This window comes from Lathyrus oleraceus, chromosome 2, assembly GCF_024323335.1.
Source record: "Lathyrus oleraceus cultivar Zhongwan6 chromosome 2, CAAS_Psat_ZW6_1.0, whole genome shotgun sequence".
Taxonomy (NCBI): domain Eukaryota; kingdom Viridiplantae; phylum Streptophyta; class Magnoliopsida; order Fabales; family Fabaceae; genus Lathyrus; species Lathyrus oleraceus.
Genome location: NC_066580.1, coordinates 372,603,812 through 372,675,900, shown reverse-complemented (window position 1 = coordinate 372,675,900; position 72,089 = coordinate 372,603,812). Strand labels below are relative to the sequence as shown.

The window sequence follows — 72,089 nt, the reverse complement described above, 5'->3', positions numbered from 1 at the left end:
CAGCACTTCTCCTCTCATCACCACTTGCCTCACGTGGCTCTTCACTCTCCAATTCTGCATGTTATGCAGCTAACATATCAGCAAATATCAAATAGAACCAAACAACTAGGACAAATGCACAATCACTCGACAATAGATCAAAAGCTACTATTGAAACTAACTTCATAAAATTTGAATAAGAATAAGAAATATTTATGCAAAAATCTTACACATCATATTGCTTAAAAACATGCATAGATTATCAACCAACAAATATTCTATAATTTTCTACGAAAAAAATATAAGCTGTCAAGAGAACATATTAACGATTTATCCTTAACCAATCAATTCACATTGTAATTAATCACCACCAAGTCAACATTCAATTTAGTTCCACAAAGTGACAACTAGTTTTGCTTTCGTTAAGTGTCCTTGTGTACAAATTAACTTCCAAAATGTGTAAACTTCACAAATCCATCTTTTGCCATCACAAGTTGAATAGTAAAGAACCAAGAGAATTTAAGCATAGCGAAGATGACAGTGTTGCATTTGAGTATGTAGAGAGAAGAAGCCTAGAAGATTATGCATTAGAGAGTAGATCAGATAGAGAGTAGTCTAATAAGTGGAGGGAGAGGAAGACTTAGAAAAGCTATAAGAAAACTATTAAGAAAGATCAAGAGATTAATGGGTTGGATAGTGATATGATATATAAAAAGAAAATTATAACATCTTCTGATCCATATAGGCTTGATTGTTGTTGTTCTATAAATTAATGTTAACTATCAACAATGTGAAGCAGAATAGCTAAGTGGAACATTTATTATATGTAACCATCATTAATGCCACATAAAAATTACATGGATGTCTCTACACAAGTGTAATGTGTTGCCTAATTAACGGAAAAACAACAATATGGAAAACAAAACCGAATTTATGCTGAAGTTGATCCATTCAGAACCAAAGCAATATAAGTTGTCACTTTTATGAATCCAAAGTCCGTAGTATATGAAATCAAAAATCACCTAATAAGTGTAGCTCTGCAAGTGTAGTTTAGAGCTTAACTGGATTAATAACAAAGACAAAACCAATAAGTGCATGTTTGGACTTTGGGTTGCCAATAAGTTTGGCATCGTGATATTTTGAAGCTTCAAAGTGTAGTTATGGTAAAACCATAGTGAACAACCACCCAGATGTCTGTCAAACTCACCACCAATGCACTAAGTGAATGTTCGGATTGGTAGTGAGTAGTGACTCTCGCAGAATAGCGGTGTACCACTTGATTTTATCAAAAAGTACACACTTTGGAGCTTAAACAAAATCATAGTGCTATTGTAATTTCGCTAAACTCAGAGGCAACCCAAACATAAACTAAGCAATGCATAAAACTAAATTCAATGGGGAAATATAAAAAACAAAACCAAAAAACAAAAAACAAACTAACCCGAGACATCATGTTCCAACACTCGATTTGCGGAAGAAACACGACTAAGTTCAGCCAAAGAATCAGAACAAACTTCCTTCCGACAACACCGGAACACAAACTCATTCACCTGAGAAAACCCACCACCAGAACCACAAACCCTCGGTTTCCTACGCAGCGGAACCTGAACAGCAACAAAATGAACAACAGCACCACGGTTCGCACTAAAAACAGGAGAAACATTCAACAAAACCCAAAACGGCGTGCCGTTTTTACGATAATTAACCAAAACAACTTGAACCTCTCTTTCTTCCCTAACAGCTTCACGAATTTCCATCACCGCCCTACGACACGTCGCTGGACCTTGAAACATGGCACCACTTCTACCAACAACTTCATCGCGCGTGAAGCCAGTCATCTTGAGAAACGCGTGGCTGGCGAAGACTATAGGGTGACCTGAAATGGAAGGGTCGGTGATTGTGAAGTGCTCAGACAATTCGTCGAGCGATTCGCGTGCGTGGGGAGAGTAAAATTCGTCTAAGGATCGGTTTATTGATTCCATGAATTAGAGAATAAGCGTAACAACCTTGGATGTTTCTCCTTCTAAAGGTTGTTCGCAATCCCATGTGAACTTGATAGATATGGAAATTATTTAGAAAAGTGATTATTGACAAACCATAGGAAGTGCTTATTGGAATTGGAAGTGCTTATTGGAATTCAAGAGAGGAAAATGAAAGGGGAAAATTGGGGTAGTAGAAGAGAAATGACAACGACGACAACACACTCACTGTAAACGAGGAAAAAGCTGAGAGATGAAGCTATTCCTAACCTTACTTGAGTCACACAATATTCAAGATATTTTTATTACTTTTAAAAAAGAAAATTAAACAAAAATTATTAATAATCATAATCATTAACGATAAAATAGAATCCTATCTTATCTAATTAATTGTCTTTTATATAAGCTAATTAATTTATCTTTAAACAAGGTGCATTGCTTCCTCCCTTCCCTTCCGTATATTTTGTTATTAATTTTAGTTTTTTCTATTAATGTGATTTTTTTATATAATTTGGTATACGATTTTTTTTTATAATATTGTTTTGACGTTACAAAGGAAATCAAATTGATTCAGTAGTTGAGATGTACTAGCATTTTTTCATGTACATTAAACGTTTGTTAAGTACTAGTATTTTCACACTGTTGTGTGTGAAGACAAAACAACATAAATGCTGAGTATATGAAGTGGGATATATTTATTATTATTATTATTATTGGTCTATGCCTGTGGCGATAAAAATAGAATAATAAAGCAACATGTACAAACAACTTATCGGATAGGAAACCAGGAACCACTCATTTGTTTGATTTGATTTTGGATGTTGGAAACTAAGTTAGGACACGAAACCGGGTTTCCTCGTAAGTCATTTTCTATTCACAGTGAAATATTTAAAGTTGTCAAGGAAAAATACAAAAGCAATTTGTACTCTGATGAATTATTTATCCAAACGCATCCTCTTTGTCGTCTTTCACATAATTAGTATAATAACATTTTAATTCATCCTATTAGTAATTAAATAAATTATTAAGTGTAGGTATAAAAAAATACAAATAGGTAAAACTGCAAAATGTGACGCTGGCTCCTACTCGATTCTTATCCAATCTGACTCATCTCTTATTCGTCCTATTTTTCTGCAAACTATGCAGTTTTTTACTTTTTGGTAAACTGATGAATCGGACAATTAATCAAAGTTGGGTGGGGTCAGGGTGTGTGTCACTGTGGTGTGGGTTTTGTACTGTTGCGGTGGAGAATGATGCCGACAACATAGGGAGAGAGATAGTCCTAGTCATCCAACTTTGAGTTCACCGAGTATTTACAGTGAACATTAGAAGTGTATGTAAAAGAGATTATCTATGTTTTTACTTCTTTTTTTCATGAATTCAAATTATGTTTAATGATTTGTCTTTAATTTAAATATATCAATTTTTAAAAAACTATGTTTTACTAAAACAAATATATTCTTTAAAAATTTTAATAAAATAATGTTATTGAGATATTTTTGTTGTGATATTCGTAAAAAGAAAATATCAATCAATTCATGTTAGAGATATTTTGAATAGAATAACTTAGTTGTTTTAATTATTCATTTTCTCTCGTTATTTTACAAATTAATATTTAGATCTTTAAAATAAATAAATTCTCCTTGTAATGTTAGAATCTTTATCCCCAGATAAAATCAATTAGAAAAAGATTATTTAATTTAATTTTAATTAAAATATTATTCATTTATTTTCAACTTCCCCGTATTCCGAATCAATCAAATTCTGTTAAAATTTAGATAATTGTGTTACTATAATCATTGAATTTTTATTTTTATTTTAAATCTTTTGTCACACTTCATCCTTATTCTGAATTACGAGAAAAATAGGGCATTCAAACTCCGCAACAAAAACGATATTGTTAAGCTTTAAATAAATGAGAGAACAAATTTTTCATTAAAACATTTCACCCCACTAAATACAAAAAGGGAACAAATCTTTTAAAATGTCATGTAATGGGGAGCGAATCAAATAAGTGGTGCAAATATCATAGGATAAGGGATCACCACACAGATGATTCTCACCACCTAAAATGAGAAGGAAGTGAGAGAGAGAGAGAGAGAGAGAGAGAGAGAGAGAGAGAGAGAGAGAGAGAGAGAGAGAGAGAGAGAGAGAGAGAGAGAGAGAGAGAGAGAGAGAGAGAGAGAGAGAGAGAGAGAGAGAGAGAGAGAGAGAGAGAGAGAGAGAGAGAGAGAGAGAGAGAGAGAGAGAGAGAGAGAGAGAGAGAGAGAGAGAGAGAGAGAGAGAGAGAGAGAGAGAGAGGGGGGGGGTAACTCCCATAACTCAAAGAACGAAAATCAAAACTTGAAAATACGTGTTTTTAACCAGATTTAAGCATGGAGATAACTTGTATGATCAACAACAAATCATCATCCACACTTGAGCCATTGATTGACTCTGAGTGTGGAGTATTTCATCACAAACCAGATGAACACAGTTGAACTAATTTAAAAATTAAATTTTGAATATGGATTAATCAAAGCCAAAAGTTTAGGGTTAATGATCAGAAGGGAATTTTGAGGTGAATGGTAACTTGTTTCAGAGATGGGGTGAGTGAAACTACCTGATCAGAATCGGTCTTAGAGTGAAATTCTGATGACTTAGCTCAGCTCAGGTGAGGCTCAGTGAAGGTGAGTTAGGGCTTTGGGAAGTTTGAGGGGAGGTCAGTGAAGGTTTCTGGGTGATTGTTTGGGGGTTGAAACACTTTGAAACTCGAAAATGAAAACTCTATTTTGGTTGCTTTAACTCGAATGTGCAGTAGAGGTTTTATGACTTCTGAAGCTTGTCAAATGAAGGGGACACCTTCCCCTATTTATAAGGAAGGTGTTTGGATGGTTTGGAGGGAAGAAATTGGAGGTTTGCTTCAAAATGGTGTGGAGCTCGAAGCATGTTCAAGGTTGGACTTAGAGAGACAAGTGTGGTTGTCATCTGACCTTGCTTGTACTCCAAATCACTTTGCCTTAGCCCTTAGCATCGACTTGGAACAGACAAAGGGCTTGGGATGGTCTGCTATGGATTTCACTTTTTACTAATTTGAGAAAATTTGAATCTGCACACGGGGATCAGGTTTTACATTTGGAGAGGTTTGGGCATCCAAGTTGACTTTCAATTATATCATACTACCATATACAACATGTTTAGGGACCATTGGGATCAGATCCAAATGTTTTGAGGACTTGGTGAATGAAAATGCAAAATCTGTCTTGACATGTTTGGTTCGGCCAATCAGGATGATCATCAATGTTTGAACCAAGGCCAAATGAAATTGGCTCGTGCATTTTGTCTAAAACTTGTGTCAACTATTCCTTGTCGTGTCCTTGATTGAATGCAAAAAAAACCAGGTCAAAAGGAGTTGTGTTTGGAAATGACAATGTGGTAAAGTAGTGGTCTTGGTCATGTTTTAGGGCATGGTAGGCATGTTGGACTAGCGTGGCCAATGCAAAATTTGAGGTTCTTCCTTGATTAATTAGGTCTTGGACCTTGAAACAAAGTTAGATAGGAACTTATTTAGGACATTTGGCTTGAAGTGGAATTTAAAAAGCTTGTGAAATGAGAAATTTATGGTATTTGGAACTTTCCATAGGTAATTCTTGCCAAAATGTGACCAACCAACATGACCTAAAAATGTGATTTTGTGATTTCTTGATTTCCAAGGCACAAAGATGGATGTTTTAAGTTCATATAATCATACCATGATGGGAAATAATATTTGGAGCTTTGTGGGATGATTTTAGGTCAAGTTCATGGGTGGATCAAATGCATTGAAAGTTGAAAAACATGACCAAACCAGGTACTTGTAATATTGATTGAATGGATGTTCAAATGATGGATTTTGATTGTAATGGATATGAATTGATGTTGAATGAATGATAGGGTGATTGGATGATCAAAATGAAGCAAGATCAATGATCAATGGATGTCCAAATTAGGGTTTCCTGAGCCATAAGTTTTGTCAAGAACCAAGGCCTGATGAATTGGAGTTTGGTGATGTAAGGGGCATAGGAGATATTTCAAAGGTGTGGGGTATGAAAAAAGTTTGGATTTTAGGGGTCCTCAATGACATGGCCAAAATTCATGGGGAATCATGACTTATACAAGCCAGTTGAGGGTCAAGAGCTTGGGTTAGGGTCCTTGTGTGACTAGATGAATCTTAATGCTTCATCAAAGGGGACTCACCATCCAAATTGGGTTTGGCGAGTGAGTGAGATGACTTGGGTGATTCTCTAATCCTGTGGGATACTTGAGGATGGGATTAGGTTTAAGATGGTTTGGACACACCTCAACATGGCCTAAGGATATTGAAGCTTTACAAATGAATCTCTTGCTTTGAGTTTGTGGATATTGTGGATTGTTAGGTACCAATGCATATGAGATGATATGTATGGGATGTATACTCATAAATTAGGGTCCAGAGAGGTGATGTGGGGGTAGGGTAAATTTGAGGGTATGACAATTGCTTTCAAGACAGTTTGAGTGGGGCACCATCGAGTTGGTACATGAAGTTAGAAAGACATCATATCTGGTGATTGAGTGACTTAGTTGATGCCTTTTTGAAGCAGTACTAGTACAATATGTACATGGCTCCCGATCACATTCAGTTGCAAAACTTAGCTCAAAATATCAATGAATCCTTCAAGGAATATGCACAATGGTGAAGATAATTGGAAGCCCGAGTGCAACCCCCACTCTTAGAAAAAGATCTAGTTGACATGTTCATGGATATTATACAAAGCTCTTATCATGAAAAAATGATATGGAGTGGGTCTCGGGATTATCTAACTTGGTGACGGTTGGTGAGTTGATAGAAAACGGCCCCAAGAGCGGAAAAATTTAAAGCATCCTGAGTAGCCAGACTGGTGAGAAGAAATTCCCTAAAAACTTCAAGAAGAAGAAAGGGGACAAGGCCAATGCAGTCACGACAGGTATCAAGTATTCTCATGGTGCACCAACAATATCTTACTGTCATACGGTGAACTGACTTGGGATATTTTGCTTTTTATCGCAATGTCGCGGATAGCAAGAGTCGCCACCGACTTTTCTTTTATCCAATAAGGAAAGGTGGAAAAGAACAGGAAAGACCTCAATGGATTTTGGGTTCGGGAGGTACATTATACAAAGGGAAGGTATTAGCACCCTTTGTATCCATGGTTATCCATGGGCTCTTAATTGCTGGATCACTTATCTTTTTGTCTGAAAAGTGTTGGTGAATTGTTTAAAAATGTTTCGAAAAGAGAGTTTAACTTTGTAATGATTCTCGTATGAATGTATACAAAGTATTTATCTCGTTTGATTTTGAAAAACAGTTTAGAAAAATATAACTTGGTAATGATTCTAGTATGAATGTATACCAAGTGGTGATTTTCTAGGACTTGCAAAGTGTGAGGGGTGGAAAATGTTTTAGGTTATGATCCAGCAATTGAGAGTTATACCTTCCTAAGGTCGTTATGAACGTTTCCTATCCTTATGGGGGTAAAACTGTCCTTACTATTGAGAAGTAAGTAATTTTACCCTTTGGATGTTTAAGGGTCATCGTAGGGTCATCGATAGGTCATTGAAGGCAACAGTTGTAAGGATACCTTAGCATTCGAAGGGACGATCATCATTTAACCGTAGGCTACACCGAAGGGTCATCGAGGGACGAAATCATATATTCGAAGGCAACATCCGAGGGACTATGATTTATTTTATGATGATTTAATCGAAGGGCCATTGCTAAGTGTATCCCCACATTCGCGGGACATGACCGTGGTACCGTAATATCGTAAGGCAAAAGAGAGGTCCAAGATCACATATTTAGAGGCCGTATTTTACAATCGATTAGGTAATTAGGATGAATCTCCACATTAAAATTAATACATTAAAATTAATACATTAAAATTAATTAGGCAATTTAGGGTGGATCTTCATAAGGGTATCCCACAAATAAAGTGGAAGGCCTAAACAGCACTCTTTTCCTGGGATATGTGAACCTTTACAAAATTCAGCAAAGGGGTTAGAATACCAATCAGGGTGCAATCGAGGATTACACCGCAAAAGAAAACACAGCAGCATGAATGTCAGGCAAAACAGTGCATAATTAACATAGAATAGATCAGGTTACGCATAGGACATAACAAATATCAGCGGCTGTCCCGTTCGCCTCTGCCTCGCCTAGCGAGGGCCTAGCGAATGCTCGCTACATGCTCGCTTAGCGATGTGCTAGCGAGCGGCTGCGGGTTTTGAATTTCAGAACAGTATGATCTCAGCATGCTGCATGCCTTATCGCATTCAATTACAGAAAAAATATGGTCAAACACTCAGGATATCCAGGCGTACTGGAATTCACATGCAAAGTCTAATTACATATCCAAAAATTCAATCATGATGCATTATGTATTTAGAGATTTATAAATTGGAAGCATAAAACAATAATGATACACAAACCTGTTTGCAATGGAGTGGTAATGCTGAATTGGCAAGTCACCTTTGGTATCGGGTTGAGTTGGGCGGCGGTAACTTCGGTGCGGATGAGCGGCCGTCAGGGTTTCTTCACTCCGACTTCTCTGGGCTACTCTCCAGGGTTTCTATGCTAGGGTTTCCGTCCGTCTTCTTCTGTTTTTCTCTCTCCCCTTTTCGTTCTGGAGTTGGGGTATTTATAATACTCCTTTGATGACCTAATGGGCTCAGAATGAAGCCCGAAATTTTTTGTTGTCTGTCAGCTTCGCTAGGCGAGCGTGTAGCGAACGTGTAGCGACCGTTCGCTAGGCGAGCGTGTAGCGAACGTTCGCTAGGCGAGCGTGTAGCGAACGTGTAGCGAACAGGCCAGTTTGGGCCATTTTCTGGATTGGGCCATTCGTGAGCTGGGCCTTTGTTCCTTTAAGATCAGTGTCATAAAAATGAGTTGGAATGCCCTGAAAAATGTCTTAAAATATTAATGGGCAAATTTTGGGGTATGACAGCTGCCCCTGTTCAATATTCTTGAACCGAGAGAGTCAGAATGGTATGTACGCCATTCGTGGTCTGGAGGTGGAAGATTATTGAACACTTAGAACGCCCCAAAAATTTGCACTAATTAGTTAGTCTGGATGGAGATGGGCTTAAAGATGCCATCTAGGAAGTTTGATGATGAGAGCTTCAGAGTGCGTCGTACGTTAGAAGATATCTGAAGTCATGGGTGTCACTGGGTCATACGCCAGACCGTATAGTGAGTCATTCATTAAGCCGTCGACTTCACTGGGGATTTAGAATGGGTCATACGCCGCTGGGGATAACAGATCAGAATGGATCATACGCTAGATCGTATATGAGTTGCAGAATGGGCCGTCTGTTAGGCTGTATCTGACGAAAAGTAGTCGTACGCTAGACTACACCTCGGGATGTACCGTACGCTAGGTAGTATCTGAGGAATGAAGATCCGAATGGGTCGTACGCTAGACCGTATCGGACTTGTTGAGGAGTAATATGTTGTGCCGAATCAAAATGAGATAAGAATCCGAAGGAGTCATACACTGCTGGGGATAAAGGATCAGAATGGATCGTACGCTAGATCGTATCTGAGTTGCGGAACGAGCCGTCCGTTAGGCTGTATCGTTACTGGGGGTGAAGGATCAGAATGGATCGTATGCTAGATCATATCTGAGTTGTAGACTGAGCCGTCCGTTAGGCTGTACCTGATGATGAAGGGGGTAGTCATACGCCAGACTACACTTCAGAATGTACCGTACGCTAGATAGCATTTGAGGCCTTGAAGGTCTAAGTGGGTCGTATGCTAGACCGTATTGGAGTTGTTGAAGGTCGGAATGGATCGTACGTTAGATCGCATCTGAGTTGAAAGAGTCATATGTTGAGCTGAATCAGAATGACCCGTACGCTAGGCTATATCTGATAGTATTTGTATATGTTGTATTTGCAATAAATGTCTGGGATGGGCTTATAGATGCCATCGTTAGGAGGATGTCAGAATGAATGTTGACATGGAGTATATCTGAAAGATGTAGTTGAATCCTGAACGTAATTGACGAGGATGTCCGTCTGAATGGACCTTTGTTTTGACTGTATCAGGGGAATAATTAACCTGAAAAATAAAGTTAGCTTCATGCCATGTCATGATGCATGAGATGTTTTATGCTTTCGAAAATAACTGCAAACGGTGTATGCATGCGTATGCTGTGAAATGATGTAATGAATGAATTATGCATCTGAAAAGTTCTTCCTGAGGACTCTACTGGGGAAAATAAATCTCAATCTTCTGGTTGGGAGATACTGGTATCGATGACCCTTTCTTAGCCGGGGATGCTTGATTTCTGTCTGATGGTAGAAATGTTCAACAGAAGCCCGGCTGGGGGTGGAAGAGATGACCCATTTGTCTAGTAATGCCACTCTCTCCTGGGAATGACTGGCTTTGCTGGGGAATAGGATTAGCAACGGATTCATTGGAAAGCATGATTAGACCTTCTCCTCGATCCTGAAGCCTAGTAGTAATCGCTATTTCTATTTTATGCACGCATTTTTGGTAAACATCGATCATATCCAAATGCATATATCAATTCAAGTTAAATCAATGGACGTTTACGCAAACAAAACAGAGAAAGTAAAACAAAAGCATCTTTTTGGAAATGAACTTGTGTTGATTTTGAAAGGGGGCCTATAAACAGGCAATTTGTGTACAAGGAGACAGAAATCCTAGTAAGAGGAGATTGTCAAGAAAACGAAGAAAAAGCTATGAAGGAAAAGTCCTATCGATTCTAATTCTGCTACTGTCATTACGTCTTCAAGCATCTCATCTCCTGCTGTCGGATAGAAGTGATTAGCTTGTTCAGTCCTTTGAACTTGGATGAAGCTGTCTGAGAACGGGACATAGTCATATGCTTTGATCCCTAATTTTTGCCTGGACCGCCTTTTCAGGTTTTCAATCCACCAGGATACCCCTTTTTGCCCAAGCCGCCTTTTCAGGTTTTCGACTTGCCGGGTGTACATTTTTTTATGTTTATCCCTAAATTTTGCCCGAACCCTTTTGGTTCGCCGGGATGCCCTTAATTTTGCCTAGATACGTCGGCCTAGCGGGTCTCTTTTATGCGTAGTATTTTTTGACTATGTCTGCGTTCACGGGATGCGGGAAGTCTTCGCCGTCCATTGTAGCTAGTATCATGGCTCCACCAGAGAATATCTTCTTAACTACAAACGGCCCTTCGTACGTGGGAATCCATTTGCCTCTGGGATCACCTTGTGATAGAGTGATGCGCTTTACCACCAAGTCGCCAATTTGATACACCTGTCTCTTGACTCTTTTGTTAAATGCCTGGGTCATGCGTTTCTGATATATCTGTCCATGACAAACAACCGCAAGTCTCTTCTCACCAATCAAGTTTATCTGATCGAGTCGAGTTTGAATCCATTCATCTTCATCTAAGCCCGCCTCTTTCATGATTCTTAGAGAGGGAATCTGAACTTCCACTGGTAAAACGGCTTCCATTCCGTAGACTAAAGAGAAAGGAGTTGCTCCTGTCGAAGTGCGTACTGAAGTGCGATAACCGTGAAGAGCAAACGGTAACATCTCATGCCAGTCTTTGTACGTCACCGTCATCTTTTGTATGATCTTCTTGATATTCTTATTAGCAGCTTCTACAGCGCCATTCATCTTTGGTCGGTACGGAGAAGAGTTATGGTGTTTTACGTTGAACTGCGTGCAGAGTTCAGTAATCATCTTGTTGTTCAAATTAGTACCATTGTCGGTGATAATCCTTTCAGGGATACCATACCGACAAATAAGACTATTCTTGATGAACCGTGCCACCACATTCTTGGTGACAGAAGCAAATGAGGCGGCCTCTACCCACTTTGTAAAGTAATCAATAGCGACAAGGATGAAGCGATGTCCATTAGAAGCAGTAGGTTTAATCTCCCCAATCATATCAATGCCCCACATTGCAAAGGGCCAAGGTGCGGTCAACACGTTCAATGGAGCAGGAGGTGCATGTACTTTATCCGCATATATCTGACACTTGTGACAGGTTCTGGAGTGATGGTGGCAATCAGCTTCCATGGTAGACCAATAATACCCTGATCTCAGAATCTTCTTGGCCATCGTATGTCCACTAGAATGAGTCCCAAAAATACCGTCGTGCATATCTCCCATAATCTTTTCTGCTTCCTTTTTATCCACACAGCGAAGCAAAGTCGAATCGTGGTTACGTTTGTATAATACTCCATTACTCAGAAAGAACTTAGCGGAGAACTTCCTCAGGAATTTTTTGTCATTGATGGATGCCCCTTCAGGGTATTCCTGAGCTTCTAAATATCTTTTTACTTCGTGGAACCAAGGTTTTTCCCGTACTCCCTCAGTGTTAAGTTCATAACAGTATGCCGGTTCATCTAGTCGCTCAATGGTGATCCTGGGAGCTTCATTGTCCCATCTGACTCTGAACATAGATGACATGGTAGCTAATGCGTCTGCCAACTGATTCTCTTCTCGTGGGATATGTTCGAATGTAATCTCTTCAAAGTATGGGATTAATGTCATCACCCGTTCTCGGTAAGGGATGAGATTCGGATGCTTAGTGTCCCATTCTCCTTTGATCTGACTGATTACTAATGCTGAGTCTCCGTACACACTCAAAAACTTGACCCGCCGGTCTATAGCAGCCTTGAGTCCCAAAATACATGCTTCATACTCAGCCATATTATTGGTACAATGAAAACATAGTCTAGCAGTGAAAGGCGTATGGTAACCCTCGGGAGAAATGATTACCACACCAACACCATTGCCCAATGCATTAGAAGACCCATCGAAAACCATAGTCCATCGGGATCCTAGTTCGGGTCCTTCATCCGGTCCAGGTTCTTCATAATCAGTAACAAGCATGACATCCTCATCTGGGAACTCAAAATTCATAGATTGGTAATCATCCACTGCTTGATGAGCCAAATGATCGGCTAGTACGCTTCCTTTGATTGCTTTCTGGGTAGTATACTGGATGTCATACTCTGTTAAGATCATCTGCCATCTTGCTATTCTTCCGGAGAGAGCGGGTTTCTCAAATATGTATTTGATAGGATCCATCTTAGAAATCAATAAAGTGGTGTGATTCAACATATACTGTCTCAGTCGGCGAGCAGCCCAGGCCAAAGCACAACAAGTTTTCTCGAGCAGTGAGTATCTTGTTTCACAGTCGGTAAACTTTTTGCTAAGGTAGTATATGGCATGCTCTTTTCGACCAGACTCGTCATGTTGTCCCAACACGCACCCCATTGAATTTTCTAACACGGTTAAATACATGATTAGAGGTCTTCCTTCAACTGGTGGCATCAGAATTGGAGGTTCTTAAAGATACTTCTTGATTTTGTCAAAAGCTTCTTGACATTCCTCATTCCATATCATCTCTTGATTTTTCCTCAGTAGCTTGAAGAGGGGTTTGCAGGTAGCAGTCAAGTGGGAGATAAATCGGGCAATATAATTCAAACGTCCCAAGAAACCTTTGACTTCCTTATCTGTACGGGGAACTGGCATTTCTTGAATAGCTCTCACCTTGGCCGGGTCGACCTCAATTCCTTTACCACTGACAATAAAGCCCAAGAGTTTACCGGATCTTACTCCAAAGGTGCATTTGTTCGGGTTCAATCTCAACTTGTACTTCTTCAACCTCTCAAACAGTTTGTATAAATGATCGAGATGTTCTTCTTCAGTATGAGATCTGGCTATCATGTCATCCACATATACCTCTATTTCATGATGGATCATGTCATGGAACAAAACCACCATAGCACGCTGGTACGTTGCCCCGGCGTTCTTTAAACCAAATGGCATTACTTTATAACAGAACGTGCCCCAGTGCGTCACAAACGTAGTTTTCTCCATGTCCTCAGGCGCCATCTTAATCTGGTTGTAACCTGAGAATCCATCCATGAATGAGAACACCTTGTGTTGAGCGGTGTTACCTACCAGAACATCAATGTGCGGGAGTGGAAAGTCATCCTTGGGACTCGCTTTATTCAGGTCTCGGTAATCTACACACATTCGCACCTTACCATCCTTCTTTGGCACTGGTACCACATTAGCAACCCATTGAGGGTAAGAAGTAACAGCCAGAAAACCTGCATCAAATTGTTTCATCACCTCGGCTTTGATTTTCTCAGACATTTCAGGACGCATGCGACGAACCTTTTGCTTAACAGGACGACATTCTTCCCTCGTTGGCAGTCGATGCACTACTATATCGGTATCCAGTCCTGGCATGTCTTCATAAGACCAAGCAAAAATCTCTACATAGTCATGCAACATCTGAATCAACCTTCTCTTGACACTGTTTTCCAAGCCTGCTCCTATTTTGACTTCTTTCTTGTTTACCTCAGTACCCAGATTTACAGTCTCAACTGACTCCTCGTGTGGCTGTATAGTCCTTTCTTCCTGCAGTAACAGTCTGGCAAGTTCTCCAGGTACTTCACAATCTTCCTCACTTCCCTCCTCGGCTTGGTAGATCGGATTTTCAAAGTCATAATGAACAGTAGTAGAACTATTGTCAACAGGATCCAGAGTGGGTATGGATCTGCAATTCGTTACGTGAGTGTGTGTAAGAAAACATAGCTCGTTTGGAAGATGACAGAAAAGATAAAGAGCGCAATATTTGAATGCAAAAAGTCCATTGATTTATTGAATATGAATATGCTTATGAAGATGACAAAACCCTTAACACATTAGCTATTGTGCTCCGGGCATAGACACAATGCTTGGAGAAGTTCAATTGTAAAAAAAACAAAAATTTGCAACACTAAAATAGACAATAACAATTACTCCTGACTAAAGGAAATCGGGATAGTGTCTTCAGCCTTCCAATTATTGAGTCCGTCACCAATTGTTGGGAAAATCCAGCTATCCAGATCGCAATTGCTGTCAGCATCTTCTACAGCATTAATTTGACTCTTGTCAGAGCTGAACCCCAGGCCAAATTTGTCAGACTTGTACGGTACGTCGATCAATTGACCCCAGCCAGTACGACCACCATCTTCAACCACGGCTTGAGCGTCCTTCAGAGAAATCATAGCAGGAGGAGCACGAATAACCTTGGGTACACAGGAAGTTGGCTTAAGGACAGGATTGGTCGGAGGAACTACTTCAAATGACTGACAAGGAGTCTCAATGAATTCACCATCCATCTCGACGTATATGAAGGTATGCACACTACTAACAATGTACTCTTCTTCTCCACACACGGTGACAATTTTGCCCTTTGTGGGATACCTCAACTTTTGATGGAGAGACGAGGCTACAGCGCCTGCCCCATGAATCCAAGGGCGTCCCAGTAAGCAGGAATAGGCAGGACGAATGTTCATTACATGGAAGGTAGTGTTGAAGACTTGAGGTCCTATCTTGATAGGAAGGACTACTTCGCCATGGACAACACTCTTCGCACCATCGTAAGCACGTACCACAATGTCACTAGGTTTCAGTTCAATGCTTTTACAATCCAGCTTATCCAGCACAGCTGTCGGCAGCACATTCAAGGAAGAGCCATTATCGATCAACACATGAGACAAAGTGATTCCCCTACACTCAATGGAGATATGCAGGGCTTTATTGTGATTCTTTCCTGCTGGTGTCAGATCAGCGTCGGAAAAGCCTAGGCCATTGTCAACAGCCAAGTGAGCAACATAATGTTCGAACTGATCGACAGATGTCTCCTGAGGTACATGAGCGGTCTTCAAGAATTTTATCAATGCATTGGCATGAGGTTCAGAAGATAACAACAAGGATAACATCGAGATCTTAGACGGGGTATGCCCCAACTGTTCTACAACATCAAAATCACTCTTGCGAATGATTTTCAGCACTTCTTCCATTTCTTGTTTGGCAACATCTTCGGGAGTAACTTCGACCGGTGTCTCTGACTGAGAAGGATTGACTGGTTCCTTTCCTCGAGTTTCAAGGACAGGAGGTGAGATTTCTGGAGAGAAGATCCTTCCGCTTCGAGTAATTTTACTAGTCCCAACAATGCCACTAGTATTAGCAGCATTATCCACTTGCTTCACGCCATGGACGTAAACATCACCGCCATAATTCCACGGAATAGCTTTGCTTGAGGAATACGGGATCGGGCCAGGTGCAGTGATGATTAGGGGAGCAACCCTGGGCTCAGCCGTAATCTTCACAGGTGCCCTGGTAGCGGTAATCTTCACTAGGACTTTGGACCTAACAATCACAGATATTTCTTCAATAGGGTTTTCTGCCTTAGGAATCCTTTCGAAGAGAACTGTACGATCGTCCATCAGCCGTTGAATACCATTCTTCAATTTCAAACAGTCCTCGGGCCGGAGTATGCAGAGATTGCAATCTTCAGCACAACCTGGAAATAAACCAGTTTGCAATAAATTCCTCTTTATGATCGGGAGAGGAGATGTTAAGTCCGCCACATTGGAAATGTGAGAATCGTCATCCATAGCATTAACAGTCTTGTCATGGTTAGGCATAGGAGCAGTGATGACATTAGGAGTCTCCGGAGGCTCAAACTCAATTTCTCCAGCTTCGATCATATCCTGAATCTTATTCTTCAATGACCAGCAATCGTTTGTATCATGCCCGGGGCTATCGGAGTGATATGCACACCTGGCATTGGGATTATAACGAGAAGAGGTAGTGTTGGGATTTGTAGGAGGATCTCTAAGGGTGATCAAATTTGCCTTTAGCATTCCCTGCAGTGCCTGTGCCAAGGTCATATTCATCCTGGTGAACTGCCTTCTTGGCCTGTCTGGTTTGGGCTGGAAGTTTTGAGATGGTGGTGCTGCAATCGTAACTGCTCCAATGTCGTGGTCACGGTTTTTCTTGTTACGACCCTTTTGACCGTACGCAACATTTGATTCGTTCCTCCCCTGATAGGACCTTTTGGTGCTTGCAGAGGTAGCCGCCTGTATCTTTCCACTTCGGATGCCGCTTTCAACACGTTCACCTGTTAATATAAGTTCAGTGAAACCTGATGAAGAACTTCCCAGTAGATGGCTGTAGAATGGGCCGGTCAGTGTGCCCATGAACATGTCCACCAATTCTCTGTCAGTCATAGGGGGTTTGACTCTGCCAGCCAAATCTCTCTACTTTTGAGCATATTCTTTAAAGCTTTCTTTAGATCCCATAGTCATATTCTGCAACTGTAGCCGGGTAGGTGCTAGTTCAGAGTTATACTGGTACTGTTTATAGAAAGCTGTTGCTAAATCAGTCCAGGTGCGGATGTCAGAGCTCTCGAGCTGATAATACCATTCCAACTGTGTGCCAGACAGGCTCTCTTGGAAGAAATGGATCCATAGCTTCCTGTCAGTGGTATGCGGCTGAATCTTTCTCACATAAGCTCTCAGATGCATCTGAGGACAAGGCGCACCATCGTACTTAGTGAAAGTGGGGATTTTGAATTTGCGAGGAATGGTCACATCGGAGACCAGACCCAAACTTTCGAAATCCAAACCGGGTGCCTTCTGACCCTTCATAGCTAGCATACGTTCTTCCAGCAACTTGTACTTATCATCTCTTGGAGAGTACTGTTCATTTTCATAATCTTCATCGTCATCCTCAGGGTTGGAGAAATCAGCATTCTCTTCCTCTGAATCATTCTCCGCCCCCTCTTCTGGACCATTCGGGATTCCAAACTTGACTCCTGCGGCCTGTCCTTTACGCCTTCTTCCCGGGTTAATGAAACTCACAACTTTCTTGTCTTTCTTCTTTTCGAGCAAAAGAGCCTTCAGTTCCTCCTGCCCCTTGGATAAGCTTAGCATCATCTCCTTGAATTGAGCATTCTGAGTCTGGAGATCTTTGACAGTTTGTTCGAGATCCATTTTTCTGTTTGCAATGAAGACCGTGAGAACATTGAACTTGTAGAATACCTGTTATGCAGTGTTATGTTATGTTATGCAATGCATGAAATGTTTTCAAGGACTTTTGGAATTTAACTTTGCGTAAATCACCAACAAGAGAGAAATGTTTATTGCTAATTTCTTTGATCAATGTTCATTACAAAAGGAATAATAATAAAAATACAATGAAAGCTCAAGTCTCCCAGGGGCGACTTCTTTTTGGGCGAAGATACGCATTGAGTCTTCGTTCCTCATAAAGCTGACTGGTAAGTTCTAACACTTTCTTCCTTTCTGCGACGAACTGAGTCTCGAAAGTATCCCTTTCTTCTCTCAACTGGATCCAGGATCTCTTTAGTTCCTCAACATTGGTAGGCATATCTGGATAAGGAATGATCTGAGGAGCACCTCCTTCAGCTTCAGGTTCGACAATCTGAGGTCCGATTGCAAGATATGGCATGACAAGTTCACGAGCTCTGGCGCGTACCCATCTGAGATAAGGTTCCATAGGAATAGAATTTTTCTGTCCTAACGTACCTCTCTTCACCATGCCCCAAGCTCGTACAAATCTTTGACGGAGGCCTTGGGAATCGTTGTCATAGTCAAACATGATGCCTTCGATGATCATTTCATGTGGACCATCTCTTCGAGCACAACCAAACTGTCGCAGAGCTAAAGCAGGATTATAAGTAATACCTCCTCTTATTCCTAGGAGTGGTACATTAGGGAACTCGCCACAACGGTCAATGATGGTAACATTTTCCTTGAACTGAGGGCACCAACAGATGTCTGGGTGGGAGAGCGACATTATCCTTTGAGACCATTTCAAATTCTGCTCGTTCTTCAAGACTGATTGAGGAAGGTGCGAAATAAACCACCTAGACAACAAAGGTATGCAGCACATGAGAGTCCCTTGCCTTTTCATAGTACGAGTGTGAAGGGAATGCAAGATGTCTCCAAGCAAGGTAGGTACAGGGTTATGAGCGAGAAATATCTTAATAGCATTCATGTCTATGAATTGGTCTGGATTAGGGAATAACACCAAGCCATAGATTAGCAATGCCAGGATGTCTTCGAAAGCACGGACATTCATAACTTTTAAGAATTCTCGGGCCTTATTTGTCAGGAATTTGGCAAGTAAACCCTTAACTCCACTCCTTGTTACCCAATTAGCTTCAATGTCGGACTTCGTCATGTGTAAAGCTGCGGCAACTTCTTCAGACTTCGGAACCTTTTCTAAACCACTGAACGGTAGTTGATCAAGGATAGGTATCCCAAGCAGTCTGGAGAATTCTTCCAATGTGGGTACCAACTGATAATCTGGGAATGTGAAGCAATGATGTTTAGGGTCGAAGAACTGGAATAAAACTCTCATCATATCTTCTTTGAACCCAGTGGTAACTAAATTGAGAAGAGAACCATGTCTCTTGATGAACTGCGCATGATCGGAAAGTTCTGACACTAAGTTCTTGAGTTGAGGAGAGATTGCTACAAGATTAATCCGGATGGTCTTCCTGGGAGCCATAGCCTTACAAAACAGAGCAAAGTTAAATCCCTAAGTCCTTGAAATGGTTAGTACAATGTTATGATGTCATGATGTTATGATGTTAAGATGTTATGATGTTATGAGGTTAAATAAATAACAAGCACAAGCAAGTCACACAACCATCATTCCTAGGTTTTAAGGCTTGCATGAGTTCCATAGGTAAGTACCCTCCCCACTGAAGTTTAGTTGGTTCAACCTGTCCTAGAATAGTAACCGGGTTCTAGAAGGATCTCAAATCACCGACCTTCCTTTAAGTCCACTTCAGTGCAACACCAAGTGGTTGATCGAAGCTTCCCTAAAGTCCAATCTCAAAGAGTGTAGTATCGAGTCTCAACCAACCCCAGTCGGAACCGAAGTCAGTTATCTCACTACTTTCTAATGGCCGGGATGAGTCAATTAGGGTTCTAAAGGTCTGGTTAATGCTTTAATGACACCACGCGGAAGCCAAATTTTTCCTCAAGTGAACATGAGGAACATCAGGACATCCAAAGTGTCACATTAACCGTAGCCATCATTTTAACCATTCCAGTATACGCCGGATAGTCGCGATGATCTATTGCTACTTACCTAAGGTACACTAGATCCGGGTGTAGGATCTTTCACTCAAAAATACCCAAGCAATCCCTTAAAAGTAAATCAGACAATTTGGAATAAGTGATCTTGTTTTTAAGGTAACCTCTCTTTTTAAAGTATCCCCAGCAGAGTCGCCAGTTCTGTCATACGGTGAACTGACTTGGGATATTTTGCTTTTTATCGCAATGTCGCGGATAGCAAGAGTCGCCACCGACTTTTCTTTTATCCAATAAGGAAAGGTGGAAAAGAACAGGAAAGACCTCAATGGATTTTGGGTTCGGGAGGTACATTATACAAAGGGAAGGTATTAGCACCCTTTGTATCCATGGTTATCCATGGGCTCTTAATTGCTGGATCACTTATCTTTTTGTCTGAAAAGTGTTGGTGAATTGTTTAAAAATGTTTCGAAAAGAGAGTTTAACTTTGTAATGATTCTCGTATGAATGTATACAAAGTATTTATCTCGTTTGATTTTGAAAAACAGTTTATAAAAATATAACTTGGTAATGATTCTAGTATGAATGTATACCAAGTGGTGATTTTCTAGGACTTGCAAAGTGTGAGGGGTGGAAAATGTTTTAGGTTATGATCCAGCAATTGAGAGTTATACCTTCCTAAGGTCGTTATGAACGTTTCCTATCCTTATGGGGGTAAAATTGTCCTTACTATTGAGAAGTAAGTAATTTTACCCTTTGGATGTTTAAGGGTCATCGTAGGGTCATCGATAGGTCATTGAAGGCAACAGTTGTAAGGATACCTTAGCATTCGAAGGGACGATCATCATTTAACCGTAGGCTACACCGAAGGGTCATCGAGGGACGAAATCATATATTCGAAGGCAACATCCGAGGGACTATGATTTATTTTATGATGATTTAATCGAAGGGCCATTGCTAAGTGTATCCCCACATTCGCGGGACATGACCGTGGTACCGTAATATCGTAAGGCAAAAGAGAGGTCCAAGATCACATATTTAGAGGCCGTATTTTACAATCGATTAGGTAATTAGGATGAATCTCCACATTAAAATTAATACATTAAAATTAATACATTAAAATTAATACATTAAAATTAATTAGGCAATTTAGGGTGGATCTTCATAAGGGTATCCCACAAATAAAGTGGAAGGCCTAAACAACACTCTTTTCCTGGGATATGTGAACCTTTACAAAATTCAGCAAACGGGTTAGAATACCAATCAGGGTGCAATCGAGGATTACACCGCAAAAGAAAACACAGCAGCATGAATGTCAGGCAAAACAGTGCATAATTAACATAGAATAGATCAGGTTACGCATAGGACATAACAAATATCAGCGGCTGTCCCGTTCGCCTCTGCCTCGCCTAGCGAGGGCCTAGCGAATGCTCGCTACATGCTCGCTTAGCGATGTGCTAGCGAGCGGCTGCGGGTTTTGAATTTTAGAACAGTATGATCTCAGCATGCTGCATGCCTTATCGCATTCAATTACAGAAAAAATATGGTCAAACACTCAGGATATCCAGGCGTACTGGAATTCACATGCAAAGTCTAATTACATATCCAAAAATTCAATCATGATGCATTATGTATTTAGAGATTTATAAATTGGAAGCATAAAACAATAATGATACACAAACCTGTTTGCAATGGAGTGGTAATGCTGAATTGGCAAGTCACCTTTGGTATCGGGTTGAGTTGGGCGGCGGTAACTTCGGTGCGGATGAGCGGCCGTCAGGGTTTCTTCACTCCGACTTCTCTGGGCTACTCTCCAGGGTTTCTATGCTAGGGTTTCCGTCCGTCTTCTTCTGTTTTTCTCTCTCCCCTTTTCGTTCTGGAGTTGGGGTATTTATAATACTCCTTTGATGACCTAATGGGCTCAGAATGAAGCCCGAAATTTTCTGTTGTCTGTCAGCTTCGCTAGGCGAGCGTGTAGCGAACGTGTAGCGACCGTTCGCTAGGCGAGCGTGTAGCGAACGTTCGCTAGGCGAGCGTGTAGCGAACGTGTAGCGAACAGGCCAGTTTGGGCCATTTTCTGGATTGGGTCATTCGTGAGCTGGGCCTTTGTTCCTTTAAGATCAGTGTCATAAAAATGAGTTGGAATGCCCTGAAAAATGTCTTAAAATATTAATGGGCAAATTTTGGGGTATGACACTTACGGTGCCCCGTTTTTTCAGCATTCACCATTTCCAGCGCCATATATATGTATCTGTATGTGGCGGCTACATCACCAGCTCCGTATTTTCAACCATTAATGCACAAGCCTTCGTACCAGTGGCCTTGGTCTAATCCTCCTTAAGATATTCAAATTCAAAATCAGAATTACCAGAATCAAGCTCAAACCAAACCTCAGGTTAACCAAGAGGGAAGGCTTCCTCGTTTTGACCTTATACATATGACATACAGTCAGTTTTTGCCACATTTAGTCCAAAATACATTGGCGGATCCCAAACAATTAATATCTCCAATTCTAAAATGGTTCAATCCAAATGTTAAATGTGAATACCATGCTGGAACAATGGAGTATTATATCAAAGATTGAACGAGTTTTAAATCTAAGATGTAGGAGCTAATTGCCAATAAGTGCTTAACCTTTAAAAAAGAAGACCCTATTGTGATGAACAACCCCTCATCTGGATGAGTGTGAAAGCTTAGAGAAGTGTTTCTAAAGGCCGTTGAATCAAGCATGAGAATTTATCTTCAAAGATAATGACCATTAGGCCATTTTATCATCTTCATTTGTAATTTTTTTGTTTGTTAAGTGTTATTTGCTTTTAAAATTGTTTCTTTTTGAATGGTAATATTAATGATATGAGCATGCATAGTTTGAATCAATCCTTCTGTGTCCACTCTTTTATATTCTGACACCCCTTATTCGCACAAAAAACAATATCAATGTTTCTTCACCATTTCTTTATCAATCTGTTGCAAAGATTTGATGGAGGATGACGTAAACAAAATATCCAAAATTGTTAAATTATTCTTTTTAATAAAATATTGTTGACAATGTAATGCACTATTTTACTTCCCAAACACCAAGGAGTTAACGAGATTTAATCCCTAGTTAACCCCTTTGAGCCTAGAAGTTAATGATTCTTTATATATAAAAAAAAAACTTAATCTTAACCATAGGCAGAATAGTTTTTCAGTTAGTTTGATTATGCATTCAAAATTCAAGAGAATCATCTCATTTGTACACCTCCTAATAAGAGATTTAACCACATGTTCTTCCTCGCACACACCATGAAGTGTCGAAGAAGTCGTGAAAATCCAAAAGCTCGTGGTAGTTGTTCCTCACTAACCATTAGCATGGTAGTCACAACCCTTGTCCAAATCAAGCTAAAAGAATAAATTTCATGGAAATTGTTCCAAACAAATGAAAAAGAATGAGATATGAAAAATTGAAGAAAAAAAGTGAAAAGTAAAAAGCATAAAAATCGAAAAGAAGGGTCACCAAAATCCTTAACTAAAAAAAGATAACAAAATTAGGTGACTACTATACACCCCGAAATTCTCAGAGTCGGGTTATAAGTCATCAAATTCCGATATGCTCTGGATGACTTACTCAGATATGAGGCATCCATCTCGGATTATAGAAAGGATAGCCAAAGGTCATTCAACGGCTATGAAGTTAGGAATTTTCTGTTACAACATTCTCCCATAAATCATGGAGTGTTATGACATCCACCAATAAATGGACGACTGTAACTGCTATCCTACTAATGACCATCAAATTATACTTATTATACATTCCAGAATTCCCTAAAGACGAGTTAGTGGGACAACCGATTATGGTGAGGTTAACAGGTCGGATAGTCGTGTTTATGCCTACTAATCGGAATCTGGTTAGCGTATCAAAATAAGCAAGACATAGTTGGCCTCCTGTAAGCCGAGAATGATCTAGTTCGTCCAAGTCAAAACCGATGACAAGGCTAAGATATCATTTGAAGGGTCGTAAGAAACAGTTACAGAATGATGCATTATGATAAGGGAGTTATGATTATTGAAGAGGTGGACGTTACATATCAATTATAGGGACGACAGACATTACCGACAGATGTATTTATGAAGAATATGGAGAGTAAAACAAGAGAAAAGAGAAGGAGGTTGGGACCTATAAATAGGATAATGCTTTGAGGGTAAAGGACAAGCAAAGACGAGACAATAAATACATAAAATACACTACAACCAATCATTTTAGGCTCTCCTTGACTGAAAACAAGGAAGTCAACATTTTAGTATTTTTTTAACAAGAACATTTGACACCTACTGTGGGGCTCCGGTAAAACTTTCCCAGACCACACAAAATCATGTTTCTCGTTAGCCACACAATCGTATCTAGATAGTAATCTTCCCAAAACTGATTTTCCAGAAAAATATGTCCTCCCTTGATGGTCATCATGATAATATGTTTTCAATACTAGGGCCACAGTTTGATCATGGTGCATTTGAATTCCAACTGTGACAAGAGTGCTTATGCGAAGGCCACGAGATGAAGACTCTAGGTTTTTTACCCAACTCTTTGGTTTAATAAGGGACCCTCACTGACAATTTAATTATGTTGATTCTTGACAAAATGATGCGCTGGAAGACGTCCCTCGCGGTTTAGAGAAGATTAACCTTGGCACTCCAGTATGAAGGAATGAATTCAAGGCTTCAACAAAGTATGAGAGGATCCCATATAGAAGATGATAGTTATGCTGCCGTTGGGGTACAACAGTAACAACCCTATCATCAGGTCTCAGTGAAAGTTGACCTTCCCAAATTGTCTTTGTTACTGTTGATCGTGAAGTAGGACGTTGTTTGCCAAGACGTTCTTTGCACGTACTCAAGAAGCCTATCATGGAAAAGCTTATCCAAACTGTTGGAACTAATTTGTAATATAACAAATTTATGCTTCTGACGGCTAGAATGATAAGTTTTATTGATATTTACCGGTAAGCATTAGCTTCTAATGCTCATGTGACAATGTTTAAATCATATGGTGTATGGAACTTTCAAGTTTGCTTGAATAAATGTGTGCTTTGACATATATATTGATTGACTGATGTATTATTTATTGAATACTCCATTTGATATATACTATAAGTCACATGTGATTTTGTCAAATGAAAATTAAATATTTACATTTTTGCTACAACAACTTATAATATTATGCATATATTCTAAAGATGTCAATTATAGTATTCTAGAATACCAATCGGATGTTTGCCTCGCACTTGAGATCACTTGTAGATGATTTGGTTGATGAAATCCGCTACTATTCCCTCAAATGCAAAGTGGGGATTACTCAACCTGAATGTGATTTTGAGTTCAATTATAAGTTGAATTTAATATGTCCATCCTTGGTCTGCAATCTGTAAGTACTACTAGGATTTCTTGTACAATGCATTCAAATTCAAAATCAGTAGTAAACGGAATTGTTGTAGCTGGTAGGAAGCGTGATAAGTAGAAATTGATGAATATGTTATGTTATACGGGTCAAAAATGAGTAATTTAAAAATTATAGTTTAGGGAAGCGACACTCGAATGTCGTATCACAAGCAATCTTGTATTGAATTTTATCAACTGAAAACAATGGGGTTTTAAGGTTTAGGTTTCAAATAGAATAACACTAAAAACGATTTGATTACGAATAAGCTAAAATGGATAATCCTACTGATTTGGGTTCTGACTTATCACTTACTATTGTAAATACAATCTCCTAAGCGGCTTCGATTCTATTCAATTATGAGATCAATTAGACAAGTTCTATAAATATCATGTGAATTATGTTCCTGTTTCCCGCATTAAGCATGATCGTTTAAAGATTAGGCGGAGCTAACAAATAAGCTAAGTTAACATGCAATTACAATTAGGAACATGCATACAATCGAATTTAATCAATTATATCATATGAGTGACGATAAAATTAAGCAAACAAAAGCAATCGAATTAAGCAAACGAGATCATATGAAGAATTGAACAGAAATCGAAATTGAATTGGAATTAGAATAACCTCAAAGCGGTGGAACCCGTAATCAGCAAAATTTACCTTCGGGATTAATTCTCCATTAAAATTATACAAAGCAAGGAATTTCGTTAATAGTAAATTGGTTAATGAACATTACCGCAACTGATTTAGGTTATAGGAAATAATGAATTAGAATCCTAATCCTAATCGGGTCGAAAAACATAAAAGTCACCCCAAAGCTAATTAATTTCTAAACTTTGAAGCTTACGCAATTTATTAAAGTCTTCTACACTTAGAATATGCTTCTAACTTCAACATGAAACTTTTGGCTTATACTCTCAGCTTTCCAACTCCTATTAGAACGCGTTAATCTGATTCTTGTAGTCCAAGTTATGACTTGCACATCGAGAGAGTGTAAATAGTTGTTTATTCAGAAAATACTATACGAAATTAAAATAAATGTAACAATAAACTAAGCTAAGGAAACATACTAAAATAGTATAAATAACAAAAATACTCTAGAATTGTTGCAACATAACAGTGAAAGAATGTGCATGAAAATGCACTGATCAAATTCCTTCGCACTTGAACTTTTGCACTCCGAGCAAATTTCTAAAGTTAAAATTCAAAACTGAAAAATAAGAGTAAAACAGAGCTTGCAAATTCAGAGACTTTCAGGATCACATGGGTGCAAATAAAATCCTCATTCTAGGCTTCAAGAAATATGGTGTTAGTGATTAAAATTCAATGACATTCAAAGGAAGTAAGAAGATAGTTTACCAAACAGTACATCAAAAGCAGCAAGATCCTCACAGGAAAAATTCATTGAACTCTCAAGTGTTTAGGTTACTATTTACACTCAAAGCACATCATGAAAATTAGTACTACCATAAGCTTGAAAAGACTATAACATTCACAATTGAAATGCATGCACACAAAGATCAAAAGAATTTTTATTCGGGTTGTAACTTGGTCAGGGTAAAGGTGAAATAAACCTTAAGGGGTGTCGCATCCGCGAAAAACAACCGGCGGGCAAGACAAAACAAACAGAGCCGCCACCATGCGTTATTTATCCCAAAAGAGGGAAAGGAAACGCTCGAAGTAAACCTGGAAAAGACATGGTCTCGTGACCAAAGAGAGATGGGATCGGGAGTCGGTTATGCAAAGGGAAGGTATTAGCACCCCTACGCATCCGTCGTACTCGACGGGATCCACGCTCAAAAAGATAGAAGAAAGGTTGCTAAACACTGCACACACACACTAGAAGGAAACTCAGATGGAAGAAGAGGGGAAAGGGCTCGCTAGGATATCGCATCCTATGCCTACGTATCTCATCTGGAATGAGAATCAGAGTTGTCGTAGTTCGGCTAACGCACGCCAAACAAAACCCACACAGGAAACCGACTGCCAATCGCTGGACTTACATCAGACTCCAAACACACACAAAAGAAACCAACTGCCAATCGCTGGACTTACGTCAGACTCCAACAAGCAAACAAGACACAGGAAACCAACCGCCAATCGCTGGACTTACGTCAGACTCCAAACGCACACAAAGGGGTTGCAAAAGAAAAAGGGCGCCCGGAGAGATCTGTTCATCTCCTGCCTACGTACCTCATCTGGTATGAGGATCAGGGCGACGTAGTTCCCCTAAACAGGGAAAGAACTTCTAACCTAACCAGAGACTGGGAAATGACAAACTAGAAGGGAGCCTAACTCGAGCCTAATAGTTATCATGTAATCCACAATGGTCCTAGGTTGAGGTTTCTATCTAACTTGCACAGGGAGCAAGCTATCCTAAACAGCACAGTCAAACAACACAAGCACAATAAACAATCACACACACTATATGCAATCAATTGGGCTCATACAAGGTTAGGCTGCAAAAGCAAGCCAACTGGAACGGGGTGTGGTTAGCTCTTAACCCTAACATTGAGAGTTAGGGTGAAGCAGGTGAAATGGGAAGTAAGGGTAAGACCTCACAGCTCTTATCCCTGGCCTGGGAGAGCTTGACTCAAAATAGAAAATGTGGGAGTTCAGAATGTAGGAACTCTTCTCCACAGATGACTGACACAACATGATCTTGGGTTATTATCCACAATGCATCAACACAAAGTGTGTGAGCAAAGTGAATGACACACTGAGTAGCAGGAGATGGATTACACATCTCTTTTATCTGCCAATTGCCTCATAAGAGGACTTTTCCTGCTTGGCACAAATTTAAACATTCACAAGCATTGCCTCTTAAGGAGGGCTTCAGACAGGTGTCTGCCCACATAACAGGACAGGTCTTCTAGACTACATGAAGTCAGAGAATTATACCTAGGTTAAGCAACCCAAAAGCTAGCAAAGCAAGTTCAAAAGAACTCAAAGCAACTTAGGTACCTGAAAAAATCTAAACCAATCAGTTTACAATTCAAACAAGCAGACAGACAACAGTCAATCACACAGACAGACAAAGCATCATGCAACAATGTGCAAGGCACAAGCCAATAGTCACAACACAAATGACTTGGCATCAACTTACAAAACAACATAAGGTTAGCCAACATCAATCAACTAATCAATCCAAATGAGTGAACCACTTCAACCATGGTAATGTGCTTCTTAACCTGAAATCCACAATCCAAACAGTGAGTTCAAACCACTAGGTCAAAACCTAGGGTCAAAAGAGGGTCAAACATTCAAAACAGAACATGAAATTTAACATGAATCAACTTCATTCAATCAAGAACACATTCCAAAAGGTCCCATATCAATATCATTAACCAAAAGCATTTCATGAACCAAACATGGCAAGGTATGCAAATTGTGACCACATTGTAACATAAGAAGCAATAAATGCACATTAAATCAAAAATGATTCAAATATTCTTGGCAAAATTCATGAGTAAACAGGACATACAACATGATCATCACACAAAAAATTAGAGGCATTGGACATCATTAAGCATGGCAATCACATAGCATAAGTCAAGACAAGCACATGTGTGACACAAATTGTCACACCAAGTTAGCATAGGCATAAAACAGGGATGGATCATGGTAAAAACCTCAAACCAAGGCCAAAACAACACTCAACATGTCTAGAAATAGTATGCAAAAATTCAGAAGCATTGGATAAGAAACAAGCATTTTGTGATCAAATGAAGTTCAAGGCAATTTTAAGGCTCAAATGTGACCAACCAGAATGAAAAATCTCAATTAAATTAGAAATGATCCCAATAATTCCAACAAAAATCATGAGCAGTCACAACATCTATAACATGCATCACACAAAAAATCAGGGCAATTGGATATCATTTGGCAAGGTAAACACATCACATAGGTTGAACATCAAAAGGTGTGACACAAATTGTCACACCAACTTAACATGATCATAAAACAGAAATGATAAATGGTAAAAATACCAAATCAACACCAAAATGTCAAGCAATGTGTCTAGTTATAACATGCAAAATTTCACATTCATTGGATAAGAATCAAGCATTTCGCAAATGATATAGCAAGGCAATGTCAAATATGGACACATGTTCAAACCTCCTAGCATCAAAAATTATCCAGCCAAGCACAATTTGTGAAAATATGATGATAAAAAACTAGAGAGAATAAGGATCATGATGCAAAAAATTGGGATGAATTTGGATGAATTTTCAATTTAATATGATTTTTTAAAGATGAGAAAAAAAATAAAAATCATGTGAAGCAAGTATAGAACAATGTAGAGGGAAAATAAAAAATATGCATGGCATTTGAAAATATGGAATGGCCAGGAATCGAAGCCAGGGAACATTTGAAATCATCAGCGCGCCACACAAAACGACGTAGTTTCAGCATTAAACCCTAACTGGCGCGCATGCATGGCATTCAAAAAATCCGCAGGTAATCATGATGAACTCGTAACAAAATTCGCAGGTAACCTATGCGTTCCGCAGGAAAACTTGCAGGAAAACTGGACATGCATATGAACATGATGAAGATCATGAAGATCTTCATCCCAATTTTTCCAGAAAAATTAAAAGTGTCCAGAAATCAAAATGGCGCATAGCATCGTGTAGGTCTTGCTTCATACATCATGAATCCATAAACATTTCATCAAGAAACAATCAAACATGCATGGATCGAAGAAAATAAAAAAACATCATCAAAACTTTAATCAATCGTATCTCACTCAAAACAGCATGGATTTTCATGATTCAAAGCTCAAATTCATCAGCATAACAAGATCTATAATATCATGGCAAGGAAAATCAAAATTATGAGATGCGATTTGTAACCTCTTGAAGTGCAGATTTGGAATTGGATGGATTCAAGGCTTGCAATGGCTTCAATACTCCTCTATGATGCTTGTACAAGTGATTGGAGAAGAAAATGGAGCTCAATTGCACACGATCTCATCAAAACTTGGAATCACCATTGTTGCTTCAAGCTTGGTGTATGCTTCAATGCAGCTCTGTTTCTACTGATTCCACGTGTAAATCTCCTTGATAACACTTCAAGAACAAGAATCAAGCAATGGCAATGGCTTGAATGTGAAAAAATGCAAGAAATTTTGAGAGTTTTGAGATCTAGATCTGAAATTATGAGTGTTAAACTGAAAAACAGTTAGGGTTTTGGTTTATATATGCAATGCTAATCACTCTTTTAATCATGCTTAAGCCAATGTTAATGAGATTAGCAAAAATGAGGTGTAAGTGCAATTTTGCTTTTCACCTTATGCATGGGGTGCATGCATGAACAGTGCACGAAAATTGATTTAATTTCACTCAAAATTCTGTTTTGGAGCCAATGGAAATGGTAAAAAGACCAAGCCATGCACCAATTTTAAATTTCATGTTTTCCCTCCAAAAATCCAATGAATTAGCAAATGATCATGTGAATATAATTCATGTAATGTGATGCATGATTTGGAATTTAGAAGTCAAAAGAAGAACAATGCAAAAAGAGCCATCCAATTTGGAGCTTTGGTTGAGAAGTTATGGCCATTTGAATCTTCATACACACTTTGCCATGTTTTGATCACATCTCCTTAACCACACATCATATGCTCATGATCTTGGACATTTTGGAAATGGGAGAGAAAGATCTACAACTTTCATGTTCAACAAAAGTTCATTTGAAGCTTTCTTGATGATGTAATTTGAAGTTGAAGCCAGGCTAAAACCTTTCCATTTTTGGCAAATTCAAATTATAGGTCACTTTCTATTTTTGGAAAGTTTTGACCTGACTTTAAATTCTTCAATGTTGATGTTTGAAATGTCAAATGAGACTTGTTTGAACATGAATGAAATATTTCTAGCCACTTCCCACCTCCAAATCCACAGTTGACTTTGCAGTTGACTTTTATGGTTGACAGATGACTTGAACATACATTGATGATTCTGAGCCTCAACCACTTGATGAAATGGCACCAAAATGAAACTCTAGCTTACACAAGCTCCACATAATAACCATATGATTATCTCCTTCTCAAGAAAAACCTCATCTCCTTGAGAAACCATGCCTATTAGAATGCAACTGATTAGGGTTGACCAGAGGTCAAAACCCTAATCCTAAGGAACATGATCAGGCACAATGAACCTCTTGGTGATGATAAAACCATGATGATGGTGATATACTCTGGCAAATAAGATAACACTCATCCTCCTTGAGGAATCAATAAACCCTAATTGAAGCACAAACCTCAGATGATTAGTGATCAATTTATGAGACCCTTAGGCTTGAATCTTTTAACCCCTCTATCTTCTGAGAAAGACCTAGGAATATGACTTGCTTATTTCACATGATATGCAAAGATGTAATGCCTAATGCCCTAAAAATGAGATGCAATATGCTAAGCTAGTCCCAATAGAGGAGGGCAAATTTTGAGGTGTTACAAGGGGTACTAGGCTAAATTCAAAGGGTCAAAAGAAAATTTAAAGAAACTACAAGAGTTGAACGATCGAAAACTTCATTCATTTTCACACAACAACCTTGCATTTTTTCTCTTTTTTTCCCAGAAGGAATATGTATTGTCATCCTTCTTTTCTTTTTCCATTTTTTCTCTTTTTCTTTTTCTATTTTTCTCTTCTACCAACCTTTGAAGTATAACAACTATAATAATTCAACCCCACACAACTCTAAACAAGAATCCTTTAACCCTTTGAATAGGGTGATATTATTGTGTAGCACCGCGAAAAAAACCTGAGTTATTATTTACACTCAAAGCACATCATGAAAATTAGTACTACCATAAGCTTGAAAAGACTATAACATTCACAATTGAAATGCATGTACACAAAGATCAAAAGAACTTTTATTCGGGTTGTAACTTGGTCAAGGTAAGGGTGAGATAAATCTTAAGGGGTACTAGGCTAAATTCAAAGGGTCAAAAGAAAATTTAAAGAAACTGCAAGAGTTGAACGATCGAAAACTTCATTCATTTTCACACAACAACCTTGCATTTATTTCTCTTTTTTTCCCAGAAGGAATATGTATTGTCATCCTTCTTTTCTTTTTCTATTTTTTTTCTTTTTCTTTTTCTATTTTTTCTCTTCTACCAACCTTTGAAATATAACAACTATAATAATTCAACCCCACACAACTCTAAACAAGACTCATTTAACCCTTTGAATAGGGTGATATTATTGTGTAGCACCGCGAAAAAAACCTGAGTGCATCGCACGCTCAATGATACAACAGAGTCACCATCGAACTTTATTTATTTCTGAAGAAAATGGAAAGCATCGATACAACCCAGTGGGAAGAGAAATTGGTAACGAATCCGGTTATGCAAGAGGAAGATATTAGGACCCCTCGCATCCTTTGTATTCAACGAGGATCATTTTGATTGTTCTTTGCTCGAATGGGTGTTATTATCTAAAGATTACTTGTGAATGGGAAAAAAGGTTAATAATTAGAGTGGTCACCAAGGATTTGAACCCCCGTGTGTAGCACCTCAAATTTGCACCCCCCATTTGTACATTCATTTCATTTTTTAGGTCATTAGCATTGCATAGCATGATACATTGCATCAGTCAAGCCTGGTCAGGAGATTCAACTGTGCAAGGCAACAAGAGCATTTTCCATGAGATCAAAGCCCTAGGGTGGTTCCAATGAGCTTACATGACTCAAGGATCATTTTGAAGCAACTTGGCCAAGTGTTGAAGGCTCAGAATTCATCAGTGCATGTGCAAGTCATCTGAGGCCCATAAAAGTCAATAAAAGTCAACTGCCAAGTCAACTGTGGATTTGGAGGTGGGAAGTGATTAGAGATGCTTCATTCATGTTCAAACAAGTCTCATTTGGCATTTCAAACATCAACATTGAAGAATTTGAAGTCAGGTCAAGACTTTCCCAAAATAGCAAGTGACCTATAATTTGAACTTTCCAAAAATGGCAAGGTTTTGGACCAACTTCAACTCAACTTTACATCATCAAGAAAGCTTCAAATGAAATTTTGTCCAACATGAAAGTTAAATATCTTTCTCTCCAATTTCCAAAAAGTCCAAGATCATGAATTTCTAATGTGTAGTTGAGGAGATATGATCCAATCATGGCAAAGTGTGTTCAAAGATTCAAAGGGGCATAACTTTTGAACCGAAGCTCCAAAATGAGTGGTTCTTTTTGCATTTTGTTCATCATGAATTGTAGTTTCCAAACATCTCATTACATGGCATGAAATTCCATTGCATGATCATGTGCTCACTCATGAAATTTTTTGAAGGAAATTTCATAAAATCATTTTGGTTGATCATGTGCATAAAATATCACTTCCAAAGGGTGCATGGACTTATTTTAAGTGATTTTGGGCCTTATGTTGGTACTGTTCACGCATGCATGAAGTGCATGAGGTGAAAATCTAATTTTGTACATACACCTCATAAGTTGCTAATCTCAATGGCATTTGGCTTAAACATGATTTCAGTATCATTAGCATGGCATATATATTGTTAATCCTAACTGCATTCATCATTAACATCCATTTTCAGATCTAGATTCAAACGCAACCAAATTTCTCTCTCAAAAATATTTTTCAAATTCTTCACACAAGAGCCATTTCTTTTGATAGATTCAAGATTAGGAAGCATTTCTGAGCTAGTTTGAACGTGGATTTAAGAGAAATCGTGCCATATTTGAACATACTCGAAGCTTGAAGGTTCAATGGTGATTTCAAAATCTACTGGATTCAAGTGTGTTTGAGCTTCAATTTTTCCATCAATCAACTCCATAAGCATTGTAGAAGAGATTTGAGGCATTGCTGAGCTTGTAGCGCACGATTCCAGGTGCTGCTCTTCAAAGATGTCAGGATTCGACCTCTCTAATTCTCAAATTCTTTGTTATATTTGTATAGATCTTTAATTGGTGATCATGCTGGTATAAAATTTGAGTGAAATAGTGCATTATTGAGCTAGTTATGGTTGATGCAAGTTTTGATGTCATTTCTTATTTGCTTCGATTTGATCTTGTTGTGATGAATTATGTGTAAATGCTTGTTGATCTTGGATGTACGTTAAAAATACTGCATGATGATGTAATTGATTTTGATTTCTGGAGAAATTTTCTGGAACTCGCATGAACACGTACACTGTTCATCTGCTGCGTGAGGAAGAAGATGAAGATCTGGAGATTTCCAGGTTTAGCTACGAAATATGCATGCCTTGCTGCGGATTAGCTACGAAATTCATCATTAGCTACGAAAATTCTGGGCGCCTTAGGGTTTCAGTGAAACGATGCCGTTTCACTTAAGCGCCAAATTCAAATGTGTGTCGGGTTCGATACTGAGCGAGCGAGATTTTTCAAATTGCCTTGCTATTTCCATGTTTCCCTCCATATTTGGCCATGCATGTTTCATTTGACTTCAAATTTTTTCCTCAACTTAGAAAAATCATATCAAATAGAAAATTGCACCAATTTGATCCCAATTTTTTGCTATATGCTCCTCATGCTGTCTAGTTTTTTATGAGTATAAATTTGCAAGTTGTGCCTGGCTGAAAAATTGATTTGCTCTAGGATGTTTGAATACATATGGATGTGTGACCTTGCCTTGCTTATCTTATCATAAAATGCTTGTTTCTTATCCAATGAATGTGAAATTTTGCATGCTATTTCTAGACACATTGCTGGACATGCTGGCTTTAGTTTGATATTTTTCCCATGATCCATTTCTGTTTTATGCTTGAGTTAACTTGGTGTGACAATTTGTGTCACACCTTTGATTGTCTGATTTGTACAAAGTGATTGTCATGCCAAATGATGTCCAATGCTTCTGATTTTTTGTATGTTTATCATGTTAGATGTCTTGATTGTGCATGAATTTTTCCAGATTTTTTTTGAATCATTTCTGTTTTGATTGAGATTTTTCATTCATGTTGATTACACATGAACTTTGAAATTGCCTTTGACTTCACTTGATCACGAAATGCATTTGGTTAATAATTTTGATGTGAGCCTTTTTAGGATATGTCAATATGTGTTTGAACTTGCTTCATGTCAAGTTTGAGCTTCTGTTTTGGATTTTTGACCCTCTTTTGACCCTAGGCTTTGACCTAGTGGTTTGGACTTACCATTTGGATTGTGATTTCAGGTTCAAGTGTGCATCTCCATGAGTGATGATGATCCTTCATTTGAGTTTGATTATTGGTTGATGTTGGCTAACATTTGCTGGTTTTGTAGGCTTTGAGGATAATTCATTTGTGTTTGCCTAATGCCTTGCACCATTGTTGCCTGATGCTTTGTCTGTCTGTGTGATATTAGCTGTTGATTGTTTGTCTGTACAGTTGAACTGATTGGTTTAGTGTTTTCACAGGTACCTAAGTTGCTTTAAGTTCATTTGAAATTTGCTTTGCTAGCTTGTGGTTTGCTTACCACTAAGGTATAATTCCTTTGACTTCATGTAGTCTGGAATACCTGTCCTGTTATGTGGGCAGGCACCTGTCTGAAGCCCTCCTTAAGAGGCAATGCTTGTGTTTGTTTAATGTTGTGCCTTGTACATTCAAAGACCTCCTAAGTGAAGAGGCATTGGCAGATACAAGGGATGTGCAATCCATCCCCTGCTATTCAGTTGAGTCATTCATCCTGCTCACACCATTGTGTTGATGCACTTTGAATACAAACCCAAGATCTTGTTGTGTCAGTCATCTGTGGAGAAGAGTTCCCACATTCTGAACTCCCACACTTTCTATTTTTGAGTCAAGCTCTCCCAGGCCAGGGATAAGAGCTATGAGGTCTTATCCTCATTTCCCATTTCATCTGCTTCACCCTAACTCTCAATGTTAGGGTTAAGAGCTAACAACACCCTTTTCCAGTTGGTTTGTTTGTCGAGGTTGACATGACCCCTTGACTAAAAGCTAACCTTGATTGAGCCAATTGATTGCATATAGTGTGTTCTACTTGTGCTTGTGTTTACTCAGTTGCTGTTTAGGCTAGCTTGCTTCCTGTGCAAGTTAGGATAGAAACCTCAACCTAGGACCATTGCGGATTACATGATAACTTCTAGGCTCGAGTCGTAGTCTCCCTAGTAGCTTGTTATCTCCCTTTGTCTCTGGTTAGGTTAGAAGTTCTTTCCCTATTAAGGGGAACTACATCGCTCTGATCCTCATACCAGATGAGGTACGTAGGAAGGAGATGAGCTGATCTCTCTGGGCGCCCTTTTTCTTTTGCACCCCCTTTGTGTGTGTTTGGAGTCTGACGTAAGTCCAGCGATTGGCAGTTGGTTTCCTGTGTCTTGTTTGCTTGTTGGAGTCTGACGTAAGTCCAGCGATTGGCAGTTGGTTTCCTGTGTGTGTTTGTTGGTTCGGAGTCTGATGTAAGTCCAGCGATTGGCATTCGGTTTCCATGTTTGCCTGCTTGTGTGGAGTCTGACATAAGTCCAGCGATTGGCAGTCGGTTTCCTGTTTGTGTTTTGTTTGGCGTGCGTTAGCCGAGCTACGAGTGCTCTGATTCTTCTCCGGTCAGAGAAGATACGTATGCATAGGATGCGACATCCTAGCGAGCACGTTTCCCCTGTCCCGAACTACGTCGACTCTGATGTGTGTGTATGACAGGCTACGTAGGCCCAGGATGCGATATCCTGCCGAGTCTCGTTTCTTCCGTTTCTTTTGTCTTCCTGTGTTTCCTTCCGGCCTTGTGCAGTGTTTGAGCAGTCTTTAGCAACCTTTCTTCTATTCTTTCCGAGCGTGGATCCCGTCGAGTATGACGGATGCGTAGGGTGTTAATACCTTCCCTTCGCATAACCGACTTCCGATCCCATCTTTCTCTGGTCGCGAGACCATTCCTTTCCAGGTTTACTTCGAGCGTTTCCTTTCCCTCCTTTGGGATAAATAACGCATGGTGGCGGCTCTATTGTTTCGTTTTCCCGCCGGTTTTTCGCGTAATGCGACACCGTGCCTACATATTCTCATATTGCAATGAGAAAATCAGAGCTCCGTAGTTCATGGTAGAAAATACAAATATGTTGGTTGATTTTAGTGAACAATTATAATCACAACCTAGAAGTATGTAGACATTAGCCGAATTGGTCCTAGTTAGGATACACCAAACTTTTAGTCTGACTGCTAAGGAATGGATTATAAAATTTCTTTTACGAAAGGAGAAGAAAAGTTTTGAAAAAGGTTTAAGTGATAAAAGAAAAAGAAAGAGTTGATTGATTTGGGAAAGATATTGTATTGCAAAGAGTTGTGAAGTGAAAATGTATTATTTTGGACCAATGATTATGTTGTTGGATCCATAGGATAAGCATCTATGAATCAAAAGAGTATGGTATTAGCTAATAGATAGTATAGCCAAAGAGGAAAAAAATGTTTTCCTAAGAACTAGGTATGACAAGGAAAACAATGCATGAGAAAGGGATTTTCCTAAGCACGAGGTCTGACAAGGAAACCAAGAAAGAAAAAGGTTTGTCTAAGCATAAGTTCTAACAAGACAAACATGCATGAAGAGAGCGTTTACCTAAGCACTAGGTCTAACAAGGTAAATAATGCATGATAAATGAATTTGCCTAAGCACGAGGTCTGACAAGGAAAACAAGAAAGAGAATGGGTTGTCTAAGCTCTAGGTCTGAAAAGATAAACACGCATGAAGAGAGCGTTTACCAAAGCACTAGGTCTGACAAGGTAAACAATGCATGAGAAAAGAGTTTGCCTAAGCACGAGGTCTGACAAGGCAAACAAGAAAGAAAGTTTCTTAATTCAGAAATGGGTATTTTAACCATGAGGTGCTTAAACCAAGGAAGATATGAAAGTTCAAAGAGTATTGTATTTGGTCCATAGAGAAAGTATATTTGATGAGGCAATTATGCAATGTTGAAGTGTAATATTGATATGCTACCTGTGGGGAAGTAGACTTGTCAATCATTTAGCTTGAATTGCATTATAGTATATGAACAGAGGCGAATACTCAGAATAACTAGGACCTACACCCCATACGCAGAGGTACTCTAGACAAGGATAGGAAAAATTCTCTCTCATTCTTCTTTGTTGCTTAAGGCTTGTGGCGTGAAACTCTCATCATGATTGATAAGCGTTGGAGAAGATTATTTTTGTTGTACTTTGAACAATGCTCTAATCCTAGTGCCCAGTGTCTTCAAAACCTTGCATAAGAAGCTTGACTTGATTGAAGGGTGAAGTCCTGAACTTGAGTTTGTCTTGAATTGTCCGATGCATTTCCAGTACAAAGGATTAGTCCTATCAAGTGATCAAGAGACTTTTGATCACTTGACTGGATAGGGACTCAGATAAGTGAATGGACTATTTGATCAAAGACAACTTTGATCAATCAGTCAAACAAGAGAAGTATCAGAGTATGGATCAAACACTTAGTTTTTTAGCCTAAAATCTAAGAAATTAAAGTATTATCATGCAAATTAAACTCTAATATTAACTAATTAAGAACTATGAACAATGGCATATTGTTTTCTAAAGTTTTTAATTGAAATTTATCCTAAAAAACTAAAGATTATCATTTTTATCATTTATTAAGATGTATATTAAAATGGAAATCAAAGCAAAAATCTAAAATCTAAATATTAATATTAATATGGTCAAAGTATTTTTCCATTGAAGAAAGTAAAATGCATTAAAAACTAATAAGAATCAACATATATCAAAAGAAATAATAAAAAAGAAAATAAAATAGGCAGGGGTGCGGGGCCAGCAAGGGAGTGTAGAGTATCAATTCTGGCTAGGCTTAGGATTAAGCTCAATACAAGTCCATGCACTCATAGAGGGGTGTGAGATGGAATTAGGGTGTAAGCCAGCAATTTGCTTGGGCTGGAGGGATCCAGGCCCATCACACAACTGGTAAATGAGAATAGCATCAAGAAGAAACATTATTCAAGCCTCTCTCTCATTCTGAAGAATCAATTCACTATGATGCTCACTGGAATTTACTATGATGCTCACCAGAATTCACTATGATGCTTATCGATCCACGCGAAACCTCACAAATCCCTTCCCCTAAATTTGAGTTCATCAATTATTTTTATAAACCTTAAACTATGGATCCACATCGTAGCTTTGAAGGTCGTAATCATTCGTTCTAAATCGCTCTTGAAATTGGGATAGGAACATAGTGAAGCACATGTTCAGAAGCATAAATAATTAAGCAAGAATCTGTAACACGCGTACCAGTGAGGATCCGACGACGAATTCATAAGTAATACTTCTTCCCTATTCTTCTTTGTTTCACTTCTTCTCGAAAATCTAGTATGTAGGATACTTCTTGTTGCTCTATATAGACTATTTTGTGTTGTTATTGATGCTTGAGTGTATGGGGGTTGAGGGAGTAGATAAGAGGCTTAGCTCGAATGTTAAAGCTTCCAATGTCGAAGCTCTACAGTTATGGCAATGAGCGTTTGGTGAAGGTGAAGTGAAAGGAATCTGCAGAGAGAAAGAGGATTGATGAAGAGTGATGTGAGGTTAAAGACGAGTTCAGATGGGGGGAGAGAGAGAGAGAGAGAGAGAGAGAGAGAGAGAGAGAGAGAGAGAGAGAGAGAGAGAGAGAGAGAGAGAGAGAGAGAGAATGGCTTGGTCCTCTAGAATGTTGTAATGGTTGAGTATATATAGAGATCAGAATTGTTAACATAGTTAGGTTCGGTTAATTTCTATAACGGAAGTTAGTTAGGATGTGAAACTCTGTCAGAGTTCTGTTAATGGAGTTAGTTAGATTATTCAGTTGAAGGTGGTTAAGAGTTTACAATTCTGTTTAAGAAATTAGCTAGAAATAGTTAGCAAGTTGTTTAGTTCAATTAGGTTGTAAATTTGTTGACTTAGTTATGGAATTGGTATGTTAGTTAATGTTAGTTGGATTCAGATGTTAGTGAGCTATGTATCATGTGAGTGCAGTTAGATGAGTAAAATTGGTTTAGCAAGTTATGCTTTGAATGTTGTATGGGTTGAGGTTAGGTTAATCTGCTAGTTGCAAACAAAATGTTAATGAATGTTAACTGGACTTGGCTAAAGCTTGCTAAGAATTGTTGCATGTTAACTGTTAATTGGTTGGAATTCTATTAATGTCAGTTGTTTTTTAGTACAACAGTGTGGTTATAGTTTGTGAATTAGTTAGCTACGATGGAAACAAATGGTTGTGGTTAGTGTTGAATGGAAGTTTGGAGAGAATTTAGCCAAACTGTTTGAATGTTAGATAATCAGTCATTTTTATGAAATTGAACTGTCATGTAGGGTTGCATTTCCATGAAACTAGGATTGTTATAAGATTGGTAGCTTGAATGAACAAAAGGTTATATCCATTAGCATGTAATGTTAGTAAGTTGACATTAATTCAAATTTTGTCATGGATGTGTTATTGATTGAATTTGTTAGTGTAAATGGTAGACATGTTAGTCATTAGATGTAAGTGAATCCGATTGGTTTAAACTAGTGTAATTGAAAGTGTTAGAAATTTTAGAAAGAGTGTTGACTGTGGTTACCTTGCTAAAAGATGCAGTTTGAATATGGTAAAAATGAATGTTATGATACATGTTAGGCTTGAAGTTGAATCTAAAATATGCATTGCTAGTTGGAAATGACTTCTATTTGAATGGTTTGGAATTGAATTTTGACTTGGTATGCTAATTATGGATTGTTTGTCCTTGTAGGGTGGAAGCATGCTTGGCTTAGGCAAGGTTGGATTGAAGTTTGACATGGTCAAGGCATGACATTTGAAAGTAATATGGAGTATGGAAGGATGAACATGACTTTGAATATGAAGAAGGCTTGAAGATTAGCGGGAACTAGGTCTAGGGTTAGAGAGTTGACTTGGGTCAACCGGTTGACCAAAAAGTCGAAAGTTGACCAAAATTAATTGTAGGTAAATTGTATTTTTGTAGGCTTTGGATTTTTGTAGTGATTTGTATATAGATGTTTGGAAATGAATCTTGGATTACTTTTGTAATGAAAAATGAATTTGAATGTCATGATCCTAAGTGAGTTCTCTTCACACAATTGATTTTGATCTTTGGAACAAATAATCAATCAAACAAATAACCATGCAAGATTTTATGGTCAATAGATTGTGAGAGAATTCTTTACCTTGAATTAATTTTTAATGATAGCAAATTGTGTGATCATCATCCAAATGTTGGTTGTGCATTGCATTACATGATACATGTGTGTTTTATTATGTTTTTCATCCCACTCTATTGTTGCATAACTGTACATATAAAACTACATTGATACTTACCTTTAAATAACAATTAAAATGCATCTTATGTCAGTAAGCATCGATACATAAGGTCTCTGCATCGATACATACAGCATGTGATAAATCACAAAACCTTTCTGTTCAGTATGCATCGATGCATACGAGTCATGCATCAATACATGGAAGACAAAATACTCTATGCATCGATACACACAATCCCTGCATCGATACATGACCAATTGAAACAGCCTGTGTATCAATACATGCGCATTAGGCATCGATACATACTAGTGTAATAATCACATGCATCGATACACACGACTTTTGCATCGATACATGAATAATCAATTTCACCAAAAATACACATATCCTACAGTATGCATCGATGCACACTATTATGTATCAATACATAAAGTTGTTTTGTGGCATAACAGCAACTGTTTTGCAGCATAACAGCAACTGTTTTGCAGCATATAAAAGACAGGTTACAACAACAGTGCAAAAACACGAATTCATTGAGGGAAAACAATTGAACACAAGATCAAAAGCAGTGTTGGAGCAATTGTTAGAGAGCATTTAGAAACCTGAAAGAGACTTCATCTTCTTCATCTTCTCAATCACTTTTCTTCAAGAACATTTATACATAACCATTCTTGTTCTTTGGATTAAAGAAGCATCGAGATAACGTTCAGTGGTACGATCAAGGATCTAGCTGTGGTTTGCAGTGGAACGATCGAGGATCTAGCTGAGTCGAAGATTGAAGGGGGTTTCTAGGAAAAACCTACTAGTTTGCCCTTCAAGAACTGGAGTGTTCTTGAGGGTTTGGGAGTCACATTTGCAGAACATATTCAGCCGCAGCGTTGCGTTTGGAGATCGGGGGATTTCGCAAGCAGGTCGTGGAACCGGTGAATTGTTTGCAACTTTGTGCAGGAAAATCTTGATCGTGCTCAGATCAAGTGAAGGTTTATACAAGAAGAGGTTCTTAGAGTTTAGAATTCTGTCTTTGTATCATAACCTTGTATCAACGGATTCGGCAATAATTAATAATCAAAGTTCTCAATTTCATTTGAAATTGAGAGGGAGACGTACCCACACGCGAGGACGACGTGGGGAACTTCCTTACCAAATCTCTGCGTATCGCACTCTTACCTTACTCCTCTTTACGTTTTTCAAACTGTTTTCGCAATTTCAGTTAGTGTGTGGTGATTGTTTCTTTTTCAAGACAGTAGTGGCAAGAAAACTTTAATCAAACTCCATTGCTGTTTATCATCGATCACATACACACCAACTGTTTGATAAAACGGTTAGCTAGATTTTATTCATTGGAAATAGACTTTAATGATAAGTGCATTCAATTAGTTAAAATTCTGGTGTGAATTGTTTCTGTCATTCTCATTAAAATCCAGCAATTAAACTTGTGTGTCCGGCTTTCTAGTAGCGGTTCAGAATAGACGGAAGTCGATTCGGGACTGATTTTTCCGCCAACTTTGAAAACTCTGATAAAACTTTAAATCCGTTAAATTTGAAAGAGGTGATCTATTCACCCCCCCTCTCGATCACTAGCCACACCGTCTAACAAGTGGTATCAGAGCGCCGGTTCGCTGGTGCTCTGTGGCTGCCTGTAACAGTATGGATTCTGAACCAAAGGGGGCGTATAATAGAGCGCCTATTTTCAACGGTGAAAATTATGGCTACTGGAAAGACTGCATGCGAGTTCATATAAATTCTGTGGATAGGTTGGTATGGGCTGCCATTGAAAACGGTCCGTTTCAAATCACTATGACAAATGCGGCTGGCGCCATAGTACCTAAACCAGAAGATGATTGGAATGAGAAAGATGAGAAAAAGTGGTCGTGTGATTGGAGAGCTCGAAACATGTTAATTTCAGCACTTGGTGTTGATGAGTATTATCGAGTATCCCATTGCACGACAGCTAAAGAAATGTGGGACGCTTTAGAAGTTGCCCATGAGGGTACTACTGAAGTAAAACAGTCCCGCATTAACACACTCAATCAAGAGTTTGAGCTCTTTCACATGAAACAAGGAGAATCCATCTCCGACATGCAAAAGAGATTCACTCATCTAACTAACCGATTGAATGCTCTTGGAAAACCTATTTCCAATGAAATTGCTACTAATAAAATTCTCAGGTGTCTTAGCAGGGAGTGGCAACCTAAAGTTACAGCAATCAAGGAAGCCAACGATCTTACAAGACTTACGATTACAACTCTATTTGGAAAGCTGGAAGAACATCAGCAAGCTTTGGAAAGTCTTGAAAAATATGAGAATAAAAGTAAGAAGGAAAAGGAGAAGAAAAGAGACAAAGAGGGAGAGAAGAAGCCAATAGCTCTTGTGGCTTCTAGCTCTAAGTCCTCACGAAAAGAGCAAAGCGAGAATGATTCAAGTAGTGACAAAGACTCGGATGATGAGGAAATGGGACTGTTTGTAAGGAGATACAATAGATTCATTCGAAAGAATGGAGTCAAGCATTCTGACAAAAATCTCATGAAGTTTCGAAAACAATCTACAAATTCGAAACAAGAAGAGAACAAGAAGAGTAGAGGAAGAGGATCCTGTTTTAATTGTGGTAAATCCGGACACTATAAAACGGACTGCCCTATGAAATATAAGGACCAAAGAAAAGATTCGCCAAAAGGGTACAGCAAACAAAGAAGAGCGTATATTGCATGGGAAAGTGATAGTGATTCATCAAGCACACAAAACTCAAGTGATGATGATGAAGCTGCAAATCTGTGCCTTATGGCTCACACAAAAAATCTGTCCTACCACAAGAAGAAAAACAATGACAAAAAGGTAAAACAAGCCTATTACAATAATTTCTCCTCTATGTCTTTTTCGGAACTAAAAATAGCTTTTGAAAAACTGCATAACGAAGCTGTAGATGCTTTTAAAAGACTATCTTCCGACAAACATATCTTCTCATTTTTGGAAGGTAAAGTAAACAAAGCTGAAATTGATTTAGAAGCATTGAAAACTAGTATTGCAGAAAATTCAAAAACTATTGACATTGACGGATGTAGTAGAGTTAGGTATTGTGACGCTTGTTATATTTGGCAAAAAGAGGTAAACACTCTTAAGGTCAAATTAGAGAAAGCGCTACAACCTAAAGTTACTTATGCCGTTGACCCCAAGTTGTTTAAGAAGTCATTGAATCCTCCATATGCAAAATACTCTTTTATTCTAAAGGATTCAATGAACAAGAAACAACAAACACATCATCATGGTTTATGTCATTATTGTTGCCATGCTGGCCATACCATTGAGAAATGTAAATTTAGGAGATTTCTTGTCCCTAAAGGTATTTATCAATGGAAGCCAAAAGGCAACCATGTTAGCACTTACCCACTTGGACCCAATGAAAATTGGGTACCAACTTCTCTCTTTTGATGTTGTAGGATGAGTGTCTTGCCTCCGCAGATAGAAGGTGGTTTCTTGACAGCGGCTGCTCGAGGCACATGACCGGTGACATATCGCTCTTTATAGACTTCAAGGCAAAGAAGAAGGGATATGTCACTTATGGAGACAACAACAAAGGAGCTATACTCGGCAAAGGTAGTGTAGGTAATCCCTCCACCACTACTATTTCAAATGTCCATTTAGTTGAGGGACTTAAACACAATTTGTTAAGCATAAGTCAACTATGCGACATGGGCTATAAAGTGTCGTTTACAAAAACTTGCTGCATAATTGAACATGTTGAACAAAACATTGTGTTTAAGGGTGTAAGAGTAAACAACATCTATATGCTTGACTTGTTTGATGTACCTTTAACAAATACTAAATGTCTAGTCACCTTGAATGATGATTCTTCGCTTTGGCATAGACGTTTAGCGCATGTTAACTTCGATTTGCTAAATAAGATTGTATCTAAGGATCTAGTAGTCGGTCTACCAAAAATAAAATTTTCAAAAGACCACCTATGCGACGCGTGCCAAATGGGAAAGCAAACAAGGGTGTCCTTTAAATCTAAAAATGTAATTTCAACTTCACGACCCCTTGAGCTTCTCCATATGGACCTCTTTGGACCTTCTAGGACAAAGAGCCTAGGTGGAAATTACTATGGCTTTGTAATAGTTGATGACTACTCTAGATTCACTTGGATTATATTCCTTCATAGCAAAGATGAAACTTTTTCTGCTTTTAAGAATTTTGCAAATCTGTCCCAAAACAAAATGAATTCCAAAATAGTTACAATTCGTAGCGATCATGGTGGTGAGTTTCAAAATTACCACTTTGAGAAGTTTTGTGACAAGTATGGTATTGAGCATAACTTTTCAGCCCCTCGCACTCCACAACAAAATGGCGTTGTGGAGCGTAAAAATCGTGTTTTAGAGGAGTTGGCAAGAACAATGCTTAATGAGGGTGGACTACCAAAATACTTTTGGGCTGATGCTGTCAGCACAGCCTGTTATGTTCTAAATAGAATCTCAATTCGCCCTATTTTAAACAAAACTCCTTATGAACTTTTGAAAGGAAGAAAACCAAACTTGTCACATCTTCACGTATTCGGTTGTAAATGTTTTGTTTTGAATAACGGTAAGGAAAACATTGGGAAGTTTGATGCAAAAGCGGATGAAGGTATTTTTCTTGGTTACTCACTGTCAAGTAAAGCATATAGAGTGTATAATAAGCGTTTACTTACTGTTGAAGAATCTGTTCATGTTTCTTTTGATGAGTCTTATCCGAAAAATGTCGGAAAAGGTATTTCTTTTGATGACGCAGGTGTATCTACAGAAGACATACTCAAGGAAGCTGTTGAGGAAACTGATCAAGCCAAAACAGCTGCCCATGAGAAGGAGGAAGATACTAGTCATGAAGAAATTGAGGAAGAAAAGACAGCTGAAGTGAATGATCTTCCAACAGCTTGGAGATCCTCAAAAGACCATCCCATTGACAACATCTTGGGAGACATTTCAAAGGGAGTATTGACTCGTTCTAAGATAAGTAATTTTTGTTCTCACTTCGCGTTTGTTTCACAAGTAGAACCTAAGAATGCCAAAGAGGCCTTGATTGATGAATTTTGGCTAATGGCCATGCAAGAAGAGCTTAATCAATTTAAAAGAAATGACGTTTGGGAACTTGTCCCTCGTCCGCGAGATCATCATATCATAGGCACTAAGTGGGTTTTTAGGAACAAGCTTGATGAAAACGGAGTGATTACTAGGAACAAGGCACGTTTAGTAGCACAAGGGTATAACCAAGAGGAGGGCATAGACTATGAGGAAACTTATGCTCCAGTTGCTCGCCTTGAAGCTATACGTCTTTTGCTTGCCTATGCGTGTTCTAAGGATTTTAAGCTTTACCAAATGGACGTAAAGAGTGCCTTTCTTAATGGTGTTATAAATGAAGAAGTATATGTTTCACAACCTCCCGGTTTTGAAAATGCTGAAAATCCAGATCATGTTTACAAATTAAAACGAGCTTTGTATGGTCTTAAACAAGCCCCTCGAGTTTGGTATGAAAGGCTTAGCAAATTCCTAATTGATCATGGATATTCAAGAGGTAAAGTGGACAATACTCTCTTTATTAAACACAAAGGGAAGCACATTCTTTTAGTTCAAGTTTATGTCGACGATATCATATTTGGTTCAACTAACATTCACTTGGTCGAAGAATTTTCTAAGGTTATGCAGGGTGAATTTGAGATGAGTCTAATGGGGGAGCTGAACTACTTCCTAGGACTGCAAATAAAGCAACTTGATGAGGGTACAACAGTATGTCAAACAAAATACTGCAGAGAACTACTCAAGCGCTTTGGAATGAATGATTCAAAATCAATCGACACCCCAATGCCTACCAACGGAAATCTAGATAAGGATGAGCACGGTAAGTGTGTAGATGTCAAAAGGTTCAGAGGTATGATTGGATCTCTCTTATATCTTTCTGCTTCTAGACCAGACATCATGTTTAGTGTTTGTATGTGTGCACGCTATCAATCAAATCCTAAGGAATCGCACCTAAAAGCGGTGAAGCGCATATTTAGATATCTTCACGGAACACCTAAATATGGGCTTTGGTACTCCAAAGGAAGTGATTGTAGCTTAGTAGGGTACTCCGATTCTGATTTTGCTGGCTGCAAATCAGATAGGAAAAGCACAAGTGGCACATGACACCTGTTTTCAAACTCCTTGGTCAGTTGGCATAGCAAAAAGCAAGTTTCTGTGGCTTTGTCAACTGCAGAGGCAGAATACGTTGCAGCCGGTAGTTGTTGCGCTCAGATTTTATGGCTGAAGCAGCAACTACAAGACTTCAACATTCAACTCAAACGTATTCCTATCAAATGTGACAACACTAGTGCCATAAACCTTACTAAAAACCCTGTTTTACACTCACGCACTAAACACATAGAGATAAGACATCATTTCCTTCGTGATCATGTTGAAAAAGAAGACGTTGTCTTTGAGCACGTTGATTCCAAAAATCAGCTTGCTGATATTTTCACTAAACCATTGGCAACGGAGCCTTTCTTCAACATTCGTCGCGAATTGGGAATCCTAGATCTTTCTCAATTGATGTCATAAGCATGTTACCTCTTAATTATATTATGCCTCACCATGGTTGATAAGAGTTGTTTTAGATGTCAATTATCCATCACAAGAGTTCTCCAACAGAGGTAATATCAATCCTTTCTACAATTTTCTTATTGCTAAGTGATTATGTATGTTAGAACAAATGTTCTTATTCTAGTTGATCTAAATTTTTTTTGCATATACTCCTTGTCCATATTGTGTGCACACCAACAATTTAACTTCTGAATCTCTGTTGAGCATAATCATCATGACAGTGCATAATGCATATTCATACTGCATTAAAATTCATTAAAAACTGGTTCAGCATCAGTATGCATCGACACAAACGAAGCATGCATCGACCCATACATTCTGAAATTCAAATTTTTTAAAAACTGCTTCAGGATGCATCGATGCATCCATCGCATGTATCGATACACATGCCAATTCTGAATATCTGGCATCGACGCATGACCCTCTGCATCGATACATACTGATGCTATCTGAATTAAATGCAATTTCTTTCTCTCTCATGCATCGACACATCAGCCAATCATATCACTTCCTATCTCATTACTTCATCTCATCTGCCCTCAAAAACCCCAAAACCAGTGGCTAACCCTAATCCTCCTCATCTTCACTCTCTCTCTAAAACCCTAAATCTCACATCACCATGCCTCCACGCACTATTCCAGCCAGAGCCAAAGGAAAAGGAAACAGCCGGTACATCTCACCAACCACCTGAAGTTCCTTCAAATGCCTTAGAGCTACTTCATCCTGCTGTTGCTGCTGAATTTGAAGAGTCCTTCAAGACAAGGTTAGTCATGAAACCTCACGTCTTTGATAAAACAGATGCTATTCACCTACACCTAAATGAAGTGGTTGAACTCTTACAAGCACAAAGACTTGGGTCGTTTCTGTCCACAAAGGATGATTATCATGAGGATTTCATTCGGATCTTTTATGCTGGGTTACAAACTGGTAGAGGCTATATGTTCCGGTGTTCAATCGGAGTCAGAACATATACCTTTGAAGCCTCTGATTGGGAAACGGTATTTCAAATGCCGTCTCCGTCGATGGTTTTCAAGTGCTGGCATGACCTGCATTTTGATCCTGAATTTGACATACAGGACTTTACAACTTCCATCCTAAAGATTGATAGACCGTTGAGTGAGGATGAACACGTCACGTCAGGTATGATCAAGCAAACTCCGCGTATTCTTCACTGGATTATCACACATATTCTGCGTCCAACAAACAGCGGACACTCTCGGTTGGATAGGCCTAGCATACATCTTCTCTACATCCTGCAAAATAAGGTTCTCCTAAATTGGGCAAACTACTTTGTAAAACGTCTATTCTTTGTGCGAGACAGCTCCAAGAATGTGGCTCTAGGTTATGCCTCTCAGATAATGAAAATTCTTAAGTTTTGGAAAGTTGCAATACCTATTGTGCCTCTCCTATCTCCATCTGCAGCTCAAGAGTTTGACTCTGCCACTCTATCGCATATGGGATATCGGTGGGACAAGGACCGCAAATGCTTCTATTTCTTCGAAAGAAAATCCAAAACCAGAATTTACAATTTTGACGTGCCTTCGGAACGCATCCATCTTGCTGAAGATCAGCCTGATGAAAAGATGCAGGATGCGGCTGAAACAGATGCACCACAAGCTGAAGCCAATACTGGTTGGGGTGATTGGGTGCCACGAAGGTGGTCTCCTACCAACTACGTACCTGAACCTACAGCCCCTCCATCCTCCGGTGGTACTTCAGCCCCAACACCAAATGCGGACATCACTCATATGCTTCAACAGATGGAAATTGTCAACAAAGAACGCCATGAAGAAGCACGGTACTGGCATGTTCAACAATCTGAATGGCACAACGAGCATCGGGACTGGCATGATGAGCATACACGGATGTATCACAATCAACACGCTTGGCACCAAGACTTAGTTAAATGGCATCAAGTTTTCTACAACGAAATGTCCGGCTTTATGGATGACTGCCGTGAAAATCCTGGGATTATGGACAGTTTTAGAAGCATTGAAGTTCAGAACCGATTTAGGCAATACTCCTTCATGGGCCAAAATCCGGACACAATGCCTCCTCCTCCGCCTCCGCCAAGCTACCGAGATCCTGACAGACAAGATGAGGAGTCCTGTGGTGGCAACAATCCAAATTAACCCACATGCATTTCATCTCATTTCATCTCATATTGCTCCAGTTTTTCTTTTGTTGAACACTATGGTTTAGCTTATGTAACTCTTAAACTCGTTCGTATCTTTAAAACGCTTTTCCAATTCTGTTTATCTCTATTGTTATTGCCCTTATTCTTCATTCTTTGTGAATGATTCTTTACTTTGATGCTTCATTCTTTGTGATTGATAGCCTGTTATCCATTGTTTGCCATGTCCTGCTACACTATGCTACCTTGATAAATTTGTCTCTTCCTCTTTTTGATGTTGACAAAGGGGGAGAAAATGCAGATATGCACAAACTCAGGGGGAGTATCACACATCTTGCCAAGAATTTGCCATCATCAAAAAGGGGGAGTTTGTGAGAGAATTCTTTACCTTGAATTAATTTTTAATGATAGCAAATTGTGTGATCATCATCCAAATGTTGGTTGTGCATTGCATTACATGATACATGTGTGTTTTATTATGTTTTTCATCCCACTCTATTGTTGCATAACTGTACATATAAAACTACATTGATACTTACCTTTAAATAACAATTAAAATGCATCTTATGTCAGTAAGCATCGATACATAAAGCCTCTGCATCGATACATACAGCATGTGATAAATCACAAAACCTTTCTGTTCAGTATGCATCGATGCATACGAGTCATGCATCAATACATGGAAGACAAAATACTCTATGCATCGATACACACGATCCCTGCATCGATACATGACCAATTGAAACAGCCTGTGTATCAATACATGCGCATTAGGCATCGATACATACTAGTGTAATAATCACATGCATCGATACACACGACTTTTGCATCGATACATGAATAATCAATTTCACCAAAAATACACATATCCTACAGTATGCATCGATGCACACTATTATGTATCAATACATAAAGTTGTTTTGTGGCATAACAACAACTGTTTTGCAGCATATAAAAGACAGGTTACAACAGCAGTGCAAAAACACGAATTCATTGAGGGAAAACAATTGAACACAAGATCAAAAGCAGTGTTGGAGCAATTGTTAGAGAGCATTTAGAAACCTGAAAGGGACTTCATCTTCTTCATCTTCTCAATCACTTTTCTTCAAGAACATTTATACATAACCATTCTTGTTCTTTGGATTAAAGAAGCATCGAGATAACATTCAGTGGTACGATCAAGGATCTAGCTGTGGTTTGCAGTGGAACGATCGAGGATCTAGCTGAGTCGAAGATTGAAGGGGGTTTCTAGGAAAAACCTACTGGTTTGTCCTTCAAGAACTGGAGTGTTCTTGAGGGTTTGGGAGTCACATTTGCAGAACATATTCAGCCGCAGCGTTGCGTTTGGAGATCGGGGGATTTCGCAAGCAGGTCGTGGAACCGGTGAATTGTTTGCAACTTTGTGCAGGAAAATCTTGATCGTGCTCAGATCAAGTGAAGGTTTATACAAGAAGAGGTTCTTAGAGTTTAGAATTCTGTCTTTGTATCATAACCTTGTATCAACGGATTCGGCAATAATTGATAATCAAAGTTCTCAATTTCATTTGAAATTGAGAGGGAGACGTACCCACACGCGAGGACGGCGTGGGGAACTTCCTTACCAAATCTCTGCGTATCGTACTCTTACCTTACTCCTCTTTACGTTTTTCAAACTGTTTTCGCAATTTCAGTTAGTGTGTGGTGATTGTTTCTTTTTCAAGACAGCAGTGGCAAGAAAACTTTAATCAAACTCCATTGCTGTTTATCATCGATCACATACACACCAACTGTTTGATAAAACAGTTAGCTAGATTTTATTCATTGGAAATAGACTTTAATGATAAGTGCATTCAATTAGTTAAAATTCTGGTGTGAATTATTTCTGTCATTCTCATTAAAATCCAGCAATTAAACTTGTGTGTCTGGCTTTCTAGTAGCGGTTCAGAATAGACGGAAGTCGATTCGGGACTGATTTTTCCGCCAACTTTGAAAACTCTGATAAAACTTTAAATCCGTTAAATTTGAAAGAGGTGATCTATTCACCCCCCCTCTCGATCACTAGCCACACCGTCTAACATAGATAATCAACCTTAAAGTTGACTCCTGCTTGCTCAAAATCACACTTGATAATTGATTCCAAAGATCAATAGCATGATGCACTCCACAATGATCAAGGACCACCTTTCATGAATTAGGGTTCCATGTGCATTGATCCATAAGGAGTGAACCAAACATCAATGTGCTAAAATAGTCAAGATATAACATAAGCTTGATATACTAGCTTTGTACCATGAATAAGCAAGACCATTTGAACCAATGGTGCTTATTTGAGGATGAAGTGATAAATGAATGTGTTATGATGGATGATTAGGGCATGTGGCTATGCAGATGAAATGAGCAATGAGGCGGACAAAATTGAAAATAAAACGGCAAATTTTGGGGTATGACAGCTGCCCCTATTTAATCTTCTTGAACTTGAAAGCACGAATTGCGACAACCTTTCAAGCATTCAAGGTACAAGAGGATTAAATACAAGAATATCCAAATTTTTGCCTTTTGAGAATTTTGATGTATTGAAAGTAAGGTAAGTGTACTATATGAACTTATTTGTTAGGGATATGGAATGAAAGACAAACTTTTGTAGGTTTATTTGTTAGGGGTTGACTTAAAATGTTCTGTTGAGAAAATAACTCGACACAGACGAGTGTTGGAAAGTGATTAACATAGATAAGTGTCGGAAGTCAGTGTGGGCGAGTATTGAAAAAGAGTGGCAACACGAACGAGTGTTGAGAATTAATACAAACGGGTATTGAAAAAGTTTTTTAGGAAAAATACAGACGAGTGTAAAAAGAAAGTCAACACAAACGAGTATTTGGAAAGCATGTCAGCAAGGACAAATGTTTGGAAGAAAAATAGGATTTGTTGTACAAGGTACCGAGTTTGGCTTATGCTTTGTATGCATGTTTGAATTTGTACGATATAATGCTCCATCTTGATGGATATGCTACGCGTTTTTAAGGATGTAATGATGGTTACTATATGCAATATGCCAGTTATTGGGCTCTGTGGAAGTGCCAAGTAAAATTGGGCTTTCAGGGAGATGTCAAGCAAAAATGGGATTTGTGGAAGTGTCAAGCAAATTGGGTTTTTTTGAGGTATGCCAATAAGGATTAGACTTTAAGAGATTCCAATAAGGATTGAGCTTTGACTTTTCTTGTTTATTTTGCAAGGCTTCATGTTGTGTTAGATGAATCATATGCAAGATTGAAGCGACATGATTAACGCATGGTGATGTTTTGGTTAACCTGATGCTCATGTGGCGGGAGGTGGGAGATTTAAGGCTAGGGTCATGAAGACATGATTCTCCGACACCTACTTCAGGCTCAACAGTTGTTGATACACCTTTGCGCTTGATTTGAAATAGGGAGAGAACTTATACCTTCGTAGCCTATTTCTGCCCCAGTTTGTTGGGAATATGCATGGGAATATCCCTTGGAGTGGTTGACTTCTTGTGCTCTTGAGGTGGTCTGTGTAACACCCTCTAATTTATTATAATATTTTATTAGCATATTATATTACTAAAATGATGCATTGTGTGATTTATTTAGTTATTGTGGTGTTTTTGATGATTTTTGAAGTTGTAAGGTTATTTTAGTAATTTTATAATTAAGAGAATTATATATTTGATTAGTGGAGAAGTGAAATTAGACTTGTATTTAATTTATTAGAACTAATAAAATAATTTAGTATGTTATAATAATAATAGTAGTTAGAATAATTAAAAACAAGTTATTATATTAAAGATTTATTTAAGTGTGACAGGTATAAATATTTAATTGTATTATGTTAAAATAATTATTTAATTGAGATTAAAATAATATTATAGGGTTTCATGTTTATGGGAGAATGTTCAAGTAGGAAGTGAAACGTTCAAAAGTTTAAGTGTTGTTATTGTTAGGGAACACAACAATTATTTGGATTTTTATTATTATGAATAAATAATAATTAACAATTATTAAGAATATAATTCCAATCTTAGAATTCGCACGGAGCGAAATAGGATAGAATTTGCAAGAAATTATGGGAAAGCAATTCTTGAGAGTGAGGGAGGAACGCAAAATTTTTCAAGATTTGTGAATGCTGCAATTATGAGGTAAGGGGGAGATTATTTACTGTATGGTGGGTTTAGTCAGTAAGATGATGAGAGTACCCTTGCTCTCTCATCAGCTATGATTTTTTTCATGTGATATGTGATCTTTAATGTATCAAATTAATATACAATTTTGTATGTTCAATCCTATGGGGTTTGATCAAACCCCTTATGGGCAATTATATATTTTTCCTTGTGATTGTATGCACATGTGAATAAATATGTGAATTTGGTATTTTTAGAATCGATCGCTTTTAACGATCTATGAGCAAATAAGATTTTTCTTATTTGGTCACTTTTTAATCCATCGATAATTTGATCTGTATCCAAAATGGGATAATCCCATTTGGTCGAAATCCAGATTTTGACGATGAAACGTGGGATAGAGAATTTTGATAAATTTAGTTTAAACCTTATAAATTAAAGATGAAATTATTATAATATAATTTTTAATCAGTGTTTTATAATTTCACAGATGTTGATGTAGTTATATCGATATTGTAAAACCTTTTCTCATAAACTTCAAAAAACGGTATTTTTCTCAAAATGTCAAATAAGTCTTTTTTTCAGATGACGTATTTTTCCCAGGATCGAGCATACTTAGAGTGTGGAGTCTTTTTTTTTATTTAAAAAAAAAAAGAAAAATTTAGTCCTTCAAATGTTAAATGTTTATTTAATATATAATTTTAATATCTTAAAAATTATATTTTAATATCTCTAAAATAATAATAATAATAATAATAATAATAATAATAATAATAATATTAAAATAGTTTAAAAATAATAATAAATATAAGTTATACTTTTGCCCCCACATTAAAATGTTTCTAAATCCACCACTGGCGGTGGCGGATCGGGCGGTGACGACAAATCGGTCGGCGGCGGATCAGGTGACGGCGGACCGACAACGGTTCAGGGGTATTTTTGTTATTCTATTGCTTTTGTCATTTTTGAGTTTGGAGATCATCCAATTGATTTTTTTAGTTGAAACTGTGATAAAATAGCCCTAAAATGATTAAATATACATTTTATAAAATATTATAAAAATATTAGTATATTTAACTCACTTTTAGGAATATAATTAATTAAATAATTTTTGGTGTAAGAAAAGTGAATGTATTGTTTAATAAACAGAATTTTAGGTGATTTGAATTTGGGTGACCCTTATTGGATAATATGTGGTTCGTGAATGAGACATATTTTAGTGATATCCTTTGGGGTACTTTTGGTATTTATGAGTATTATTATACATAGTTTTTGTGAATTATGATGTTTGTCCATGAAATGTATATTCGTGATTCATATTATCATGCATTCATGTATTTCGGAGCATAGATGGGACTTCGGTCCATTTTGGTGGTCTTAGATCCACTGGTGGGGATTGTGGGTCTTGGTGGAAAAGACCATAGGCGAGTCTCAGATTCATTGGTGGGGATTGTTGGTCTAGGTGGGAAGGATCAGGGACTAATGGATTAAAATCACTAACATTCCTCTGATTCAACAATATATTTTTGGTACCACATGCATATAGGTGATGGAGTTGGTGGATCATAGCATTGCATTTTATTGTGATGTGTGTTTGTGATTGTATTTGATTGATATATACTATTTATGTATGATTATTGTGTTCTTTTTAATGTCATTCTATTGCCAAAATTTCACCGTTATTACATGTAAATGTATTCTCACTCCTTTTCTCTTTGTTAGATGTTATCTACATGACTTGGGTACAGGTGATCAACATGAGTGATAGGATCGTGAGTACTGCGAGACGGCAGGACACCTCTCAGCATTTATTATTTTCCATTTAGTCGAATAAAATACTCTCAACTGTAACACTGGGGTTTCGGGCGGTTGTGTTTTCTTATGTATTGGATTTTATTACTCTTATAGATTTTATTATTGGAGATGTTTTATTCAGACCATTACATGTTTATCTTTACTTCCGATGTGATTTTTAATAAATACATGTTGCTTATTGAGTTTTTATGATGAAGTAACATCCTAGAAATTATTTTCTTTAATAAATAAATTATTTTGGGGTTTAGGGTGTTATATAGTGGTATCATAGCAGGTCGGTTCAACCGGACAAGTTTTGCTAATTATTTTATTTCCTAGTGTGCGATAAGTGTTTGAACATTGTCGATACAATATGTTGGTTCTATGAATTGACATCAATTTTGGTAAAACTTAGTGTTATCACAAAAAGGCACGCTTGTAGTCTTCACATGTGATATCATCTTTTTGCAGGTTGTTTGATATGGTTGTGCAGGATTTATTCAAGATGTCAGACCCGATGTTACGACATATGCATACAGAACATTCAGTCTGAATGTTATGTATTTTGTTGTTGCGCTTTTCATGCAAGTCTTTGTGTGCTTATGTGGAGATTGCATACATTATTCAAGGAGTAATTCTATGTAAAGCCAAAATATTCTATTTCCCAAAAAGGAATGATTCGCTGCTATTTCTTAGGGAATACACAATAAATAGAATTAGGGTTTCATGCTGCCCAGGCCCATTTAGAAAGCTTCTATTTAAAGACTTTGTAAACCCTGTTTTATACATAGAAAATACGAACGTGAAGTGAGTGAGGATTAGGGTTTTAGTCTTGTGTGAGTTTGTGAATTGTGAGCCATTCATCCATCTTGTTAATGTGTGAATTGGACTGAGTTTTTGAGTTGTAATTTGTCCACTCTAAGCTTTGAAGTATGAGTGCATATGTTTACTTGATTGAAGCTTTTAAGCAAGATCAAGTGTATGTCCTTGAAGTGTGTCTTCTTTCTTTTTGGTATTTGTTCTAGTATCACTGTTGTGATTGAGGGGGAGTGAGTAGGGTCTCATGTCTAAGAGTTCTTAGATAGAAATCACACGGGTAGAGATTAGGTGAAAAGACTGTAACTTGAAGTTATTTGCTGAGTCTTTGAACTAATTCTGTTTAGTGGATTTCCTTCCTGGCTTGTTAGCCCCCAGACGTAGGTGTGTTTGCACAGAACTGGGTTAACAATTGCTTGTGTCGTTTTTCAATTGTTTCCTGATTTTTATTCTGTTCATATTTCACTTGTTGTTTAGATATTAGTGTTGTGACATTACCTTCGACATCTCATATCTGATACCAGCATTTCACAATATCTCTTATAACCATTGTTTGCGTATACACATAGAAATAGCTGGAAGGAATGATCATGCTATTACTGATGCTCTTCAGGCTATGGCTCAAGTGATGGGTCAGGCAAAACAGGCTTTGCAGGCTCAACAGAACAATCAGGCTGAAGATGGTGAGGGTCACAGAATCCAGAGGAATAATCCACCAACCTTCAAAGGGAGGTATGATCCAGAGGGTGCCCATGCTTGGTTACAGGAGATTGAGAATATATTTAGAGTTATGCCTTGTCTTGATGCTCAACAGGTTCTCTATGGGACTCATATGATATTTGAGGAAGCAAAGTACTTATGGGATAATGCACGCCAAAGATTCCAGGATTCAGGTACAGTGGTAACTTGGGTTGTATTCAAAGAAGCATTCCTGGAGAAATACTTTCCTGCAGATGTCCGCAACAAGAAGGAAATTGAGTTTCTGAATCTAAGTCAGGGGAATATGTCAGTGGCGGACTATGCTGCAAAATTTGAAGAACTGGTCAGATTTTGTACACACTACAATGTTGTCGATGCTGAAGAATCCAAATGCATAAAGTTTGAGAGTGGAGGGAGGTGACAGGCAGACGTGAAGACGTCATGCCGGGTGGGCAGACAATCATACCTCTGTTTGACCAATTTTGGGTCGTTTAACTCGAATTTTCAACTAGTTTATGTTTTCAGTTTATTTGATGTTGTTTTGAGGTTGTTGATGAGTTTGTTGAGAAATTACATAATTTGATTATTATGGTGAGTTATGATTAAAGTGTTGAGTTGTGTTGAGATGTTGGTTTAGAGAGAGGCCAATGTGTGGCCTTATATTAGTGATGTTCATGCTGAGTTTTTAGGTTCAAAGAGGAACCAATGATGAGTATTGGAGTTGGAGGTTTGATACGAGTATTGAATTTGTTTTTTTGAATTCATGCATCATGTATATCAGAGATATGTGGCAGATTTCAGTCCAATGACGAGTCTCGGGTTCAGAGATGGAACTTGTGACGAGTCTGATGGTGATAGATTACGCTTCATTGAAGAGTCTTAGGTTCAAAGATGGAATTTGTAAAGAGTCTGATAGTTCTAAGATGGAACTGAGTTCAAAGATGGAACCAGTGACAAATGGATCAATCAGTAACTAACCTCTGATATCCAAAAACATTGGTACCATATGCATTGGAGTAGAATAGATGAGATACATTGTGTCACGGTGAGAAAATTTTGAGATTAAGCTATTGGTTAACTTAACTCAGAAAAGCAAGAGTCACCACTGAACTTTATTGTTTCCAAAAGGAAAGGGAAAAAGGTCAAACAAAACCCATAAAAAGGTAAAACAAAAGAGAGATATAGATACGAGGATTGGTTATGCAAGGGGAAGGGATTAACACCCCTCACATCTATAGCACTCCATAGGAACCACTTACAAATCTCTGTTATGAAAAGCTAGTTTATTTGATTGATTTTAATTTGAAAAGACATTTTGTCATATTCGAGTGGAAAAACTCAACTCACTACCCAAAAGTATGAGGAACTGAGCATTTTCATCATGTTGATATGGAGGACTTTTGCTTGGACTTTCTCACAAGCACATTTCAACATTCAAGTGGAAAATGTCAATCATTTCTCAACATATTGTAGAAGTATAGTGGTTTGCATCGCTACAAGAATAAACTAATATCCAATCTTTGAAAAAAAGGCTCTTAAAAGAAAAGTGCACAAAGGCACAAAAATAAGTTTGACGAGGTTTGTTCTTTTTAGAAATTTGAGAAAGAGTTTAAGTATGCTTAGATGTTTTTTCATTTATTGAAAAAAAGATTTTCTTGACCACTTGACAAATTCAAGGTTTGTTAAGAAAATGTGTGAAGTTTGAAAATAAGAAGTTTTGAAAATTGAAGAAGTGGGAGGGAGATGAAGAGACTATCCTAAAGCATAAAGTGAATGACATGAAATAAAAGATCTCATTGTAAGGTATCCCAAGAGAAAGTCTTTGTGTATGCAAGTGTACTAACCACAAGATGGAGCAAGCATTTGACATTGGTCAAAGCAATAATTCCTTTCCCTCTGGATTAAGCCATAAGATACAAAACACATAAGAAGATGAATATCAAAATATCCATATGAACACAAAGTCGTAGAGACATCCAAGTCTTGAATTGAAGATCAAAGGGTCCATAGGAATCATAAAGTCTCAGATGGATCACAAAGTATCAAATACTCCAAGCAAGGGGAAAGCAATAAGTCCTTAAGGTCCAAAGTCCAAAATACTCCTCAAGCAAGGGATAGTAACATAAAGTCTATAAGATCAGATTGAATTTGTTCTTTTTAAATAAGAAAGCATAATAAGAAAAAGGTAAAAGGCAAGGATGTGAATGACATGGATGTAAAATGCATAATGTAAATTCATAAAGTAAATGTTAGTAGGTTAGATGTATCAAGTTAGTGATCATGAGGCAGACAATGTATGTGGCAATATTATTAGAGTGTTGATACAAAGTCAAACTCTCAAGGCATGAAATACAACTGTTTCAAAGCTCAAAGAGGAAAGAAGAGAACAAGAGGCAAGGTATAAGAAAGATCAAGTTTTTGACTTAGGATTCATTATCAAATATTTCAAGGGACCTAAACATATGACACAATCTAGGGTTGATCTATCACTAACTCAAAGTGCCAAAGTATGATCAAATGGTCATCTATCAACATATTGAATTAGAGAAAATTGAATCAACCTAAGAGTCCATCTATGGATGAATTGAAATGTAGAAGCATTGATCAACCAAGTCAACAAATCAAGCTCAAACATCATGTTGTACAAAAATTAATCAAAAAAAGGATTTAAAATTGATTAAAAAGGAAATTAAAGAGAACATTCAAAACAAGCACCAAAACATAAAATAAATAGTCGAGAAAATTAGATAAAGTCAAGAAAAATACAAGTAAGTAGATCTCAAAAGTTGGATCTCAAAATATTGGAAAATGGTGGAAAATAAAATTGAAAATAAAAATAAAAATAAAAATAAAAATGAGATAAAAATATTAATAAATGTAAAAATGATTTTAAAAATATGAAAAAAATGTTTGTGATGCAAAATATTTTTATGGATTTTCTATGAAATACTTAAGGAAAAATGAATTAAGGATCATTAAAAATAAAATCAGAAAGTAAAATGAAAAAGAAAATGAAAAAAAAAAGAAATGTTTGAACTAGGTCGCCAAAAGCTAGTACGCGCGTGAGGCAATGATTGGAGGGATTCAAATTTTGGCACCAACGCGCGTGTATCTGAACTTCATCTTCAACCTTCAGCTCAATTTTGCAAATCCCTGAATTCATGTTTTTAGCAATAGCCAAGCATGGAGTTAGCTTCGTAACACATCGTCGTTCATGTCTCTTTGCATCAGAGTCATTGATTAGCTCTGGGCAAAGAGAATTTGGTCAAGAACAAGAAGAACCTTAGTTCTGCAAAGTAAAATTAAATGATGAATACGAAGAATAAATTCAAGGTAGTTAAGGGCTTTTGATCAATGAATCAAGATGAACACACTGGTAACTCATTTGCTCAGAAATGTTACTCGTATCTACCTTTCCCGTTGAAGCTTCAAAGGTCAAGAATGGTGGATTTGTAAGCCTGCTTCCAAGGAGTTTCGAGCCAAGGCAATGCTTCAGTCAGCTTCAGAAGGTGTCGATGAGTGATTATGGGTGAAGATTCGCAGCTAAAAGAACTTGAATCGAAGAAATGGTTAACTGGTTTTTTGAGGTATCAGGCTCAAATGGTTTTAGAGTTTTTTGGCTATCAAAGCTTGGAAATGAAGGCAAAATCTTCCTCTATTTATAGGGAATGAAATGAGATCATAGTACGTGTGAAATGGAGGAAAATTCGTGTGAATTAGGTCAGAACTTTGAGGATTTGTAAAGCGTATGAAATGAAACACGAAATGCATGAATTGATGATGAAACCAAGTTGTTTTGCACTTGTTCAGATGTGTTTTGCTTTGTCAAAGGGATTGCACATGTACAGGTGGTCCAAAATTGAGAATGGCATGAAAATCGTGACCTAAAACCTGCGCAGGAACATAGTTCATGGTACCATGTTGGAGTTTAGGCCAAATGAGATCCACTCGTGCATTTTGATATGTTCTTTGTGCCAAAGGATCTCCTCATGGTGAATAATCAGATGCAAAATGAATTACATCAAAATAATGCTTGATTTGAAAATGGCATGGGTGGAAAGTTAAGGTCGTTACCTGAAATTCTAGGCCAGGCATTAGGTCGACCAGGTCTTGGACCTACTTTTGCGCACACATGGGCATCTTAGCCAATTCCAAAATTGATGGACTTAGAGGAAAAAATTGATGTTTGAACCTTGAAGCAAAGTTGGAGAGGGGTTCAAATGTGACATTTGGCTTGAAGTAGATTCCAAAAATATTGATAAATGAGAGAGTTATGGTGTTTGGACCAAGTGACATGCCGTACTTAGTTTTAGGTCAACCAAACATGTACCAACTTGTGATTTCTTGCCAATTCTTGCATCCAAAGGTCTAATGATGAACATTTGAATACCAAATTAATGAAACTTGATTTTCCTTTAAAGAATCCTGATGATTGATTGAAAATTGGATGGACATGGCATAGAAATAAACACATGAACTATACTTGAATCACCTTTGAAATCATGCACCAACTTTGAATTTCTCTTGATCAAATGTTGAATGAAGCTTGAAATTAATGTGACCTAAGATTATAGTTCATGCCTTGAAGTTAAATCTCTTTTGGACCACTTGTTGACCAAAATTTGACTTTGGGAAGCAAAACCCTAATTTAGAAACCAAGCTTGATCCTTTGATTGCAAGTCCCTACCTTGTACAATAAGAAAAAGGAAGCAACACATATTTTTGTATTTTTAATGAGGTTAGAAAAGTTAGAAATGAAAGCAAGCAAAAAGGTAAAAAGAAAATACAAAAGGTGCTTGATGATCTCCCTCAAAGGCAAACACAAAGAGGTGAAGGTTAGGAAGATACCATGCTTGTGATCTTGGTTGAAATGCAAATGATACGATAGGTGGAATATTAGGGATAAAATTAGGGTATGACACATTTTATACATAACTATATTGCATACAATATCCTTGATGTTTTATACACCACTAACATATATGAATGTATCTCTCACCCCTATTTTCTTGTCTGTGTTATTCATACGCCTGTGGTGCAAATACTCAGGTAGATGATCCTTAGTTCTTGTTATTTTTTGGTGAATGGCGTAGTAGTCTTCTTCATCATTTATCGCTTTAAGTTAATTTTATTTTCCATGTGTCGCTCTAATAGTGAAACACTGGGATGAGTTACGTTTTTGTTTTTGTGCTATGAGAGTGATTGATTGGAAATGAAGATGATTTTTATTTGTGAGACAATTAAGTTGAGTTGTTGTTGTTATTAATTATTGTTGCTTTCATAATATGATAATTCTAAAAGTTGCTTATGTTGAGAAAATGTGACACCTGCTTTTTGAGTAAATTATTTGTATATTTTTATAAAATAATTGTTTGGGGCTTAGGGTGTTACAAGGATCAAAAATTGGTCCACGTGTATAGAAAATAAGGATCCAATGATCCATCGTTGACTGAGTGGGAGATTATCAGTCTCTAGAAAACCCTAGGCCTAAGAGCTTATATAAATATTTTACCCCAAGGATAATAGGTCATATGATAATACCCTCATCATAACGCATAAATACAAATCCTTTTACCTCATGTGAGCTGACCCTCTCTTACCATCAAAAACATCACCAAACAGGGTCTCTCACCATCGTGAGCAATCCCTAATCACGCTTAGTTAAAAATGCCTTTGAGTATCCCCTACCCGCATATATATACCACACACTCTTGTACTTTTTGACAAGTATAGTGGCGCCGCGAGAAAACTTACCTAGGCCACACTATAACACCCCAAAATTTGCCCTCCTCATTCATGCATTCATTTAGCATTTCATATTGCATTTCATCATGTCAATCAGAATTAGATCCAAGAAACTTTAAAAAAAAAAACGAAAAAAAAAATGAAAAAAAAAAAATAATTTTTTACAAAAAAAACATAAATAAATAAAAATAATAATAATAAAATAAATAAAATATAATAGAAAAACTTGGACTTGGACCTCTCTCATTTGAGCCCACAAAGCCATGAAAATCAGGTTATAAAAGAGGGAGATCAGACAGAAAAAGGAGAGAAGCAAAATACTCTGAGGTTTCCTTGGAACAAAACCCTGAGGAAAAAGATAGTGAGAGAAGAGCTAACAAAGTTCAGAGCAGCCTCCAAACCCTGAAGGGAACTCAACTGCACAGAATCACATTTGCCTCACATAAACCCTAAAGGTTGTTTTGTAAACCTCACGGGTGCAACTCAATTTCAATCAAGCTCTCCAATCAGGTTTGCCCTATATCCATCATCTTTATGCCTTTAATTTGAATGCTCTAAATGTATGAGGTATTATGGGTGAATTTGATACCCTTTTGATGCATGTGTTTGACAAGAGGTTTAGGCCTCCTACCCTTGGTTGCTTTTTGTGAGCTTTTTTGTGAATTGAAAGAGCATGATTCATGTGGTTACATTTTGATTTGGGGGCAACCCTTGATTACCCTATTTTTTTTGTCTTTAACCTGTTTGTTGAGTTTTTGTGAGGGCTCACATGACTTTTGCAGGGATAACTTGCGTGGTTTCCCACTTTATTTGTGGGATACCCCCTGGAGGTTCATTCCGATTACCTGTACTGACTCACATTTCTTTGATGGCATTAGCTTGGGAGATCCCTGGGTTTCTTACTCCTTTAATTGTTGTTACTTCGGATCTTTATCCGTGTGGTACTTTTACCTCTTTTCCGCATTTTATCGCTTTCTTAGCTGGAAGACCTCGATAGGAGGCATTTGTTTTCTTTTGTTTATTTACTTCTGAGCCCCCTTGTTGGCACATTTACTTTATACATGTTTGTTTTGTATGTGTTCGTATCCCTGCAGGTAGCGCGGTTCCTTCGTCAAGGACTGCCTTTTTGCCCTTGAGCATCCCAAACCCTAAAACCCAAAGCAACACGTTAACTCCTTCTACTACAGGCGAGTAAGTCTCCAAAGGTCGAGCATCCGGTAGATTGCGTAGTGACGTCGTTCGTCCAAAACCCAATCCATAACCCCATAGTTAGCCGAACTACGTTTTGCCCTGATTCTCAGACCAGATGAGATACGTAGGCATAAGACGCGATGTCTTAGCGAGCACAATTACCCTTAACCCCTAGGTAGCCGAGCTACGAAGACTCTGATTCTCATATTCAGATGAGATACGTATGCAGTGGATGCGACATCCGCGCGAGTCATTTTCATTTAACCCCTTTTTTAGTAAATAACGCATTAGATAAACACACACCCTTTAGACAAGAACTACAAAAGTGGATCCCGTAGAGTACTACGGATGCGTAGGGGTGCTAATACCTTCCCTTCGCATAACCGACTCCCGAACCCAAGATTTGGTTGCGAGACCCCGTCTTGTCCTTTCCTTTTTCAGGTTTACTTCGAGCGTTTCCTTTCCCTCCTTTGGGATGAATAACGCACGGTGGCGACTCTTCTGTCATTTTCTTTCGCCGGTTGTTTTTTTTTGCACACTGTATTTTTCAGGTTGCAACAGCTGGCGACTCTGCTGGGGACTGAAAGAAGTTGACCTCTTGCTGGTCCATCTTCCCTAAGCGAGTCTCCTTAGCTTGTATGATTTCTTGTTTATTGGGTGTTCATGCTTTTGTACATTTATTTGCTTACCTGCTTGCATGTATCTGTTGTATCTGTTGGATCTGTTTGTTTGTTTGTTGGGATGGGGTGTTCTATGAGAGATAAGCCCATTACCCAGGCTTGAGTGTACACACAGGTTTTAGAGTGGATAATCATGAGGCTTGCGTGGCGTGTTGCTACGTTAAGTCGTTCGTGAAGAACCACACCCAGACGAGGTTTCTTCTGGATATATTATGTCTTACGGGTGTTCCGTAACGGCAGGATGTTCCAATAGAAATCGTCGACTCTGGTGACCATTTCCCGAGAACTCAGTCGAGGCCTCTCCTCCGAGACGTGATTATGTTAGCTCTGGTGGGCGCATTCTCGCTACTCAATCCGAGGATCCCGAGACTGGGAACTTGCTATTAGGATGTCCTGTTGAGGGGAGTCAATGGAGGTCTTTTGTCCCGTGATAATACCAAACCTTCAGTGGTAAATGTATTATTCGCGACTGAAGGGCTGAAGCTGACGAACTTCTATTCTTAGAACCTACCAGTGAGGGGCGGGCTAAATTCAAGAAACCTTAACCTCCAACCAACCCGGTTTTCTAGAGCAGAGTTTTGGTCTTGTATTATATTCCTCAGTGAATTTCTCTCCAGGCAGTGCAACCTGACAGATGTTCAAGCGGATCCATCAATTCTGATTAACATGCCTTTGCATTGCATAACATCATTTGCATATTTGCATCCAACATCTCATGCTTATTCATTTGCAGGGTATTACCTTTCAAAACGGGGGTGCCTTAAAACTGAACAAGCAGTGCATCGCATACCATGCATATTAACCCTTGTCTGTTTTGCAGGTGTCACCATAGTGTCTAATGTTTGTTCCCTGTATCAGGCAGTTATTGGTCCCAAGCGAGTCCGCAGGTACCCGACAAAGGAAAATGGTCCATAGCTAGCGATGGACCAAGTACAGAAAGAGCTGGCTGATATGCGTGAAAGGATGGACCAGTTCTGTAAAGACAAAGAGTCAGACAACATACGATCGCAAGTTTCGATGATGACAAACGACCATCATGCACGTCTACAAACAAATGAAACACATTATCCACCATATCCTTTCTATGTTTGTCTAAACCTATTATAATGATCAAAAACATATGTGGACAAAGTGTAATCATGACGAAATGCATGAAAATCACAAAACACAGTTTTATGCAGATTTGAAGGCCTTGAGTCGACCATAGGGGTCAGCTCAAAGCTCACGGGTCAGCGCAAAGCTCAGCAGAACTGAGATTAGTCAGCGCATGCTCCCTTGCGTCGACCATAAGGGTCGGCGCATAACTCACGGGTTAGCGCAAAAACTCCTTGCGTCGACCAGAAGTCAGCGCATGGCTAAATGAAGTAATCCTGGGTCAGCGCATAGAACCATGGGTCGACCATAGGGGTCGGCGCATCACTCACGGCTCAGCGCACGCCGACCTATGGTCGACCGCTCGTGCGTAAACTCAATTTTCTGAGTTATTTCCAATATTTGAAATTCTGTTATTTTTAATTGGTTTTGTCTGTTACTATATATAGAAGTTAAAACACTGTCATTAACCAACATTTGCTAATTGAGTTCAAGTGTTCAAGGAAACAAGAAAGAGTGAAAAAGGTGTCCAAGACTCATCATCTTCATCTTCAACATTTCACAACTCATCATCAGCAAACAATTACTTTTGATGTGGTTCGTGATCGAGCAAAGGTGATAAGGTTCGAAGCTGTGATCGAAGAATCCAGTTCGGGTTGAAGCTTGTGGCAGGTTCTTTCTTGAATAAAACCGTTAGGGTTTTGTCCTCCAATATGGGTTTGAGTTTGGGGGTTTTTGGACGAATCGTTCTTCAATATTCAGCCGAGCGAAGGTGATTGAGAAGAGGAAAGTCTTCATCAGTCTAGTAGCGGATTCGGTGGCATTGAAGTGAAGGATTCGGGTTCGACTCGTTGTGTTTGAGATCAGCCGGGCCGAGGGTTTGAAGAACGGAAGATTCTTCAACAAAGGGGCTGGAATCGGAGGTCTAGCATCAACGATCGAAGGTTTTGATTCATCTTGAATCAAGGAGCAAGGATAGGAAGCATCATTCAACACATTGGAAGTTCTGTTGTTTACATGCTTTGCAATCCTTGTATAAACGATTAAATTTCACAGGTGATATCTAATTAATCATCTCAATTCTATTTTTAGAATTGAGGGCAGACGTACCCCGAAGCGAGGACGGCGGGGGAACTGCCTCATCAAATCTCTGTCTTCTTTAATTTTCTGCATAATCTGTTTTTCAGCTTAAAAATTAAGTGATTTTAGTTTAAGCAATTTTCCCAAACTTTGATATAAGTTGAGTAAGAAACTAAAACTGCTGTTTGAATACAAAGTACAATAGTTTATTTTACTAGATAAAATTGAACTACTTACTCAATTCAAATATCTCTTGGAGTGTATGCACACCAAGTGTTTGTGAATTTGCATAAGCCAAAGTTGTCTTAAGTTTACATTCAGTTTAATTTGGTATTTTGTATCATTGGAACTAGGCTTGCTAGTTAGTGAAATATATCAATTGAGTGTGCAAATAGTGTAGTAATTAGTATTTCATTTTATCTCTACTCCATTAGCTTAACGCATATCCGGTTTTCCAATAACGGTTCGTTTTAGACTAAAATTTTCCTCGGCTGCTTCCGCACTTAAAACAATTTTTAAAACCAATTTTCTTTTAAATTGGTAGCGCCGACTCAAGTTTTTAATTGGGATCTATTCAACCCCCCCTTCTAGATCCGTGCCATAGTCTAACAAGTGGTATCAGGAGCTCCGGTTCACTCCGTGCTTCAAAATACAACGTTGATAGAAAATGGCTAACGAACCTAAAGGGGCTTACAATAGAGCTCCCGTTTTCAATGGTGAAAATTATAGTTATTGGAAAGATTGTATGCGGGTGCACATAAATTCCATAGATAGAAAAATATGGAATGTTATTCTCAATGGTCCAATTCAAATAACCATGACCAATGAGAACAACGAAGTTGTGCCTAAGCCCGAAGCACAATGGACCGATGATGATGAAAAGAAATACAATTATGATTGGAAAGCCAAAAATATCCTAATCTCCTCATTAGGCGTAGATGAATACTATCGTGTATCCCATTGTCCTACTGCTAAGGCTATGTGGGATTCACTACAAATTGCCCATGAGGGGACAAATGATGTTAAATTGGCTAGAATCAATACACTAACACAAGAGTTTGATCTCTTTTTCATGGAGCAAGGGGAAACCATTGCCGACATGCAAAAGAGATTCACTCATCTCATCAATCGATTACATTCACTTGGTAGGCCTGTTTCCAATGATATTGCTACTAATAAGATCTTAAGATGTCTTAAGAGGGAATGGCAGCCGAAAGTGACCGCCATAAAAGAGGCAAATGATCTTACCACATTGGACTTGACAACATTGTTCGGTAAACTACAAGAGCACGAACAAGTTCTCTTAAGCCTGGAACAACACGAAAAGAAAGACAAGAAAGACAAAGCAAAGGTGAGTGAAAAGAAATCAATAGCTCTAAAGACTTCCTCCTCAAAGTCTCAAGCAAAAGAGCAAAGTGATTATTCATCAAGTGACGAAGAAGAAGAGGACAAGAGTGAAGATATGGGGTTGTTCGTCAAACGCTACAACCGTTACGTGAGAAAGAACGGCATCCAACATTCCGAGAAGAACTTAGTAAACTTCCGGAAGCAATCTAGGTTCTCCAAAAATGATGACTCAAAAGGAAAAACAACTAGAGGGTCGTGCTATAAGTGTGGAAAGCCGGGTCACTACAAACCGGACTGTCCGATGAACAAAAAGACAAAAGAAAAAGACTCATACAAATCACACAAGAAACCATCAAAGCCAAGGAGAGCATACATCGCTTGGGAAAGCGATAGCGACTCCTCTGATGATGAAAGCTCTAGTGATGAAGATGAAAATGCAAATCTATGTCTTTCTGCTCATCAAAAGAACAAAAAGAAACAGGTACGACATGCTAAATATGAAAAATCCTCTAGTATGTCTCATAATGAATTGCAAATTGCTTTTGATACTTTACACTATGAAGCAAAAAAAGCCTTTAAAAGGCTTGCCTCAAATAAGAATTTTTTTTCTCATTTGGAACATAAAATTCAAGAATCCGAACGGAAACTTGAGGCTCTTAAAGCTTCTATAGTGGAAAGCACAAAAACAAGTTATGAGGACCTTAAAAGTAGAATGATGAACTTTGGGTGTGATACTTGTTACATTTGGCAAGGTGAAGTAAGAAACCTAAAAGTCAAACTTGACAAGGCTCTTGAGCCCAAGATTACTTTTGCTATCAACAAATCTAATTTTCGAAAAAGTATGGTTAATCCATATCAAAAATATAAATATGTTATAAAAGATGAAGATAGCAAAAGCAATCCAAATGTAACTTTCTCTTGTCTCTATTGTTGCAAGAAAGGCCATTCCATTGCTAAATGTAGATTTAGGAGGTTTTTAGTTCCTAAAGGCATTTATCAATGGATGCCCAAATGCAACCATTTTGTTCCTCACCACTCAGGACCCAATAAGCAATTGGGTACCTTCTCTTGTTAATTATCTTGTCACAGGTACAATGCCTCGAGACTACCGAGAGAAGATGGTTTCTCGACAGTGGATGCTCAAGGCACATGTCAGGTGACATATCTCTCTTCATTGACTTTGTGGCTAAGAAGAAGGGATATGTAACTTATGGTGATAACAACCGTGGAGCAATACTTGGTAAAGGTAGTGTAGGTAATCCCTTCTCTACTACTATTTCTGATGTGTTGCTTGTCGAAGGTCTTAAACACAATCTACTTAGCATCAGTCAATTATGTGACAAAGGATACAATGTATCGTTTTCAAAAGATTGTTGCAAAATTGTACATAATGATGATAAGAAGAGTATGTTTAATGGTCTTCGTGTGAACAATGTCTATATGCTTGACTTAAATGAAGTATCGTTAACAAGTGACAAATGCCTCGTAACAATGAGTGAAGATTCATGGTTATGGCATAGGCGTTTAGCACATGTTAACTTTGACTTACTCAACAAAGTAGTCTCAAAAGATCTAGTCCTAGGTCTCCCCAAAATTAAGTTCACCAAGGATCACCTTTGTGATGCTTGTCAAAAGGGGAAGCAAACGAGGATCTCATTTAAATCCAAAAATATCGTTTCAACAACGAGACCTCTCGAGCTTCTCCATATGGATTTATTTGGGCCATCTAGGATTAAAAGTCTAGGAGGAAACTATTACGGTTTCGTAATAGTGGACGACTTTTCTCGATTTTGTTGGACTATTTTCCTAGTAAGTAAGAGTGACACATTCGCCGCCTTTGAACGATTTGCTAAGCTTTCCCAAAATAAACTAAATACAAACATTGTTGCAATTAGAAGCGATCATGGAGGTGAATTTGAAAATCACTTATTTGAAGAATATTGCGGTAACCATGGTATTGATCATAACTTCTCCGCTCCACGTACTCCTCAACAAAATGGGGTTGTGGAGCGTAAAAATCGAATTTGGAAGAATTGGGAAGAACAATGATCAATGAAAGTGGCTTACCAAAATATTTTTGGGCTGACGCCATTAGTACGGCTTGTTACGTTTTGAATAGGGTGCTCATTCGCCCCATTCTAAACAAAACACCGTATGAACTTTTAAAAGGGCGAAAGCCAAATGTTTCTCACTTACATGTCTTTGGTTGCAAATGTTTTGTATTGAACAACGGAAAGGAAAACTTAGGGAAATTCGATTCCAAGGCCGACGAAGGTATCTTCCTCGGATACTCTCAATCTAGCAAAGCATATAGAATATACAACAAGCGATTACTTACTGTAGAAGAGTCTGTACATGTCACTTTTGATGAATCCAATCCGAGAAATGTCGGAAAGGGTAGTGTTTTACATGGTGCAGGTACATCTACTGAAGACATACTCAAAGGTGGCGAGCCGGGGATTGATCAACCCGACATAGTCAAAATTGAGGAGGACAAAGATGTACACCATGAGGAAACCGAGGTAGTTCATCCGCCTTCAAACGATGATCTTCCTCAAGCTTGGAAGTCTTCCAAAGACCATCCAATAGACAACATTCTCGAGGACATATCAAAGGGTGTAACAACTCGATCTAAGCTAAGTAACTTCTGTTATCACTTCGCTTTCGTTTCGCAGATGGAACCTAAAAACCCTAAAGAAGCCCTACTCGATGAACACTGGTTTTTATCATTGCAGGAGGAACTTAATCAGTTCACCAGAAATGAGGTTTGGGACCTCGTCCCTCCTCCGCGAGATCATCGAGTAATCGGCACCCGATGGGTGTTTAGGAACAAGCTGGACGAAAACGGGGTAATAACCCGTAATAAGGCGCATTTAGTCGCGCAAGGGTATAACCAAGAGGAAGGCATCGACTATGAGGAAACTTATGCGCCGGTTGCCCGACTCGAGGCTATACGCCTTCTCCTTGCTTTCGCATGTGCGAAAGACTTTAAGCTATTCCAAATGGATGTCAAGAGTGCATTCCTTAACGGTCACATAAATGAAGAGGTTTATGTCGCACAACCTCCGGGTTTCGAATCCCATGAGTATCCTGATCATGTCTATAAACTAAAAAGAGCTTTGTATGGCCTCAAACAAGCTCCTAGAGCTTGGTATGAGAGACTAAGCAAATTCTTACTCGATCAAAAATACTCAAGAGGAAAGGTTGACACAACCCTCTTCATTAAACGTCAAGGAAAGCACTTGATATTAGTGCAAATTTATGTAGATGATATCATATTTGGATCTACTAACATGAATCTTGTGAGAGAGTTTTCTGACCTTATGCAGGGCGAATTCGAGATG

At 38.3% G+C, this 72,089-nt stretch overlaps 2 protein-coding genes and 1 long non-coding RNA gene across 7 annotated transcripts in view; 2 read left to right on the top strand and 1 right to left on the bottom strand.

Annotated features, from left to right (window-relative positions):
* The window catches only part of LOC127119575 (protein TWIN LOV 1), a 4,212-nt gene extending 1,897 nt beyond the window's left edge, over positions 1 to 2,315 (bottom strand). For 2 of the 5 annotated variants that reach the window (XR_007802890.1, XR_007802891.1), the window contains exons 1-2: positions 1,421 to 2,311; positions 1 to 54 (exon numbers count right to left, since the gene is read on the bottom strand). The exon at positions 1 to 54 is cut by the window's left edge and continues 154 nt beyond it. Coding sequence is in view for 3 of the 5 variants with exons in the window: in XM_051049834.1 (XP_050905791.1) it covers positions 1 to 54; positions 1,421 to 1,961 (595 nt within the window). In the remaining 2 variants the exon portion in view is untranslated. Of the gene's footprint in view, positions 55 to 1,420 lie in introns of all 5 variants that reach the window. The other 3 variants (XM_051049835.1, XM_051049834.1, XM_051049833.1) reach the window with 3 other exon arrangements.
* A 36,663-nt stretch (positions 2,316 to 38,978) lies between these two features.
* On the top strand, positions 38,979 to 41,296 carry LOC127121443 (uncharacterized). Its single transcript, XR_007803454.1, has 2 exons — positions 38,979 to 39,483; positions 40,925 to 41,296. It is a non-coding gene; the product is annotated as an uncharacterized LOC127121443 (long non-coding RNA).
* Positions 41,297 to 55,137: 13,841 nt separating this feature from the next.
* Positions 55,138 to 58,031, top strand: LOC127123316 (uncharacterized). The gene is made up of 2 exons (XM_051053545.1): positions 55,138 to 55,234; positions 57,481 to 58,031. The coding sequence occupies exons 1-2, from the start codon at positions 55,138 to 55,140 to the stop codon at positions 58,029 to 58,031; spliced, it is 648 nt and encodes a 215-aa protein (XP_050909502.1).
* Positions 58,032 to 72,089: the final 14,058 nt, after the last annotated feature.

Coding starts and splice junctions, on each gene's coding strand:
- LOC127123316 (XM_051053545.1), top strand. CDS start 55,138: ATGTTTCTAAATCCACCACTGGCGGTGGCGGATCGGGCGGTGACGACA. Junction 55,235..57,480: donor GGACCGACAACGGTTCAGGG/GTATTTTTGTTA, acceptor GTATACACATAG/AAATAGCTGGAAGGAATGAT.